The following is a 64493-nucleotide window of genomic DNA, read 5'->3' on the forward strand; positions in this document are numbered from 1 at the left end:
TTTTCTGTCATCTTTTATGAAATTTGCATCCTCCATCCTATATAACAATGTATTTTATTTGAGCGAGCTTTGTGTTAACACGGGATCAGAGGTATTCTACTGTTAAAATGGCTAGAAAAACACTAATAGTATGATTGTTGAACTGCCAGTAGATACTATGAACTTTGATAGCAAATATATTGGAACAAACACAAAGAGAACAACATTATATCATATAGTACAATAGTTTCAAGGATAAGAATGGTTGACCAAGATTGTATACATGCATTATTGAAACTTCCTAAGGGTAATTTTATTGTCCTTTAAACCACTCCTCCCACCCCCACACTAGAAACATTGATAAAAAGAAAAAAGAAAAATCAAACATACTAGTCATTGATAACTTGGCAACTGTGATTGCTCATCTTCTTGAATCCTTAAACTCCCAAGCATTGCCTTTTTTCTCCTTCTGGTTGCGGTTGAGTCTGCAGATAAGAGCAACCGGTTCTGCATCAAATCTAGTAAACGTGATTGCAAGTGTTTGTTCATCTCCATGACGTGCTTTGTCATTCTTGTAGCCCATATCCGGTTCTCTATACTTGTCTCTAGTTTCATTTGTATTGCTCATGGTGTACATTCTTGCTGCCAAATTCATCAGGATTGCTAAATTCATACCAATATATGACTTTCCAATATGATTATATTTCCTTCTTATTCGCTTAGTATATATTATGGGCCATATCCTAATAGTTTTAGCTTAATATGGTATCAGAGCTATGATTGATATAGATATCAAGTTTAAAGAAAGACCTCCAGATCGAGAATCTACTGGTTTAGTGAAACTATGCTTTGGAACCCAATAGTAGGGAGGTGAACTCTATGGGAACAACATGAAGGTAGGAGAGTGATCATTCCCATGGATGAGTTGCTTGGCTGAGGATACTTGTCAAGCAAAGAAACACGAAATTGATTAGATAATCGCTAATGGTTTGTCACAGAAAGCAGTGACAACTTTGGGATCACTACCATATTAGTAATAGCCCCTGATTAGAGATGAAAATGACATTCTTAATTAATTACAATTATAAAATATGAAATACTTATAGATGGAAAACTAAATTGTAAAAGATAAAGAACTCCATTTGGTTGCTGAGAAAAACAGAGGAAATGAAGAAATATACATTAGTTTTTAGTTTTTCTTTTTATATCCACTAACTTCTTAGCATCCAAACAGAATATTAGAAAATGGAGTCGTGAATCCTTCTAAGAAATAGAAATATAGAACCTACAAACCAGAAATGAAGATTATGGTCACCTTTTGGATGATTGAATCTTCTGATGATAACCCTATTGGCAACATCCCAAATATGGGCAGTGCAGTCCCTAGACGTTGACACCAGACCCAATCTACTAAAGGCCAATGCATTTATGGACCTGCTGCATTGCCAAGTGAAAAAATTGTCAATTGAAAATTTGTGTATGCTTGTTAATACTATTAACATTCTACCTGTGACAATCAACCATTCTCTAAAAAATATCGATAAACTTAAACCACCATGCAATACTTGTGTCCATTTAGCCCAATCGGCCGATCCTCTGGAACATCAAATGGATTACCCACCAACCGAGTGTCAAGCATGCTAACGAAAATTCTCTCATCTACGCTTCCAGAAAACAAGAGCTGCTCCCCTAGATCAAGCACAATAGCAATGATTTAAATAAAAAATTTATTATTATGAAGTGATTTATATTTTTCCCCCTAATGTGTAAGAAGGTGTTTTATTATATAATTGTGTATTCACATATTAAAAGATTATATGCAATTTCTCTTGAACATTCTTGTATGTGTGTTTTTGTAAGTATTTTAATAAACAAGTATGTTAAGTTCAAAACAGAAAGACTTGCTATTATTTTCATTGATTATTAAATCATTTGATATTGTATTTTTTTGTAAGTAAATCATGTCTGAATCTATTGTTCATTTGATTTGCTTTTGTGAAGGAAACATGTTGAGGATAGAAACATATGTAAAATATATTGGGGATCAAGCTGTAATTGTGTCTTTGGATGTGCCTGTTAGTTCAACCTATGAACACTTGTTATCTATGATATACTTGAGAATTGACATTGACAAAAAACAATTTCAATTAGTCCTCAATTGTAGGTATCCTTTAAAAAGAGAAAATAGGTTCCAATATTGTCTAATATGAGATGATAATAGTTTATCTCAAATGTTGAAATTGGTTAACACATTTGGAATAGACGAAATTGAATTGTATATTAAACAAGTGCCAATACAACCACGGGTGAGGGGACAATTATTGGGTAACTTCACACAATTATTACTCGGAGAAAATGATAACGTTAAGGAATTTGAGTATGGTTGTGGACCTAGTAGTGCCCTAATCGCAATGACTTATGAATGTAGAGCAGATGAAGATGAAGAAGAATGTGATTCCCAAGAAGGTGATGATCAAAGTGAGAGAGCGAAAGATGTTCAACATGATGACGATGAGGTGTTCGAATTTATTGATGAGGAAAAAAATAATGTTGATGTTGTTTCATCTTTCTTAGCTCTTCACGAAGCAATGAAAAGTGAACAAGGGAGATATGTCTCCGTGAATGGGGAAGGTTGTGATATGTCAAATGACCTAGATCATGAGGACCCAATAGAGTTTTCCCATCTTCAGTATCACTCAACACCATCACTGTAGTTTGAAAATGTTGAAAACATTGGTAATGTCATTTCAAGTGACTAGACCCCATGGGGGAACACTAATATTGGAAACTCAAGTAGAGAGTTCATGGTTGGCCAAGTTTTTAATTCAAAAGCAAACTTACAACATGCTACGAAGTTGTACTCTATTAGTGCATACCAAGAGTACATTGTTGTTTCGTCAACTACAAAGTTGTTAGTCTTAAGATGTAAGAAAGCTAAACAATCTCAATGTCCATGGAAACTTCGTGCTATGGTTGTAAAAAGTACAACTTCATTTGCAATCAATAAATATAATGGTTCGCACAAATGTGTAAATCCTTGTTTGAATCAGGACCATCAACAATTAGATTCCACTTACTGCTCATATCCAAAGAATGATTAAGGTACAATTCACATTGTCCGTGGCTGCTATTCAAGTAAGTATTGTGGAGAAATTCGGATACCAAATATCATACAAGAAGACATCTAAAGCAAAACTTAAAACTTTTGCAATCTTATTTGGTGATTTTTATAAGTCATATGCTGAGCTGCTATATTTTTTCATTGCCTTAGAGCAGACAAATCCAGGATGTGTTGTAATTTTAAAAACATTTCCTGGTATTATGGAGAATACAAAGATATTTCAGTGAGTTTTTGGGACATTTCATCCATCTATTGAAGAATTCAAGCATTGTCGGCCTGTACTCAGTATTGATGGTACACATTTGTATGATAAGTATAAAGGCACTTTAATGATTGATATGAGTTGTGATAGAAATAATCAGTTATTCCCATTGGCTTTTACCCTAACAGAGGGTGAGAATATTGATAGTTGGGGATGGTTTTTGGCATGTATTAGAACTAGAGTAACTCATAGGAAGGGACTTTGTGTTATATCAGATCGACATTCAGGCATTATGGCTGCAATGAGCGATGTTCATCTTGGTTGGTATGAGCCATACGCATATCATAAGGTTTGTATGTGTCATTTTGCTAGCAATTTTATGACTCAATTCAAGGATAAAATATTGAAAAATCTGATGTGCAAAGCAGCCTTAGCAACCAAGATTGAAAATTTCAATAAACATATGAACACAATTGGGAGGATTAATGCAGTCGCACAACAATGGTTGGAAGCAATTCCTTTTGAGAAATGAGTGTTCTCTCATGACGGAGGTCGAATGTATGACATCATGACTACAAACATGTTGGAGGTGTTCAATAGTGTGCTTAAAAGAGCTCATAGCTTACCCATAGTTGCTTTGGTTCAATTGACATTTTTTCGGCTAAATAGTTACTTTGTTGTGAGAAGGGAACAAAGTGCTAATCGACTTGCTTCAAATGAGGAATACACTCCATATGTCGATGCTAAGATAAAGGCAAATGTGGTTAAGGCGGGATCTCATGAGATTGTTTTATATGATCACATCCAAGGACAATTCCATGTGAAAACTAATAGGGGTACTAAGAGTAGCTCAACTAGTGGTCGAACATATCACATCAACTTACAGGAGTATGCATGCACGTGTGGTAAAACACTCATATATGCATTCCCATGTAACCATACTCTAGCAGCATATCATTTTCGTTCAGTTGATTTTAGACCACTTGTTCAATGCTACTATAGTACACAATTGTACTATAATACTTAGGTACCCTTGTTCCATCCCATTTTCAATTTATATGAGTGGTCTCCTTATGATGGTCCGATTATCATGCCTTTTGAATCGATGAAACGTGCATCAAGTGGACAACCTAAATCAAGTCGTTTGCATAATGAAGTGGATGTTAGAGAGGGCAAGACTTCTATTACATGTGGGTTATGCAAACAAAGTGGCCACAATCGCCATTCTTGTCAAAATAGTAATGGAGTTGATTAAACCATGTGATGTATGCATGTAATTTTCTTGGATATTGTGATGTAAGCTACTATGTGTAGACCCTCAATTTTGTCCCTTTAGCACATGTCTTTAAAATTCATTTTCAATGCTCCACAATAGTTCCTTGGTGGCCCATGGCTACTCATACCACTTACCTTTTTCTAAGTCACCTCGGAGATTTTGGTTGAGGGATTATTTGATCCCTTATTGTGACCCTTGGTAGCCCTAACTTAGACTTAGGCTTTTCTTGTTTTTTTAGGATAGCTTTTAGATACACTTGGCCCATTAGGCACTACCCTAGGCCCACTTAGTCTCACCTTAGGCCCGTTTAGGCACACTAGGCCTACGAAGACTTTTATTTTATTTTATTTTATTTTATTTATTTATTTATTTATTTTGTTTTTAATTTTAATTTTATGATTATCATTCACTTTTTATTGGTTATCTTCCTCTTTATATTATTTTCCTTAACTTATTTATTTATTTATTATTTTTACCATTTTTTAATTTATTTACTTATTTATCTATACATGCAATTATTTAACTTCAAAAATTTCATGTTTTTGCAAGGAAACTTACCATTGGAGTTTAAGGAAGATGGGACTCTCCTTGGAAGGTTTTGGAGGGGAATTTGAAATTGGGAAGATTGCTTTTGATTGGAGGATTTAAAAAAAGAAGAGAAGAAGAAAGGAAGGAGGAGAATTTTCCTTTTTGGAAACAAATTTAGGTCTTGAGGGGTGATATATATAGGTGAGAAAAGGAAAAGAATAGAGGGATTTTTCTTGGGGGGGGGGGGGGGGGGGGGGGGTAGAGCACACGGAATTTTGGAAAAAAGCAAGGGACTTCGAACGGAGATCGGGCTTTCATTTAATCATCAAGAGAGGATTTTCTCTTTCACTTCAAAGGTTAGTTTTCTATATAGTACTTTTATTTAGCCTAGATTTTTTTTTTTTTTGGAAATTTTAGTTTTTGATTAATTCTTTGTGTTAAAGTTTATATTTTTTTCTTTTTAAATCCCCAATTAGTATAATTCTAATCTATCTTTTAGTTTAAGTTTGTTAATGATTTTAATTCTTAAGTTTAAATAATCATATTGAATAAAGTTTGTATTTTTAATCCCAATTAGTTTGATTTCAATTCGTTTTTAATTTAAATGCATTAGTTGATCTTAATTCTTTGTTTTAAATAATCACGTTAAATAAAGTTTGTATTTTTAATCCCAATTAATTCGATTTCAATTCGTTTTTTAGTTTAAATGTATTTTATTGATCTTAATTCTTAAGTTTAAATAATCATATCGAATAAAGTTTGTATTTTTAATCCCAATTAGTTTGATTTTAATTTGTTTTTTAGTTTAAATGTATTTTGTTGATCTTAATTCTTGACTTTAAATAATCACGTTAAATAAAGTTTATGTTTTTAATCTCAATTAGTTTGATTCCAATTCGTTTTTAGTTTAAATACATTTTATTGATCTTAATTCTTAAGTTTAAATAATCATATCGAATAAAGTTTGTATTTTTAATCCCAATTAGTTTGATTTTAACTTGTTTTTTAGTTTAAATGTATTTTGTTGATTTTAATTCTTAAGTTTAAATAATTGTATTGAATAAAGTTTGTATTTTTAATCCCAATTAGTTTGATTTCAATTCATTTTTAATTTAAATGCATTAGTTGATCTTAATTCTTTGTTTTAAATAATCACGTTAAATAAAGTTTGTATTTTTAATCCCAATTAGTTTGATTTCAATTCGTTTTTTAGTTTAAATATATTTTGTTGATCTTAATTCTTGACTTTTAATAATCACGTTAAATAAAGTTTGTGTTTTTAATCTCAATTAGTTTGATTTCAATTCGTTTTTAGTTTAAATACATTTTGTTGATCTTAATTCTTAAGTTTAAATAATCATATCGAATAAATTTTGTATTTTTAATCCCAATTAATTTGATTTTAATTTGTTTTTAGTTTAAATGTATTTTGTTGATTTTAATTCTTTACTTTAAATAATCACGTTAAATAAAGTTTGTGTTTTTAATCTCAATTAGTTTGATTTCAATTCGTTTTTAGTTTAAATGCATTAGTTGATCTTAATTCTTAAGTTTAAATAATTATGTTAGATAAAGTTCATGTTTTTAATCCCAAAATAGTTTATTTTTAATTTATTTGTTAGTTTAAATATGTATGTGATTTTAATTTATTAGTTTAAATAATCATGTTAGATAAAGTTTATATTTTTTTTAATTCTAAATTAGTTCAGTTTTAACCTATCTTTTAGTTTAAGTATATTTGTGATTTTAATTCATTAGTTTAAATAATCTTGTTAGATAAAGTTCATATTTGAAATTCCGATTTAGTTTAGCTTTTATTTATTTTTAATTTGGATGTATTTGTAATTGTAATTTAGTAGTTTAATTAATCTTATTAAATAAAGTTCATGTTTTTAATTACAATTTAATTTAGTTTTAATTTGTTCTTCACTTGTATGTGTTTGTGATTTGAATACATTAGTTTAATTAATCCCGTTAGATAAAGTTTAACCTTGATTTAATTTATTTTTTTAGTCTAGAGGCATTTATGTGTTTAGTTAATCTTATGTTAATTATGGATTGTTATTCTCAATTTATGCGCTTCTTGAATCCTTGTTGCTAATTCTTGATGGATATTTCATTAGCTTATTTGATCTAAATATTAATAATTTATTGCCTTGATAGTTTCCTTTTCGTTCAAAGGCCATTGGAAAATCATGAAGATTGGCCTCTACCATCACCATTATCATTTTTGTTAATTACTAAAAAAATTTTACTTTGAGGTTTCATTTTTGTTTTGTTGGGTATTTTATTTCTTATATTTTATTTTTTCCAAATTAATTCCTTTTATTTTAAAATAAAATACTTTTCTCAAAAAAATCATTTTAAAAATCTATTTCAAAAACTCATTTAGAGTCCTCAGGATCAAAATCTCTTTTTTTTTTATTATTTAAAAATAATATGCAACCATATCTTGTTCGGTTTGCATCCTTCTCGGTTTTCAACAAAAATTTTGGTTTTGAACAAAAACACGAATCAAAGCTTGTGGTCCCAAATAATGGGATGATTCTGGGCTAAATTCGTGTATATCAATTGGGGAATTGGTGAAACCCCTACATAAGAAAATCTTTTCAAAAATTATTTTTGTTGCCATTTTTGTCACTTGTTGAAATTATGTCTATCTTTTTTAGGAATTGTATATAAGATGTGTGTGATAATTAATGTTTTCATATACTTTGATAATTTTTGTTATGCTAATTAGATAACAAGCATGCTAGGGTTTCTTTATTTTATTATTATCTAATCCCTCATGTCTTATGGGAGCGCATTGTAAGTTATTTATGCTATCCAGGTACGCCCCCCCTATCGCCTACTTTCTAAATTTTGTAAACAATCGTGTCACTATGAAGTATGCATATGTTTGATAATCCTTAGGTGTTTAGATGTATGTTTGATTCACTATGATTAAATACATGTTGTGTGTTATACTTCTATACTAACTCTGATGTTTTATGATAGCGCTTGAGAAGCGGTCCGGGTACGCATCCTAACCTTTCTTTTATGGCAATTTGATCTTGTTTAGCATGCAAATTTTTTGAAATCACCTAGCCTACTTAGGTATCCATAATTAACCGATTAATTGCCATATTCCCCTTAACTTAATTAGTAGAGACCTCTTTAGGGCTTAGAGGGGTGCTACCTCCTAGAGGTACCTTCCCAATAAGTAACCTGATCCCCGGACCAAGACTTGGGTTTTCAAATACACGCTTTTCCAAAAATTATGGAGTCATTTTTTTTAGGGTTTTATTTCTTGTTTTATTTTCCCTTCAAAAATAAAAATAAAAAAGTGGCGACTCCAACTTTTTTAAAAAAAATCAAATTTTCACAAATAAATAAAAAGCGAGTCTCGCCGATCGAGTGGGGGCGCACGTGAAAAATGCCGATCGAGTTAGTATAGAAGTATAACACACAACATGTATTTAATCATAGTGAATCAAACATACATCTAAACACCTAAGGATTATCAAACATATGCATACTTCATAGTGACACGATTGTTTACAAAATTTAGAAAGTAGGCGATAGGGGGGGCGTACCTGGATAGCATAAATAACTTACAATGCGCTCCCATAAGACATGAGGGATTAGATAATAATAAAATAAAGAAACCCTAGCATGCTTGTTATCTAATTAGCATAACAAAAATTATCAAAGTATATGAAAACATTAATTATCACACACATCTTATATACAATTCCTAAAAAAGATAGACATAATTTCAACAAGTGACAAAAATGGCAACAAAAATAATTTTTGAAAAGATTTTCTTATGTAGGGGTTTCACCAATTCCCCAATTGATATACACGAATTTAGCCCAGAATCATCCCATTATTTGGGACCACAAGCTTTGATTCATGTTTTTGTTCAAAACCAAAATTTTTGTTGAAAACCGAGAAGGATGCAAACCGAACAAGATATGGTTGCATATTATTTTTAAATAATAAAAAAAAAAAGAGATTTTGATCCTGAGGACTCTAAATGAGTTTTTGAAATAGATTTTTAAAATGATTTTTTTGAGAAAAGTATTTTATTTTAAAATAAAAGGAATTAATTTGGAAAAAATAAAATATAAGAAATAAAATACCCAACAAAACAAAAATGAAACCTCAAAGTAAAATTTTTTTAGTAATTAACAAAAATGATAATGGTGATGGTAGAGGCCAATCTTCATGATTTTCCAATGGCCTTTGAACGAAAAGGAAACTATCAAGGCAATAAATTATTAATATTTAGATCAAATAAGCTAATGAAATATCCATCAAGAATTAGCAACAAGGATTCAAGAAGCGCATAAATTGAGAATAACAATCCATAATTAACATAAGATTAACTAAACACATAAATGCCTCTAGACTAAAAAAATAAATTAAATCAAGGTTAAACTTTATCTAACGGGATTAATTAAACTAATGTATTCAAATCACAAACACATACAAGTGAAGAACAAATTAAAACTAAATTAAATTGTAATTAAAAACATGAACTTTATTTAATAAGATTAATTAAACTACTAAATTACAATTACAAATACATCCAAATTAAAAATAAATAAAAGCTAAACTAAATCGGAATTTCAAATATGAACTTTATCTAACAAGATTATTTAAACTAATGAATTAAAATCACAAATATACTTAAACTAAAAGATAGGTTAAAACTGAACTAATTTAGAATTAAAAAAAATATAAACTTTATCTAACATGATTATTTAAACTAATAAATTAAAATCACATACATATTTAAACTAACAAATAAATTAAAAATAAACTATTTTGGGATTAAAAACATGAACTTTATCTAACATAATTATTTAAACTTAAGAATTAAGATCAACTAATGCATTTAAACTAAAATATAATCTCAATTAGTTTGATTCCAATTCGTTTTTAGTTTAAATACATTTTATTGATCTTAATTCTTAAGTTAAATAATCATATCGAATAAAGTTTGTATTTTTAATCCCAATTAGTTTGATTTTAACTTGTTTTTTAGTTTAAATGTATTTTGTTGATTTTAATTCTTAAGTTTAAATAATTGTATTGAATAAAGTTTGTATTTTTAATCCAATTAGTTGATTTCATTTTTAATTTAAATGCATTAGTTGATCTTAATTCTTTGTTTTAAATAATCACGTTAAATAAAGTTTGTATTTTTAATCCCAATTAGTTTGATTTCAATTCGTTTTTTAGTTTAAATATATTTTGTTGATCTTAATTCTTGACTTTTAATAATCACGTTAAATAAAGTTTGTGTTTTTAATCTCAATTAGTTTGATTTCAATTCGTTTTTTAGTTTAAATACATTTTGTTGATCTTAATTCTTAAGTTTAAATAATCATATCGAATAAATTTTGTATTTTTAATCCCAATTAATTTGATTTTAATTTGTTTTTAGTTTAAATGTATTTTGTTGATTTTAATTCTTTACTTTAAATAATCACGTTAAATAAAGTTTGTGTTTTTAATCTCAATTAGTTTGATTTCAATTCGTTTTTAGTTTAAATGCATTAGTTGATCTTAATTCTTAAGTTTAAATAATTATGTTAGATAAAGTTCATGTTTTTAATCCCAAAATAGTTTATTTTTAATTTATTTGTTAGTTTAAATATGTATGTGATTTTAATTTATTAGTTTAAATAATCATGTTAGATAAAGTTTATATTTTTTTTAATTCTAAATTAGTTCAGTTTTAACCTATCTTTTAGTTTAAGTATATTTGTGATTTTAATTCATTAGTTTAAATAATCTTGTTAGATAAAGTTCATATTTGAAATTCCGATTTAGTTTAGCTTTTATTTATTTTTAATTTGGATGTATTTGTAATTGTAATTTAGTAGTTTAATTAATCTTATTAAATAAAGTTCATGTTTTTAATTACAATTTAATTTAGTTTTAATTTGTTCTTCACTTGTATGTGTTTGTGATTTGAATACATTAGTTTAATTAATCCCGTTAGATAAAGTTTAACCTTGATTTAATTTATTTTTTTAGTCTAGAGGCATTTATGTGTTTAGTTAATCTTATGTTAATTATGGATTGTTATTCTCAATTTATGCGCTTCTTGAATCCTTGTTGCTAATTCTTGATGGATATTTCATTAGCTTATTTGATCTAAATATTAATAATTTATTGCCTTGATAGTTTCCTTTTCGTTCAAAGGCCATTGGAAAATCATGAAGATTGGCCTCTACCATCACCATTATCATTTTTGTTAATTACTAAAAAAATTTTACTTTGAGGTTTCATTTTTGTTTTGTTGGGTATTTTATTTCTTATATTTTATTTTTTCCAAATTAATTCCTTTTATTTTAAAATAAAATACTTTTCTCAAAAAAATCATTTTAAAAATCTATTTCAAAAACTCATTTAGAGTCCTCAGGATCAAAATCTCTTTTTTTTTTATTATTTAAAAATAATATGCAACCATATCTTGTTCGGTTTGCATCCTTCTCGGTTTTCAACAAAAATTTTGGTTTTGAACAAAAACACGAATCAAAGCTTGTGGTCCCAAATAATGGGATGATTCTGGGCTAAATTCGTGTATATCAATTGGGGAATTGGTGAAACCCCTACATAAGAAAATCTTTTCAAAAATTATTTTTGTTGCCATTTTTGTCACTTGTTGAAATTATGTCTATCTTTTTTAGGAATTGTATATAAGATGTGTGTGATAATTAATGTTTTCATATACTTTGATAATTTTTGTTATGCTAATTAGATAACAAGCATGCTAGGGTTTCTTTATTTTATTATTATCTAATCCCTCATGTCTTATGGGAGCGCATTGTAAGTTATTTATGCTATCCAGGTACGCCCCCCCTATCGCCTACTTTCTAAATTTTGTAAACAATCGTGTCACTATGAAGTATGCATATGTTTGATAATCCTTAGGTGTTTAGATGTATGTTTGATTCACTATGATTAAATACATGTTGTGTGTTATACTTCTATACTAACTCTGATGTTTTATGATAGCGCTTGAGAAGCGGTCCGGGTACGCATCCTAACCTTTCTTTTATGGCAATTTGATCTTGTTTAGCATGCAAATTTTTTGAAATCACCTAGCCTACTTAGGTATCCATAATTAACCGATTAATTGCCATATTCCCCTTAACTTAATTAGTAGAGACCTCTTTAGGGCTTAGAGGGGTGCTACCTCCTAGAGGTACCTTCCCAATAAGTAACCTGATCCCCGGACCAAGACTTGGGTTTTCAAATACACGCTTTTCCAAAAATTATGGAGTCATTTTTTTTAGGGTTTTATTTCTTGTTTTATTTTCCCTTCAAAAATAAAAATAAAAAAGTGGCGACTCCAACTTTTTTAAAAAAAATCAAATTTTCACAAATAAATAAAAAGCGAGTCTCGCCGATCGAGTGGGGGCGCACGTGAAAAATGCCGATCGAGTTAGTATAGAAGTATAACACACAACATGTATTTAATCATAGTGAATCAAACATACATCTAAACACCTAAGGATTATCAAACATATGCATACTTCATAGTGACACGATTGTTTACAAAATTTAGAAAGTAGGCGATAGGGGGGGCGTACCTGGATAGCATAAATAACTTACAATGCGCTCCCATAAGACATGAGGGATTAGATAATAATAAAATAAAGAAACCCTAGCATGCTTGTTATCTAATTAGCATAACAAAAATTATCAAAGTATATGAAAACATTAATTATCACACACATCTTATATACAATTCCTAAAAAAGATAGACATAATTTCAACAAGTGACAAAAATGGCAACAAAAATAATTTTTGAAAAGATTTTCTTATGTAGGGGTTTCACCAATTCCCCAATTGATATACACGAATTTAGCCCAGAATCATCCCATTATTTGGGACCACAAGCTTTGATTCATGTTTTTGTTCAAAACCAAAATTTTTGTTGAAAACCGAGAAGGATGCAAACCGAACAAGATATGGTTGCATATTATTTTTAAATAATAAAAAAAAAAAGAGATTTTGATCCTGAGGACTCTAAATGAGTTTTTGAAATAGATTTTTAAAATGATTTTTTTGAGAAAAGTATTTTATTTTAAAATAAAAGGAATTAATTTGGAAAAAATAAAATATAAGAAATAAAATACCCAACAAAACAAAAATGAAACCTCAAAGTAAAATTTTTTTAGTAATTAACAAAAATGATAATGGTGATGGTAGAGGCCAATCTTCATGATTTTCCAATGGCCTTTGAACGAAAAGGAAACTATCAAGGCAATAAATTATTAATATTTAGATCAAATAAGCTAATGAAATATCCATCAAGAATTAGCAACAAGGATTCAAGAAGCGCATAAATTGAGAATAACAATCCATAATTAACATAAGATTAACTAAACACATAAATGCCTCTAGACTAAAAAAATAAATTAAATCAAGGTTAAACTTTATCTAACGGGATTAATTAAACTAATGTATTCAAATCACAAACACATACAAGTGAAGAACAAATTAAAACTAAATTAAATTGTAATTAAAAACATGAACTTTATTTAATAAGATTAATTAAACTACTAAATTACAATTACAAATACATCCAAATTAAAAATAAATAAAAGCTAAACTAAATCGGAATTTCAAATATGAACTTTATCTAACAAGATTATTTAAACTAATGAATTAAAATCACAAATATACTTAAACTAAAAGATAGGTTAAAACTGAACTAATTTAGAATTAAAAAAAATATAAACTTTATCTAACATGATTATTTAAACTAATAAATTAAAATCACATACATATTTAAACTAACAAATAAATTAAAAATAAACTATTTTGGGATTAAAAACATGAACTTTATCTAACATAATTATTTAAACTTAAGAATTAAGATCAACTAATGCATTTAAACTAAAAACGAATTGAAATCAAACTAATTGAGATTAAAAACACAAACTTTATTTAACGTGATTATTTAAAGTAAAGAATTAAAATCAACAAAATACATTTAAACTAAAAACAAATTAAAATCAAATTAATTGGGATTAAAAATACAAAATTTATTCGATATGATTATTTAAACTTAAGAATTAAGATCAACAAAATGTATTTAAACTAAAAACGAATTGAAATCAAACTAATTGAGATTAAAAACACAAACTTTATTTAACGTGATTATTAAAAGTCAAGAATTAAGATCAACAAAATATATTTAAACTAAAAAACGAATTGAAATCAAACTAATTGGGATTAAAAATACAAACTTTATTTAACGTGATTATTTAAAACAAAGAATTAAGATCAACTAATGCATTTAAATTAAAAATGAATTGAAATCAAACTAATTGGGATTAAAAATACAAACTTTATTCAATACAATTATTTAAACTTAAGAATTAAAATCAACAAAATACATTTAAACTAAAAAACAAGTTAAAATCAAACTAATTGGGATTAAAAATACAAACTTTATTCGATATGATTATTTAAACTTAAGAATTAAGATCAATAAAATGTATTTAAACTAAAAACGAATTGGAATCAAACTAATTGAGATTAAAAACATAAACTTTATTTAACGTGATTATTTAAAGTCAAGAATTAAGATCAACAAAATACATTTAAACTAAAAAACAAATTAAAATCAAACTAATTGGGATTAAAAATACAAACTTTATTCGATATGATTATTTAAACTTAAGAATTAAGATCAATAAAATACATTTAAACTAAAAAACGAATTGAAATCGAATTAATTGGGATTAAAAATACAAACTTTATTTAACGTGATTATTTAAAACAAAGAATTAAGATCAACTAATGCATTTAAATTAAAAACGAATTGAAATCAAACTAATTGGGATTAAAAATACAAACTTTATTCAATATGATTATTTAAACTTAAGAATTAAAATCATTAACAAACTTAAACTAAAAGATAGATTAGAATTATACTAATTGGGGATTTAAAAAGAAAAAAATATAAACTTTAACACAAAGAATTAATCAAAAACTAAAATTTCCAAAAAAAAAAAAATCTAGGCTAAATAAAAGTACTATATAGAAAACTAACCTTTGAAGTGAAAGAGAAAATCCTCTCTTGATGATTAAATGAAAGCCCGATCTCCGTTCGAAGTCCCTTGCTTTTTTCCAAAATTCCGTGTGCTCTGCCCCCCCCCCCCCCCCCCCCCCCCCCCCCCCCCCCCCCCCCCCAAGAAAAATCCCTCTATTCTTTTCCTTTTCTCACCTATATATATCACCCCTCAAGACCTAAATTTGTTTCCAAAAAGGAAAATTCTCCTCCTTCCTTTCTTCTTCTCTTCTTTTTTTAAATCCTCCAATCAAAAGCAATCTTCCCAATTTCAAATTCCCCTCCAAAACCTTCCAAGGAGAGTCCCATCTTCCTTAAACTCCAATGGTAAGTTTCCTTGCAAAAACATGAAATTTTTGAAGTTAAATAATTGCATGTATAGATAAATAAGTAAATAAATTAAAAAATGGTAAAAATAATAAATAAATAAATAAGTTAAGGAAAATAATATAAAGAGGAAGATAACCAATAAAAAGTGAATGATAATCATAAAATTAAAATTAAAAACAAAATAAATAAATAAATAAATAAATAAAATAAAATAAAATAAAATAAAAGTCTTCGTAGGCCTAGTGTGCCTAAACGGGCCTAAGGTGAGACTAAGTGGGCCTAGGGTAGTGCCTAATGGGCCAAGTGTATCTAAAAGCTATCCTAAAAAAACAAGAAAAGCCTAAGTCTAAGTTAGGGCTGCCAAGGGTCACAATAAGGGATCAAATAATTCCTCAACCAAAATCTCCGAGGTGACTCAGAAAAAGGTAAGTGGTATGAGTAGCCATGGGCCACCAAGGAACTATTGTGGAGCATTGAAAATGAATTTTAAAGACATGTGCTAAAGGGACAAAATTGAGGGTCTACACTATGATACTACCTTTATGCAATTATTGGCTTTGGTTTGATTATAAATATTGATGTTATTTTCATAATTAGGTTATTTTTATTTGGAATAATGTCCATACTATAGGGGAAACTCTATCAAAATTTTGAAATTTCTATTAAAAATGTTAACAAAATGCTCCATTGTATTTGTATCTCTAATATTAATTTAGACTAGTATGACTTATTTATTGGTCATAAATGACTTGATCTACTTAAATTTATCAAATTGATATATACTTAATATAGGGAAAACTCCATAAATTTTTAAAACTTTTCCATTAGAAATATTTCTTATGTAAAAACAATAAGTATTGTTTATTTATCTTCACAATTTTGTTACGGATATGGAGTATAGAGGACATAGTTCTAATCCAAATCCATTAAATACGTCTGTTTTGGTTCTACAGGATAGATACAAGTCTCATTTAGTTGACTCTGATTAGGTATGTATATGAAAGCATATAATATCTCTTTAAAGAATGAAAAAATTTGTAGTTTATTATATAAATGATTTATTTGAATTTTTACAACTTGCTTTAGTCTTGACTTGTCGACAACATATATCTAGGTTTATGCGGGAGTGGGAGATGGATCCTCGTCTTCGACCTTATATTATTCGATCTGGATTTTATGGTGTATACTGTATTGGACACATTACACTAGATTGGGGATTGATCACTAGTCTAGTTGAGAGATGGCGTCCTGAGACACACATATTTCACTTACCTATTGGGGAGATGACCATTACTTTACAGGATATTGCTGTCATATTAGGACTTCGTATTCATGGGCTTCCCATCACTGGCACATGTGACATAGATTGGTCACTGCTATATTATGAACTTTTAGGGGTGATTCCCCCTACATCTAAGATTAAAGGATCAATGATATCGACACGATGCCTATGTCACCAATTCTCTCATCCACCAGTTGATTCAGATGACACCACATTAGAGCGGTATGCACGAGCTTTCATATTAGGACTCATAGGTTCAACGCTATTTACAAACAAGAAGGGTACCCACATCCATATGTGTTATCTCCCACTACTTAAAGACTTGACTCAAACATCTATGTATAGTTGGGATAGTGCAGTATTAGCACACCTATATAGGGAGTTGTGTCGAGCAAGTTTGGATGGTGCCACCGATATTATTAGATGTGTCACACTATTACAAGTATAATTAATTATTCACATTAGATTAAAATTTCTAGTTGCTTCAAGTTTATAATTTAAGTAAAATTTTAATGTTACATTTTTTCTAGTTGTGGTCTTGGAAGAGACTCCACCTGGGTCGACCCTATTTTGGTCAACCACCAGTCCCTCCAACAACCCAACATTTAGAGCATGATGCAGTCGATGATTTACCAGTTGAGCATTTAGACCAGAGATTACATGATGAGGCATTGTTAGATGAGGGTTTACTAGCTGATCCGTTAGAATACAGGTGGAGAGTACCTTTATCATGGGATCAAAACCCATCACATGTGTTGACATTTTATCGAGACCAATTAGATACACAGACCCATGACTAGGTACATATAAGATGTAATGTGTTATTGTTAACCATATAAACGTTAACATTATTAATTTCAAATGTTGATTTTAATAGGTTTTATGGGAGCCTAATTACATGGGAGACTTAGTTGTCCATCTTCCGGCGATATCTCTAGCAGACCAGGAGATTTGGCAGACGTCATCACCTCTTATCTGCTTTGACATTGTCAAGTGGCATCGACTGGAGTGAGTGCTGCGACAATTTGGCCTCCAACAAGGGATACCTTCATCTTGTTCCATAGAGCAAGACCTTTATTCCGTGGATAGGCGAGGACGACACAAGTATGATTGGGGGGCATTCTATGCACATTATATTACCTTATGGGCTAGTCGTGTGGAGCGTATTGCGACGGCACCACCTATGGTGGGTGCTATGCAGTTTCATGATCCCTATATGGAGTGGTACCGATGTATTACAAGATGTTTGATCACACCTCCTCTCCATATAGATTAGATGAGGTATCATAGTACAACAACGGCTACTCAGTTGTTCGTAAGATTTTTTAATTTATAAATAGTTTATTAAATTATAATTAATTAAAAATCATTTTTGTCTGTTTAACTTATTTATTTATTTATTTTCTATAGATCACTAGCATGGTTGAGATTGCTAGTCGATCTGCTAGGCCAACTTCAGGTGCACTAGGCGACATTCATTGGATCACTATTGATATTTTGCATGTTATTGGAGAGGACCATCATATACATTATGCTCATTAGTCACCTACATATCATACCCATCCATGAGACCACTTGTGTCAGCCACTACAGTTAGGATGCATCTTATTCGAGGCCGAATGAGAGATAGTAGGAGAGATGGTGGGCGAGCTGGTCGATAGCCTCAACGATCTATGCATCCACCCGAGACCATGTTAGCATCATCTACATCATCTACCCAATTTGCACTTGAGGCTTCCACACTTCCCCCTTCACCCCTACCATCACCTTCACCTAGCCCTTTTCTCTTAGAGAATGTCGTATCAGATACAACTCTACCATCACCTGTATTTCTTCCCACAAAGGCCACTATACCTGATGTCATTACATCAGAGACTACCCCACTATCTACTAATCTACCATTACCTCTACCTTGTCTCGAGGAGACCACTACACCACATGTCACCTCACCATCATCACTTATATCTCCTCTCCTCGAGCCCACTATATCAGATGTTATTGCACTAGCTACCACTATTGTAGATGTCATTATTTCATCTCCTATATCACCTCTCCTAGATGCTACCATATCAGATATCACTGTACCTAAGATCACCATACCATCTACCACCTTACCATCACCTACACCTCTTCCCATAGAGACTACCATGCATTATACCTTTACACATGTTACACAATTAGATGTATGTCCACCTAGGAGACGTCGTGGTCCACGTAGACGTCGAGTCTTGCCTCCATCAGCTCCATCTCAACCTATACATACTGAGACATGGCAGATTGCACAGATAGATTCCACAAAGATGTCTTTGTATCATAGACGTCCGCAGAGAAAGATGAAGACCCCATCATGTGGCACTCATTGAGGACTGTTTTTTAGTTTTTGTGTTTATTTTCATTTGCATTATATTGTTAACTTTTTTTATTATGAACAAATTATTATATATTTAAATGAAAATATGATAAATTTTAAACTTAAATTGAACTTATATATATATACCACTTACATATAGAAATCCGACAATCTAAACATTTGGTTTTAGGTTTAAATTTAAACTAATTATATTTATAACTAATTAGTTACAACAACACTATATTAATATAGAAAAAATAATGCATTAAAAAAAAATTTACTATCTTAACCTCCAATCAAAATAATTCTTAAAAAATTGAACATTCACATGATTAAAAAATTGAACTTAAAAAATTGGTTTTAGGTTTAAATTTAAAGTTATGATAACCAACTACTATTTTGACTATTTTTAAAAAAAATTTAAAAATCGTGATTACCAATTACATTTTTGAGATGTGAATACCCTCATGAATAAGATACACATCACATTGAAAATTATTTTGAAAATAAAATTAAGTTACGAATTTTTTGTTTCAAAGAAATCATTTTTGCCCAAAACTCCCGTTAGTACCCAATAAGGAACATTTTTGCTATTCTCAATGAATTTACAAAAATATTTTAAAAGCATTTTAATCTATTTATCAAAATTAAACTAAATAGTGAATTGATTGGAAAAACATAAGTATTTTCTTTCTACAATTCGATATTTTAAGAATTCTATTAGGTTGGCATTTTAAGTTTAAAATTTTTAGCCTTTCCATTCCATTTTGATCCCATTTTGAAAGGAAAAAATGGAGAAAAAAAATTATTTTTGTTGTATTTAAGTAATTTTCCAATTATTTACCCACTTGAAGTCATATTATATTTTGTACAAATGCTTTAATTTTTGCACAAAGTTACAAAATAATATAATATTCTTTATTATGAGGGCATAAAATAATATATTTATAACTAATCATATTTATATTGAGTATAATGTCAAATATTTTAATAAAATTAAATAAAAATATTTTTATATCAAATTAAAGACATCAATGATTTAATTTCACATATTACTATTCTGTAAATAATGAGATCAATTAAAGTTAAATATTTTTATTAAACCACTCATATATTTTAATCAATATAAAATCAAAATAATATAATATTTTTATTTAAATAAATTAAAATTAAATATTTTAAATCAAACAATATAATTATATATATATATATATATAATTAAAGTTAAAGTTGTAGCCACCAACTACGGTTTTAGAATTAAAGTTAAAACCGTGGTTGGTGATTACGACTTTGACTATTTTTTTAAACAGTTAAAGTCGTAGTCACCAACTATAGTTTTAAACTTAAAATTAAAATCGTGGTTGGTGACTACGGTTTTGACTATTTTTTAAAAATAAAATCGTAGTTACCAACTATGGTTTTATGATATGATAATCTATGTGACATATACGCATTAGATTAGACATTATTTTCAAATTCGGTTTACTTGATGGAATTTTTTTTAAAATGTGGCATATTGGGTCAAAGCTCGGTTTTTGGGGTAGGTCCAGCCTTAGGAGGGGTCTCTCTAGGTTTAAGAGAGATTTTGGTGGCTTGGCTTAGGGTAAGGACATGTGTCCTCATCTCAGCTGGTCTTTTCCATTTCGAAAGGCCATCGTGGCCTCAATTATGGTACTTTTTGCCACCTTTGGGAGACCCTTTTCAAAGAGAGTGGGAGGGCAGGAAGAATATCAGTTCTATTGGTGTTTGTTATAGAGAGAGGGAGATCGAGAAGGCTGGAAGAGAAGAAAGAAACCAGAGAGAAGAGGATTAGAGGAGCAAAGGAGAAGGGGAGCTCGTTGGGGCCTTGTTAGCCTTTGGGGAAAGGAAGTAATAGCTTGAAGCCAAACAGAAATGCTTGAGAGAAGGACTGTAAGGTACAGATCAATATGGATTTCATGCCTTTCATTTTCTCACTGGTTTACTCACTTTTCTACTGATTTCTGGGCATTACTTGTTAATTTGAGCGTGGATGTTAGAAGCCAAACGATTTTTTTTTGTTGATTCCTGGTTTGCTTATGGGCTTGTTATTGCTGATTCATTTGTCATTTCATGGGGTTGGTTTGAGAACAACATGACTTTGTTTTAAGCTTTGTTGTGTAGCATTTAGAGGTCTTATTACTGTTGTCATTTCTATGAGATTTATTCCGGTTGTTTCACATGGCTTTCAAGCCTATTGACAAAGTAATGAAATGTCGCTTTGTTAGGTTGTCTGCTCCTTATCTGTCTCTTCTCTGTTTCTCTTAGCTTTTATCTCTTTGCTTCTGCATCTGTATCTCTTTCCTTTTCTTTCTTTGGTGCCCTGGGCCATGGAGATCAGAGTAGCATGAGTATTTCAAGAGGAGTAGAAACTTTATGAGACTGTACGATGAGGATTGCTTGTGGTGTTTAGCACACTGCTGCAATTGTTGAATTAGTGATTGCATCCTTTAGTTCTAAGTCTTCTGGTAGCTATTTATCTGGAAACTTGTTCACCTGGGGTGAATGGAGCCATGATGTGAGATAGTGGAGTTGTATTGGGAAAGTTCCTCGAACATGCTGTGGACAAGGATACTTCTTCTTCAAGGTAAGAAGGTTGTTGAACTGGGCTCCGGCTGTAGTTTAGTCAGCTGCATAGCTGCTCTTTTGGGTGCTCAAGTTTTTCTTACTAATCTTCTTAATAGATTGAGGCTTCTGAAAAAGAATGTTGAAGCCAATCTGAAACAAGGAGACTTACGGGGTTCTGTAACAATACACGAGCTTACATGGGGTGATGATCCTGAACCAGAATTGATTAAATCTCTGCCTGCTTATGCCATGTGGGGCACAAACACAATTGCTTTGGCAGGAGAACTTTGAAATTATTCTATCCTTGAATACTTTTCAAAAGCTACAATGAAGGATTTCATGGTTGGGCACGTGGCGTTATGGATATGATAGTTCTACTGCTCTCATTCGTTCGACTACTTTATTTGAAGAGTTGATTCATCTCAAATGTGAAATTTGCCACCAATTTATCCCAACAAATGGTGCTGGTTTAATTGAGCATAGGTGCCACCCACTTTGGTCCCACAAATATTGCCTATGACACGAACTCGACACTGTAGCTAAGTGTTGTAGCTGCGAACGCTTGGAGTCTTGGAATGCGAGATACATATCCTTGGAAGTTGGGCGAAGTTTATGTAGTTTAATTATCGCTATGAGATTATCACAAACACGCATGACTTGTAAAATTTAAAATAATAATAATAAAAAGAAATTTGATAATAAGAAATATAAATTATAGATTATATAAAAAATGAAGAAAAATAAAATATCATTTTTTAATCATAAAAAATAACAAAAGTACTTGTTTTTCAATTAAAAAATTATTATTATCTTTTTACTCTAAAGTATTTATACACTTTTTTATTTTTAATATTTATATAGTATTCAATGTATTCAATAAAATGATTGAAACCAATAAATATGAAAAGATAAAACATTAAAAAATTGAAATTTAAAGAAGTTTTAGAAGAAAATCTATGATGATTTTGATATGTTTTAAAAAATATATTAAAATGAATATGGAGGAAAAGTTTTAGAAACTAAATGTTATTCTTTAAAAAATAATATATATATATATATATATAATATAATTATAAGGGTGTTAATCGATGAAATTTAAAACCTGTAGTGGCTTAATATATTTATACAGAACCTTAGGGGGTCACAACAAAATTAACCCGAAAATAAAATGATGAATTATAGTTTGTGTGCTTGCTTATGATTGATCCAAAGGGAAATTGAGTATATGCAACTAAAAGCTACATTAGCAACAGTTGGATATATGTTATGTGCTTGCTATTGCTTGCTTAGGTTCTGTGTGCCAAGAGAAAACACACAGCAAAATTCATTATTAAGTTTCATTTATTTATCTCGAGATATCAATTCAAAAATATTTTCTTTTCTTCAGACCCCATTTTGTAGCAAACAGACCCTAACCTGTTATACACAATAAATTAGAAACTTCAGCCTTTGATGAAATTGGGTGCGGTTGGGAAGCATCTGGCAAAATTAGGCCTTTGGCTCCAATCTCAACCCAACTCACCCATTTTGTAGCATTAGAAAATAGACGTTAGGAGTAAACTGGCTGAAACTCATCTTGAATCAATATCAGTATTTGAAACTTCAAAAATTTGAAAACATAACATCTTAAGTTCAACTCGTAACCTTCTCTTATTGGTTGGCTCTATATACGTTTTAATTTATTACCGTATACCAGATGCATACATAGCTGCTTTCCATGCATTGACATGCCAAGCCAACTTGCTTCTACCCTTAATGACATCTGGATGTAAACGACCTCACCATGACATTGAAAATCTATTGATACCAATATTATATATATTTAAAAAAATTTTATATATGCATATTTGCATATTTGCAGAACTGGATTACCCAGTATTGTCAATTTAAAATTTCAGTTTCCTAATTAATTGAAATACAATATAAATTTAGGATATGTGTAAGACCCACATGGAGGGTCAGAACGCCATATCCGGCAATTTCCCATCATCTTCAAAGCATTTTGAACAAGTAAAGATAGTGTTGCAGTGCATTTTTCTCATGGCCCTGCGGTCAGCCTCTTCAATCTTTCATGCACCCTTGAAGAGTCTATGCCGATTCTAGAACAAACAGCCTGCAAAAATCAATCAAATGACATTAATACTAAACAAAGTCTGGAAATGGAATCATTCTGTTCTATTGCATCTGAAGATATTTCTACCTGTGAATTAATTATATAGTGGATCTTATCGCCAACACGGGAGTAGCTAACAGCTACAACAGGAGCTGCTTCCTCCTCAAGAACATCTAGAACCCGGGTCAGGATGAACTTGTCATTTGACCTGCTAATCAAACATACCTCTATCGCAGAATCCAATTCTGTCACTGTGAAAACAGTTGACATCGAGCCCCTCATGCCTGCAGTCTCATCAGTGCTGCCTTCAAGTTGTTGCTTCCTTTTCTTCAGCATCTCTACCCTTTGTTCCAATTGCTTCACATGAGCGGTGGCTTGATCCAGCACATCAAGTGACTTCCACTATATATGTATGCATGCATGCATGTATGCAGTAACTTCATTAGTTCACAATAAAGAGAAAAGCGACCGACGACGGTGTTAGTACTTACCTTGGGTGCCCGTGGGGTAGGATTAATTAGAGAAGCAAGCTTGGAAAGGAGATCTTTCGCGAACATTCTTCGGTTTCTTTCTAAAACATTTCGAGTAAGTGTAGGTACTTTACTCCCCCGGCGGGGCATCTTTTCTTTGCCGAAAAGCAGATGGAAACCCTAAACCAAGATAAAGAATGACACGAATTATATTTGGCTCAAATCGGCTATATACAGTGGTGAGTATCTCCCGTGAGAGGGACAAAACTAGCTCAGAAATGTGAACCGGCTGGTTTGCTTCCACACGAAATGCTAATTGATTCTACGGATGAGGGCTAGAAAGGCCATCCCAGTGACTGCGATGGACGAATGCGACCACTCTTGTTAAGACTCCTATGCCTATAAAACAAAATTTTGAGTCCGATTGCAGACGTACTGTTATTAAAAACAAAAAAAACAGCTCACAACTTCAAAGCTACTGTAGACCCCCATTTGGGTGTCATTTTCTACAGCCATTTTTGCCAAGTTTCGCAGTCCCATAGGGCCACATGTCGCCTTGTGGTTGGTGGTCATAGAAACAGATGGTGGAATTGAGGAGCGAGTGAGAGTTTGACACGTGGCATGGAGATATTCTGGCCGTTAGGAGGAGCGTATATTTTCTGTTAGAGGGGATTTTTGCAGGGGGGTCGGCTGGCCAGAGGTAGGGTGCTTTTCAGAAGCTGCTGCAGGGTAGTGAGGGAGGGGGGCTTACTTTTGGAGAGGCGGTTAGAGATCTTTTGGGAGGAGGAGCTTTGGTTTTGTGAGAGGAGCTTCAGCGGAGGAGGGAAGAAGGGAGATTCTGGGGGGAGACGACTACAGACAGAGTGAGGCAGAGATCTAAAAAAAAAAGAAGAAGAGGATGGTTTATTGAGTTCCTGTCGATCTTGTTGGAGGGGATCGTTCTGAGGTATGCTTTTCTTCTCTTTTTCTACTCATTCTTGGGAGATTTTTGGGGATTGCTAGTAAGTATGTTCATATATATGTTTTTTTTTTTTTTTTTTTTTTTTTTTTTGTGGTTCTTGCTGAAGATCAGTTTGTTCTTGTTTCATTTTCCCCATGATATATCAGTAATCATGCTTTGTTTCTTGTTGGATACTCATTTGATTTCACTCACCTTCACCTGAGTCCATTGATTGATTCATAATTGAGGCTTGCATGGATTCACTCTGCTCCTATTATTTGTACTCTGTTTTTCCATTTTCCCCTGTTCCTGGTACCCGCCCATGGTGCATACCTGTTCTTTCACCCCTGCCTGAGGGAACAAAGAACTACTAAGGTCCGAATGTAAGGAGACTAAAGCCAGGATACTAGTGGGAGTGTGATTATGTATGCTCTGTTTTTGGGACCTCTTGTCTCTCTACCCGATTCTCAAATCATTTCTTAGTTTCATTATTTCTTGGGGATACTGTTTGTTTGCTCCTGCTGTTGACTTCGTGGTTATGGTGGCTCGCGTGTTGGTCATTGGCTGTCAAAGATGCTAGTTGGAATTGCACAGTTTAGGCTCTACTTTATAAGGTTGGGAGTATGAATTTGGTTCTATCCTCTGAAAATCATCTGAGCCAGAGCAATATATGCCCAGCTGAAAAAGGTATCTAATGGATGCTACCACGAGGGCAAACATTGTGGGGAATTGATTTAATAAGAATATGAGCGAGCTTTCATGTCAGTATTAGCTTGAAGTCGGATCAAAAGCTAAGTATCATGCGGCCGCCATGGATCATCTGAACCCCGAAGCTTTCTGCCAGTCCGTGTGTCTCCTTCACACGCCCACGACATCACCTGCGGTTGTAACTGCGCAAGGCATAGCCAGGATGGAGAAGCCATATTTGATGTTCTGTTTACGGATAAGGTCACCATGGAGGCTTGAACTGCTATGGCTACAAAGTGAGCAATAAGTTACTGAGTCCTAGGCAGAGGAGTAATTGAATTTGCTCTCGGGAAAAGACGTATAGAATAAGACCCAGTTCTTGATTGTTGTAGCAGCTGTCATGGCAAGCTCCAGTTATATTTCAGAATAATTTCATGGCTCCCGAGAGACTCCTCTTCAAGGTGAAGAATACCGTCATCCTGTTATGAGACCCTTACTGCACAACAAGAAGGTGTAGTGCTGCCATGCAAGTTCCTTGGGTTTGAGCTCCTCATTTTCTGGAAGGTGTGATGTTTGTCGATGTGGATGGCCTAACTGTTCACATTACATGGTATTTTGGATCTGGGCTCTGGGCCCAACTCAACTCGGTGAAGAAACTGAAGCTTTTCTTGGTAACGGGCCTCATAGCACTTCTAAGCTAGCTGACCTTCGTGAGGATTTCATTAATAAACATGACCGACGTAGTGGCTGTAGACAACCCAGCTCTGACCCACTTCCAGTACCCACTAAGCCACCTTTTTCACACCCATCCCCATACCCGTTTTTTTCTTACTCATGCATATACCCCTAATCCCATGCAAGACTGTACCTATTCATACCCACACTTCCATACCATCTTTCATCTTTATGCCCCATGCCTGCACTCATCAAACCCATTCCACATTATCACCTTTTCTCCCTCTTCAGACTCTTTCATACCCATTTCACCACTCCTTATTCATCATCCATCATCCAGCCCTGTTCATTCATTCCATCCTTCAACTTGCCACTAAGCTATCCACATTTCAGTCGCCTTTCATTCCCTGTATACTCGCCGCCCTTCAATTATTCCTCTCATATACTCGGCCAACCTCATCCCCATATTTTAGCATGCCCACATTGTACCCCTCACCCCATATAGCTCATCTTCGGTTCATTTCATCCTTTTCCTAAGTATAAGGGACCCCACATATAGCTGCCGTCACCTCATTATCCTTCATCACCACCTTCACATATCCATTCTCTCTCATCAACCTTTATACCCATTTTCTTTTCTCCCAATACCCCACTATATTCCTGTCCTCCACCTCTCATGAACCTGGACGTGTTTAGCTCATTCATTCAGTCACTAAGTCCCACGTCCAAAGCTTTGCTAGATAAGTTCTCTAAAATTGATCGTGATGCTGGAATTGGAATGATGAACTATAGGTCAGAACTGGACTTCAGTGGGAACGTTAGAGAAACAATTTCATTGTCCAAAAATGCGCCTCCTGGTCCACCTCCATTGCGTTCAATATGTCAACACAAGGCTCCTGTATTTGGAAAGCCCCCCAAGGTGGTTCAGCTATGTTGAGCTGGAGCTTGCTACTGGTGGATTTTTACAAGCTAATTTCTTGGCAGAAGGCGGGTTTGGATCTGTCCACAGAGGGGTCCTACCTGATGGCCAAGCAGTTGCTGTGAAGCAATACAAATTGGGTAGTTCTCCGGGTGATGTTGAATTTTGCTCAGAAGTGGAAGTCCTGAGCTGTGCTCAGCACCGAAAAGTTGTTATGCTGATTGGGTACTGTATAGAAGACAGAAGAAGGTTGCTAGTTTATGAATATAGATGCAATAGCTCACTGGATTCTCATCTATATGGACGCCATCGAGATCCACTAGAATGGTCTACTGGAGAAAAAGTTGCTGTTGGAGCTGCTCGAGGTCTGCGTTACCTTCATGAAGAATGCAGAGTGGGTTGCATTGTCCACCGTGACATGCGACCCAACAACATCCTCATCACCCATGATTTTGAGCAACTGGTTGGGGATTTTGGCTTAGCTAGGTGGCAGCCTGATGGAGACACGGGTGTGGAAACAAGAGTAATTGGAACATTTGGGTATTTGGCTCCAGAATATGCTCAAAGTGGCCAAATCACAGAAAACGCTGATGTATATTCTTTTGGGGTTGTCTTGGTGGAGCTTGTCATAGCATGGTTCAAAGTCGCGGTATCGGTCATTGACTCGGAGGGTCACGAGGCATATCGGTATCGGTGTCTCGGTTCGGTATCGGGCGATACGTAAAATAAGATAATTAAAATTTTCAAAAAATTATAAAAATATTATATAAATTAAAAAACAAAATAGATATAATTAAATAAATTGAAAATTTTAATAAAACAATTTTTTTTTTTACATTTAACTCAAAGTTATTTATGATAATATTAAAAATTGAGGATTTAATTATCACTTTACCATATAAATATTTTAATTTATCATTAAACCTCATATATATACCTTTCATATCATTTTAACAAATGGGTACTCAATTTTCCTAATTAGTTATTATTAAATCAGATTAATATAAAAGGTATTTTTCAGGTAAATTGGCCTTAATTCTCCGTGTAAATCCGTATAAAAGGTAGCTTTTTTACTTTACTAATTTGAGCCCCAATCTCCCGTCCTCGCCACCATTGCTGTCAAGACCCACAACAGAGCTCTCAATCTCCCACCCTCGCACACCACCATGCTGTCAAGACCCACAACAGACGACACCACTTGCAATCGCAAATTTATAACCGTTCCTAACATGGGAGGGGGAGCAATCTGATTGCGAGGGGTTGTCTTGTCGACGCCGCCGATGAAATATTCAGTCCACTTGACGAGTCACCACCGCCGACACCAAAGCTCCACCCTCTGGTAATGCTCGATTTTGAGGAAAATCAGGTAAGTAAATCATAAATCATGCCCTCATCCTTCGGTGGTTTCTCCGCTTATTTCCGAATGGGTTACGGTTAGGGTTTTTTCTTCTTCATCTTCTTTGATCTTCTTATTGATGGTTTAAAATTTCAGAATAGGTGTTTGCTTTTGGAAGGGCAATCTCTGGTTAATTTTTTTTTTTTTATTTTATGAAAAATTTGAAAATTCTCTGTAACCTAACCGAGTCAACCGAGTTAACTCGGAAACTCAGACAAGTCAGTCGAGTCTAACCGATTCCCAGTCGAGTTCATGCATTATACCGTATCTGGTATCGGTCTCGTCGCGGCAGGTGTCGAGGCGGATACGACTCGGCCGAGTCGTACCGGACTCGGCCGATACTTTGAACCTTGTGTCATAGGACGAAAAGCTGTGGACCTTAACCGGCCCAAAGGGTCGGCAATGCCTCACTGAATGGGCACGTCTTTTATTGGAAGAGTATGCCATTGATGAACTAGTAGACCCGCGGCTGGGAAACTGTTATTCGGAGCAGGAGGTATATTGCATGTTGCATGCAGCATCCTTGTGCATACAGAGGGATCCTCATGCAAGGCCTCGGATGTCACAGGTGTTACGCATTCTGGAGGGAGACATGGTTATAGACTCAAATTACATGGCCACCTTTCAAGCCGCATGTCTTTTTGCCTTTGTTTCACCTTTGTTTTTTTTTAAAATAATCCTTCAAATCCCAATTTTCAAATAGTTTTCCAATTTTTTTCAAATTCTTCAAATAATCTCAATTTTCTCATCTTTCATCCTTAGAATTTTTAGGATCACCCAAGAGTCTCATTTTCAATAAAATTTGGCTGCCATTTTCCTCCCGACAAGCCACTTTTGAATTTTCTTTGTTTTCTAAAAATGTTTTAAAATAAGTAGGGATTAAATTCCGTAATTCCAGGTGATGGAATTTATGGAATTGATTCATGCAAAATGAACGGGCTTTGGTGGGGGCCCTACATCAAATAAATTTGCTTTAAAATAAAAATGAATTTTGAGTGAAGTGTCATGCGTGCCTTTGATGATTCTGTACTCGTTTTTGTGACATGTGAGTTATGTTTGTGCACTTTATTTTGCACTAACCCTCTCTCTTGATAGCGCATAGTGGCTCGCTGCACAGGTACACACTCATTCTCACTCTGATTAGTCTATATGCATTTTCTGACTCTCGTATGTACATGTTTTGCTTTGAGTATTCATTGGTTTATTCATCCATTGCCATGTCAGCTTCATCTCATTAGTAGAGACCCGACTTTAGGGACTTAGAGGGGTGCTACGGTCTTTACCGTACCTTCCCGATAAGTAACCTGACCCCCGAACCCGATCCGGTTTTTCACAGACCGCCTTTTCCAAAATAAGGAGTCACACTTAGGGTTTTTCTTTCTTATTTTGTTTACCTTTTAAAAATAAAACAAAAATAAGTGGCGACTCCAAGTCATTTTCAAATAATCAATAAAAATCAATTTTTCAAAATAAAAATTGAGCTCACCATCGAGTGGGAAACGCATTAAGCGAGGCGAAATGCGGGGTCCACAGCTACATTCCATAAATTTCATTTAAAAAAATTGTTTTCAAAATATAGGTTGATTTTAAAAAAAATTTAAGGTTTTTTATCCTAGTATTCTTTTAAAGAAAAAAAAAGCATAAAATAAATCTATGCTTTTTCCACAAGATGCTCTACTTTTTACATAAATTTTATTTCTAATTTTTGTTTTTAAAAACAAAAAAATACATCCAAAAAGGATATTGAATTGTTGTGAATATACTGATGACAAAATAAAGATGCTAAAATTTAAATCAATTTCTCCTAGTTCAATATTAAAATCAGCTTAAATAAAATGTAATTTTTGTTGCACTTTTGTTTTTAAAATTTTAAAATTAATATTTTAAAACCAATTTTGAAAATATGTGAGTTTGATTTATAAATTTTGATAGAAGAAATTAAAAAATAAGTGTATCCAAAAACTTTTTACTTTCTAAATTTTTTAAAAATAAATATTAAAATAAGAAATCCTTAGTACTCATGACTTGCTTCCATTTTTTCCAATATCAAATCAACGGCAGTGACATATTGTAGATATATATATATATATAGAACATTAGAATATATAAAATTGGCCCAAATTATTAAAAATCATTTTTGTTCAAAACTTTTTTCTTTTGCATGTATAAAACAAAAACAAACAAACTGCATTGATTCAATAAAAACCTTGTCCTCAATAGCGTTTAACATCAAAAACAGTTCATCGGGACACATGTAGCACAAAAAGGACCCACAGTTTACTAAAGACTTTCCATGCTGCGTGATTTGCGTGTGCCATGGCATTGACACTAGATAGGCTGCGTGGCGCCTATTGGCGGAGCCACATAGTATCCACTGCCCACGGAGTGCTGAGATGCCCCCTGCCATGTAGATCAAAATATTGGAAAATAAATGGGATTTAGTACTAGACATGAAATTTTAAGAAAACAAGGGTCGGTTTCCTGTGTTTTCTGTTTTTAATATTTTATAAAAAAAAGAATGTTTAACAAGTAGTTTTAATAAAAAAAAATAAAAATTTATTTAAATAAATTATTTTTAAAAATAATTTATTATTTTAGTTTTATAGATTCAATTTATATAATACAAATTTAGTTTAATTTATGTCTTATTAAATAATTTTTGAGTTTTAATTTATTTTTTAAAATTAATAAATTTTATATATGTTTGATTTGATTAATTTACTTAATAAAAAATTTTAAAAAAAGTAAAAGAAAAAGAAAAATATGTATAATTTAAAGAAAAATCATATTTAAAGATTTTCACTATTAGTATTAAATCACCTAGAGATAAAAAAAAAAGATATTAAATTCAATTATATATATTTTTTAATTTTCAAAATTTTCTATATATATTTTTTTCTTCTTTTAATCTTTCCTTGATGCTTTCGGGAATCTTAGCATTAATTATTTCCAAGAGTGTCAACATTATTTTCTCAACTTTCTGCTTTAGAGGAATAATTTCTTATGATCTTTCACGCGTGCATATGGGAGAAGCAGAGGATGGTCGATGTCATTCAAATTAATGCTTTAGAAAGATACACGAAACTAGAGAACTAGTTCCCTTAAATTACATTCAAATGGAGTGGTCTAGGTATTAAGAAAAAAACAGAACAATTTTGCTGCGTCCATCACCATGTCTTTGGAAGAGGATGGTCCCAATACTTCAATCACTTCCGCGTTTTCCATACATTATACAGGCACTTGACTTGGTCTTTAGTTTCTTACATTGATATCCGGGTCAACACGTGGGCTATCATTGTCACTTTCCCTGCCTCATCCTCACCTCACCTAAATCATGCCCTGCATATATGCTAGAGACAAAAGCGAAATCCTCATCGAACTTGTTGATTTTGGGTAAAATACTGATCAAGTTAGATATAAGTTTCTCAAATGAAGCAGCAACGTTGTGATCTTCTCGTACATTTTCTAAATCCTGGTGTTTTCCAGGAAAAAAAAAAGTCACGTGCGAAAGCATTGGACGCAGGGGACCAGGTCTGGTAATGTAAGGGGAGAGTTACCAATTCAAGAAGAAACAAAAAGATGATTGATCTTTTTTTGTTGTCTACGAATGCCACATTTGGATGCCGGTCGATAACCGTTCAAAAATGCCGGAGATTAATTCTGAACCCTGCAATTCTCTAAGTGTCGGATGGTTTTGTCATAATCTGGGTCCTTTTCATAGTGTGAATCATTTGATTTTAATTGCAACTACGTCTAGCGTGTCATCTTCTCTGTTTGAAAGTTGCGGACTTGGGGGCTGGAGACTTGGAGTCAAAATAAGAGAGGGTGAAGGTTCTGTCCACAATTCATTTTTGGCAGGTTTACTTTGGAGGAAGGCCACACAAACTCATTAACATGGTTCAAAGTCGTGGTATCGGTCATTGACTCAGAGGGTCACGAGGCATATCGGTATCGGTGTCTCGGTTCGGTATCGGGCGATACGTAAAATAAGATAATTAAAATTTTCAAAAAATTATAAAAATATTATATAAATTAAAAAACAAAATAGATATAATTAAATAAATTGAAAATTTTAATAAAACAATTTTTTTTTTTACATTTAACTCAAAGTTATTTATGATAATATTAAAAATTGAGGATTTAATTATCACTTTACCATATAAATATTTTAATTTATCATTAAACCTCATATATATACCTTTCATATCATTTTAACAAATGGGTACTCAATTTTCCTAATTAGTTATTATTAAATCAGATTAATATAAAAGGTATTTTTCAGGTAAATTGGCCTTAATTCTCCGTGTAAATCCGTATAAAAGGTAGCTTTTTTACTTTACTAATTTGAGCCCCAATCTCCCGTCCTCGCCACCATTGCTGTCAAGACCCACAACAGAGCTCTCAATCTCCCACCCTCGCACACCACCATGCTGTCAAGACCCACAACAGACGACACCACTTGCAATCGCAAATTTATAACCGTTCCTAACATGGGAGGGGGAGCAATCTGATTGCGAGGGGTTGTCTTGTCGACGCCGCCGATGAAATATTCAGTCCACTTGACGAGTCACCACCGCCGACACCAAAGCTCCACCCTCTGGTAATGCTCGATTTTGAGGAAAATCAGGTAAGTAAATCATAAATCATGCCCTCATCCTTCGGTGGTTTCTCCGCTTATTTCCGAATGGGTTACGGTTAGGGTTTTTTCTTCTTCATCTTCTTTGATCTTCTTATTGATGGTTTAAAATTTCAGAATAGGTGTTTGCTTTTGGAAGGGCAATCTCTGGTTAATTTTTTTTTTTTATTTTATGAAAAATTTGAAAATTCTCTGTAACCTAACCGAGTCAACCGAGTTAACTCGGAAACTCAGACAAGTCAGTCGAGTCTAACCGATTCCCAGTCGAGTTCATGCATTATACCGTATCTGGTATCGGTCTCGTCGCGGCAGGTGTCGAGGCGGATACGACTCGGCCGAGTCGTACCGGACTCGGCCGATACTTTGAACCTTGCTCATTAACGAGGAATGTATTTCCTCTCGTATAGGCGAGGAACATGATACTTGGAAAGGAAATGGACTATTTTAACCCTATACTAAACAATTGTTAAATATTTGAATATTTAAAGATAAATAATTATAAATATAATTAAATAATTGTATATTTGAATATGTAAAATTACTTAAATGTTTTTAAATTATTAAAAATACTATATATTTGCTAAACATACAAATCATGTATTTTTCTAATCTATAGTTATAATATCTCAAATTTAATCATATAAAACCCTATTGATTCAAATTTTTGCTCGAAAATAATAACTTTAACATGCTAAAAATACTGTTGTATCCAATTGATCCCCACATAATTATTTTCAATTTTTAAAAATCAATTTCATAATTTAAACTAATGATTTTTTTAAAAATAAAAATAAATGCAAATGATAAAAATAAATTTTATTCATTTAAATGAGATCTTTTTTTAATATTTAATAATAATGGTGAAAATTATGAGCATAAAGAAAAAGTGATAAGTTATACACTTCAAAAACTGTCATATTCATTAGATTCTTTTTCCTAGACTACATGTGAAAACTTCAATAAAATTCTTGATTTGGGATTCATTACCTTGCATTCTTTTTCTTATATTGAACTGGTGCCGTGTATGTCTTGGGTGCTTCCTTTAATATTTCTTTTCCTGTACGTTTCTACCAAGACAATTCATGCACTTGAAGTTCTCTATCACTTCCATTTATGTACTTGGAAATAAAAGTTCAAGCTTTTCTTTTTTCTACTACTCATTCTTCTAGCAACTAAGAGCTAAGATGTGAATTAAAACTTTCAGCTTGGGTTGAGATTGCTTGAAATTCAAAGATCGACTCAAACAGCTATCAGATTTCAAAGAAAATATTTCAATTTAATTGATAACCATTTCTTATGTTAAGCAGCTAGCAGATATTTATGTACCCAACCAGAGCTTCATGTAGGCTAGCTCCATATGTTCCTTTGGCAAAAGAGTTCATACGTGCATATGGGAGGAGAAGTAGAGGATGCTCCATGTTATTCAAATTAATGCTTTAGAAAGACAGGCGATATTTGAGAAGTAGTTCCCTTACATTACATTCAAATGGAGTGGAAATAAAGTTATGCAAGCCATTTCATCTAATAGGCAGTGAAAAAAAAACAAAGAACAATTTGCTGCGATGAATCCAATGATCTCGCTCTTCGGTCGCAGCAACAATTGAACCTTGCCATTGTGAGAGGGTATTTTCTTTTACCGTCTGTTTGGTTTCTGAGACAATTGAGCAAAAGAAAAGAAAAGTGAAAGCGAGGTGGTTAGTATTGGATGAGTGGAGGGAGGGTTCCTTTTTCATTTCCTACATTTTCTCAGTAACCAATTATATGATTAATTTGATTTGAAATTTTATGCATTTTGGTATCTGAGTTTTAGATTTTTCTCAATCTAAGAGCTAGTTTCGTTTTATTAGATTTTCTCGAAAAGATTAAATCCAACTTGAGAGCTGAACCTAATATCAGAATCACTTTTTTAATTGTTGAAAGGATTGAAATTTTGTGCGATGAATTAATAGCCGGTTCTTGCTCTTCCATGTATTCAATTCTGTTTTGAAGATGAGTTACTGCGTGTGTGTTTGTGGACAATATTTCTGGTTTGAGGTAAATTATTACATGTCAAAACTAATCTAGATGTTCAATATTTCTATGTTTATGATAGTTATTTTGTTCTACTTCAATTGATCTTGTGTTTTCACTTATAATTGACTGACTTATATCCCATTTAATTTTCTGAAGCCTGGTTGATCCATTTCTATGGTAGGCTAAGTTGTGGTGTGACTGCCCTTTCTGGCTAGATGACTTGCGAGATTCCTGTGTTTGTGAATGCCTTGAAAGTGAGTTCCCTGAATCATTTAAGAAGCTCTTTAATCATGACTTTTCATCAAAAGATCTCATTTATCAAGAGGGAAAGCCGCAGGCTGTTGTCAACTGTACACTAGATGCCAAAGCTTTCAAAGGCTGGGTAGAAGTAAACAATATGATGAGACTGACAACGGTGGATTCTTTTTAGTCAATAACACTGTATCTTTTTTGCTTTTAAGTTACTCTTATGGTTTTGATGGTTCATTTTCATTTGCAGCAGAGATGACATCTGAATTAGTGTTGGGGTTCCTAATCAGGGTTTAGGGCTGGCTAGGTTCTGACATTTTTCTTGCTTCTGCTATTTTTTTCCTTTAAATCTATCTCAGTTGAAGTTATTTCCTTCTCTATTTTTTACCACTGTTATTTCTTTCTTTGCTATGTCACCTGCTTATAAAAGTTAGATCTTCACACTTTTAAAACCTTAGTTTTGTTAAGCTATATTAGCCATCTTCCTTATAGTTTGACATGCATGGAGAATGTGATTAAATGTAGTAGTAGTAAACTAGTATATGGTAATATTGTTTTCCTCGTCAAAGTAAGCATTGTATAGTTGTTGTTTGGTTCCTTTAGCTTATTTAGCTTATTATAATTTTAACTTTAAATGCTTATTATATTTAACATGGTCACTTTGTATCTTGTTTTAGTTTATTGTATGGGCTCCAACAAGGGAGAGCACATTGTATGAAAAGGGCTCTTGATGACACTATTACATTAAAGGAAAAATAGTTACCTGGTTAGTCAGGAGAAAAAATGCTGGCATTTCCCTTTTGGACTTTCTCTGTTTGTTTCTTGGAAATAACAGGGGAAAAAATATAAAGAATATCCAATAATTTTCCTTCTAATTCTTACCCTAAATGATTGGTGGCAAGGCTTATTTTTGTGCCCTTGGGTAAAAAAAGGGTACAGATACACATTTTAGAGGAGTATTCTGAATAATAGAGTTGTAAAAAGCAGGGCGGAAATTATGCTCTGTTTGGTTTTACATGGCAACAAATACTGGAAACAATTTTCCGTTGCTCCATGTGTTTGCGTAAGAAAATTGCTCTCGTTCATCCCATTCATATTGTTCATTCACTGATATGAAGACCTTCAAGATGATGGATCTTCATAAGCCAGTATTAGATTTTGCTTATTTTGCATTTTTTTTCCCACTAAATGCAGTTTTATATCTAAAAATCCAGCCTATAGATAAAAAATTATAAGAATTTTTGCTCAATTGGGTTCCTTGTGGGTTTCTTTTTTTAACTAATATAAATAATAAATATAACTTTTAACATTATAAAATATACATCCTCATGGCACATAATTGGTTGGTTCGATGAAATTGGTGTTTAATTACCTATGTGAGGATCAGCACCTTGATTCTTGAGTTCTTTGTACTTTTGACAAAGAGCACATACACAGTAGCATCAATGAACCAACAAATCCCTACTTGGAGCCTTTGACAGTTAAAATAGTGCCTGGAATTTGGACTTGAGCAAAAAGAGTTTACTCCTTTTGTTTGAGGCTGATGACAGTTGACACCATCCCTTATTCTTTAAAAGTTCCTAATATTTGTAGAACATCAGCTTCACTTTGTAGGATGTTGGTGGTCAGGATAATGTATTAACATTTGTTTACGAACCATATTATGCTATTCTTTGCATATTTCAAAATATATACTCATATATAGCCATTATTTCTGTATAAGATTTTTAACTCTCTCTTTCTCTCTGTCATGCCATATCTTATTGACAAAGTTATTACTAAAATTTTAATTCATATAATGGCTTAAAAAATAATTTGATTCTTACATAGATTCCTCCATTGTGGAGGCAATATTTCCAAAACACACAAGGTCTTATATTTGTGGTGGATAACAATGATAGAGATCAAGTTGTTGAGGTCAGGAATGAGTTGCATAGGATATTGTTGAATGAGGTATCTTACTATTTAGTAAAATCCATCTTTGTGGTGGATAACAATGATAGAGATCAAGTTGTTGAGGTCAGGAATGAGTTGCATAGGATGTTGAATGAGGTATCTTACTATTTAGTAAAATCCATCTCTATTTAAATTTATATATATATATATATATATATATATATATATGCATATTCGCAGAACTGGACTACCCAGTTTCGTCAATTTAAAATTTCAGTTTCCTAATTAATTGAAATACAATATAAATTTAGGATATGTGTGAGACCCACATAGAGGGTCAGAACGCCATATCCGGCAATTTCCGATCATCTTCAAAGCATTTGGAACAAGTAAAGATAGTGTTGCAGTGCATTTTTCTCATGGCCCTGCAGTCAGCCTCTTCAATCTTTCATGCACCCTTGAAGAGTCTATGCCGATTCTAGAACAAACAGCCTGCAAAAATCAATCAAATGACATTAATACTAAACAAAGACTGGCAATGGAATCAATCTGTTCTATTGCATCTGAAGATATTTCTACCTGTGAATAAACAATATAGTTGATCCTATCGCCAGCACGGGAGTAGCTAACAAATACAACTGGAGCTGCTTCCTCCTCAAGAACATCTAGGGCCCGGGTCAGGATGAACTTGTCATTTGACCTGCTAATCAAACATACCTCTACCGCAGAATCCAATTCTGTCACTGTGAAAACAGTTGACATCGAGCCCCTCATGTTAGTATTCAACCAAGATGAATACCCTAATTTCATATATACTGGAATAGTCTTGTTAAAATCAACCAAGATGAATACCCTAATTTCATATATACTGGAATAGTTAACAAGGTAAATACCCTAATTTCATATATATTGGAATATTTAACAAGGTGAATACCCTAATTTCATATATACTGGAATCTCCTGATTAAAAACAATGAGTAGAAAAATAATAGCGGAAGTATACCTGAATCCATTGAAGAAGAAACCTTATAGGAAGAAAACCCTTTGAGATGGTCTTCCAATTTTAGCCACTAGATTCTGTGTCAATTTCTCTCTGAGAGGATTTTCAGAAATTGGAATGCGTAGTCGTAGAATGGGGACCATAACCCTATTTATAAACCGCTAGGGCAGTTTTAATTTTATCACAATTATATTTCTGCCCCTCATAGAAATAATAATTGTCTAATGGTATCTACACAATAATCTCATGACAATTATACCCTTAAGCCAATTAATCAATTATTAATTAGATCACTATATTTAGACTTAATTAAATGATAGCACACACATTTTAATTATTTACACGTGTGACCCAAATTATAGATTAATTACAAAAATTAATCTAACAATCTCCCACTGGGCCACATGCATATGTAATCAAATAAATGTGTTAAACCTTATGAGCTCAAAATTTGCTATCATGTCCTTAGGGTATATCCGAACAATCTCGTCCATTAACTATACTGACATAGGATCAAGGTGGCCTTTGTTACATCAATCGTTACTAGACCAATCAATGGTCACGTATATCTGCACAGCTAAATGACATAGATCAATCATGAGTGCATAGCATGGAAATTACATGCAATGTGATCTATTCATGCCTATTTCCAACTGGTCCAACTTAACTTTATTGAGATCAAATCTTTAGCATAATTTAACAGAGTGCAATAAAATGAATACTTTATTTCTGCAGAACACAATCCAAATGTATAGATAAAGTCTAAACATAACATAGAGCAATATACAATGAATAATATAAACTCCCACTAAATTTGGATATCCTCAAATGAGACAACACCCATATGAGCAGTGTGCTCATGAAAGACCTTGGGTGGTAATCCCTTTGTAAGCGGATCCGCTATCATGGAGTTTGTTCCAATATGCTCTATGGATATCTGTCCACTCTGTACTTTTTCTTTTACAACTAGGAACTTGATATCAATGTATTTTGATTTTGTAGAACTCCTGTTGTTATTGGAATATAAAACTGTTGATTTATTGTCACAAAATATCTTCAGTGGTCTTTCAATACCATCCAGAACACGCACCCCAGTGACAAAATTTCGTAGCCATATTCCTTGATTGGATGCCTCATAACATGCTACAAACTCTGCTTCCATGGTGGATGAAGTTACGAGTGTCTGTTTGGCAGACCTCCATGAAATTGCTCCACCAACCAACAGATAAATATAGCCTGATGTGGATCTTCTGCTGTCTTGGCATCCAGCAAAGTCGGAGTCAACCAATAGGTTTCGTACCAACTGGTAATGGGACAAGTTCCCAAACTTTATTGTCTTGCATAGATTTGTACTCTTCATTCATGGCTTCAATCCATTTCTGAGAGTTGGAACTTTTCATGGCTTGCTGGAAGTTGATTGGATCATCTTCCATCATTCCACTTTCTACCTCACGTTCCTGGAGATATACGATATAATCGTCCGAAATTGCATTTCTCCTCTCTCTAGTGGATCTCCTTAATGACATATTTTCTTGAGGTTGTTGAGTTTGTTCTTCAGGAGCAATGTCCTCATTTGCAATTAAGGGTTGAACAATATTGTCTGTTGGTTGAGGATCCAAATTTACTTCTTGATCAATGATAGGTAGTGAAACCTGTACATTATCAAAAGCAATAGTAGATCCCTCTTCCTCCTCAAAGACAATATTCCTAGCCTGATTTCTCCCCCCAAACTCAACATCCTCAAAAAATGTTGCAGTTCCCGTCTCAAAAATTGACCTAATAGCAGGATCATAAAATTTAAAACCCCTTGATCGCTCTGCATAGCCAATAAAGTAACTGCTAACTGTTTTAGAGTCCAATTTCTTTTCATGAGGCTTATAAGGTCTCGCTTCAGCTGGACATCCCCAAATATGAAAATGCTTTAAATTGGGCTTTCGACCCGTCCAAAGCTCATAAGGAGTTTTAGCAGCCGCTTTAGTTGGCACCCGATTTAGGATATAAGCTGCCGTTTTGAGTGCTTCACCCCAGAGTTTTTCGGGTAAAGTAGAATGACTAATCATACTCCTTACCATGTCCTTAAGGGTTCGGTTTCGTCTTTTTGCTACACCATTCATGCTAGGTGATCCTGGCATGGTGTATTGAGGGACGATCCCACATTCCTCTAGGTATTTAGCAAATGGTCCTGGATGTTGTTCACCTGATCCGTCATATCTACCGTAGTATTCACCACCATGGTCAGATCTGACGCTCTTTATTCTTTTGTTGAGTTGTAACTCAACTTCTGCTTTAAATGTTTTGAACACATCCAATGATTGTGATTTCTCATGTATAAGAAATAGGTAGCCATATCTTGAGTAGTCGTCTATGAATGTTATAAAGTACTGTTGACCATTCCAAGATGCCGTAGGGTATGGTCCACAGATATCTGTATGAATTAATTCTAAGACGTCTGTAGCTCTATTGGCACCTAATTTCTTTGTTTTGGTCTGTTTTCCTTTAATACACTCAACACAAATATCAAAATCTGAAAAGTCAAGTGAATCCAAAATCCCATCGGACACAAGTCGCTCAACTCTAGATTTAGAGATATGACCTAGGCGTTTGTGCCACAATGAGACCGAATTATCTTTATTCAATTTACGTTTTGTACCTCGTGATTCCACATGCAAGGTTTCATTATAGGACGGAACAGTTTCCAACAAATATAGATTATCATAAACATTAAGTAAACCGGTTCCTACAACATTTGAATTAATAGATAATGTAAATTTATTGTTTCCAAATGAACAACAATAACCTGATTTGTCCAAAACAGAAACTGAAATTAAATTCCGTCTGAAAGACGGTACAATAAAAGTATCTATTAAATCAAAAAAATAACCAGATTTCAATAATAATCTAAAGTGCCCTATTGCCTCTACTTCTACCGACTGACCGTCTCCGACATAGATGCATCTTTCAGCATCACTTGGTTTTCGGTAACTCAGGCAACCCTGCATAGAAACACAAATGTGAGTAGTAGCACCAGAATCTAACCACCATGTGTTTCTAGATACTGAAGCTAAATTAACTTCAGAACAGACCAAAGTAAGAAACATACCTTTCTTAACACGCCAAGCAGCATACTTGGTACATTCCTTCCTAGTATGTCCAGGCTTATTACAGAAGAAACATGTTACCTCAACTTTCTGTTTCTTTTGTTCTGGACCATTAGAAGCAGCAACCTTATTATCCTTATTCTTTCGTTTGCCCTTATCCTTCGAAGTGCTAGCCAGATGAGCACTTTCGGTCTTGTCTTGCTTCAATCTCTCTTCTTCTTGCACACAGAATGAAATGAGCTCATTAAGAGTCCATTTATCCTTTTGACAGTTATAACTGACCTTGAATTGATTAAATTGTGCAGGAAGAGAGATGAGAACCAAATGCACGAGTAAATCATCAGATAACTCGAGTTTCAAAGCCTTAAGTTTTGAAGCAAGATGAGACATCTCCATGATGTACTCCCGAACATTACCCTTGCCTTTATACTTCATTGAAATCAAGCTTGCTAAAAGCGTACTCGTTTCAGCCTTATCGTTTTTGGCAAAACGTTTCTGAATTTCCGCAAGGAAGTCACTGGCATTAGTAACCTCATCGGTTACCGCACCCCTGAAAGCTTCTGGAATGCCGCGCTTCATGATCATAAGACTTAGCCTATTTGAACGTTCCCACTTACCCCAATAAACCTCATCCTCTTGAGTACTTTGCTCATTGAGTTCATCGGGTTTGGGCATTCTCAAGGCCAAGTCTATATCCATGCAGCCTAAGAGAATCATCATATTCTCTTTCCAGTCCTTAAAATTAGTCCCATTTAACATAGGGACATTATTGATGTTGGCAGATATAGAAGTAGTTGATATAAAAGCTGAATCCAGAACAAAATAAAATGAATCAAATAAACCATCATGCTCACATAAAATAAGCAATTAAACACATAATCTTTAAATTTAAAAGCAAATTATGACATTTCAAGATACCTAGCACAACATTAATATCAAGTCTTTGGACAGTAATATTAACTGTAAGTGGTACTCTTGTTGTAGTGATCAAACATTGATGATAAGTTATGTCAAATAATAAATCTATCTTTGGATTGATTTATTATTCACATTAAGTTACCTTTATAATCATCACATATTTATCACCACAAGTATGTATGCAATTTGACCAAATATTAACTTTCCTTTGGGCCAGTCAATACCTGCATGAATCACATACACACAAATATCTAACACCTCGAACAGACTAATCTACACGGAAGATGTCACTTTGGTGATTTTCCGCTTTAATTAGCCTATTTAAAATGCTAGATTAATAACTTAAATATTAATATCATAAAATGCTATTAAATAATAATAATAATAATAATAATAATAAAAATTTATCAACTCAATATTTCATAAATCTTAATCCATTGACATATATATATATATTAAAATAATAACTCAAAGAATTAATCAAGGAGTAGGCTCTGATACCACTTGTTAGTATTCAACCAAGAAGAATACCCTGATTTCATATATACTGGAATAGTCTTGTTAAAATCAACCAAGATGAATACCCTAATTTCATATATACTGGAATAGTTAATAAGGTAAATACCCTAATTTCATATATATTGGAATATTTAACAAGGTGAATACCCTAATTTCATATATACTGGAATCTCCTGATTAAAAACAATGAGTAGAAAAATAATAGCGGAAGCATACCTGAATCCATTGAAGAAGAAACCTTATAGGAAGAAAACCCTTTGAGATGGTCTTCCAATTTTAGCCACTAGATTCTGTGTCAATTTCTCTCTGAGAGGATTTTCAGAAATTGGAATGCGTAGTCGTAGAATGGGGACCATAACCCTATTTATAAACCGCTAGGGCAGTTTTAATTTTATCACAATTATATTTCTGTCCCTCATAGAAATAATAATTGTCTAATGGTATCTACACAATAATCTCATGACAATTATACCCTTAAGCCAATTAATCAATTATTAATTAGATTACTATATTTAGGCTTAATTAAATGATAGCACACACATTTTAATTATTTACACGTGTGACCCAAATTATAGATTAATTACAAAAATTAATCTAACACCTCATGCCCGCAGTCTCATCAGTACTGCTTTCAAGTAGTTGCTTCCTTTGCTTCAGCATCTCTACCCTTTGTTCCAATTGCTTCACATGAGCGGTGGCTTGATCCAGCAAATCAAGTGACTTCCACTATATATGTATGCATGCAATAACTTCATTAGTTCACAATAAAGAGAAAATCGACCGACGACGGTGTTAGTACTTACCTTGGGTGCCCGTGGAGTAGGATTAATTAGAGAAGCAAGCTTGGAAAGGAGATCTTTCGTGAACATTCTTCGGTTTCTTTCTAACATATTTCGAGTAAGTGTAGGTACTTTACTCCCCCGGCGGGGCATCTTTTCTTTGCCGAAAAGCAGATGGAAACCCTAAACCAAGATAAAGAATGACACGAATTATATTTGGCTCAAATCGGCTATATACAGTGGTGAATATCTCCCGTGAGAGGGACAGAATTAGCTCAGAAATGTGAACTGGCTGGTTTGCTTCCACACGACATGCTAATTGATTCTACGGATGAGGGCTAGAAAATGAATAGTTATACCCCACTTCATCCATCTCCAGGCCATCCCGGGTAGTGACTGAGATGGACGAATGCGAAGACTCTTGTTAAGACTCCTATGCCTGATAAAACAAAATTTTGAGGACGGTCGCAGACGTACTGTTATTAAAAACAAAAAACAGCTGTTATTAAAAACAAAAAAACAGCTCATAGCTTCAAAGCTACGTTTCATAAATTTTCATTTAAAAAATTTGTTTTTAAAATATAGGTTGATTTTCAAATAAGTTTAAGGTTTTTTTATTTTTCCTAGTGATCTTTAAATATAAAAAAAAATATAAAATAAATCCATACTTTTTCCATAAGATAATCTACTTTTTTACATAAATTTTATTTCTAATTTTTTATTTTAAAAACAAAAAACAAAAAATATATCCAAAAAGGATATTGAATTGTTGTGAATAAACTGATGACAAATAAAGATCCTAAAATTTAAATCAATTTCTCCTAGTTCAATATTAAAATCAGCTTAAATAAAATGTAATTTTTGTTGCACTTTTGTTTTTAAAATTTTAAAATTAATATTTTAAAACCAAATTTGAAAATATGTGAGTTTGATTTATAAATTTTGATAGAAGAAATTAAAAAATAAGTGTATCCAAAAACTTTTTGCTTTCTAAATTTTTTAAAAATAAATATTAAAAATAAGAAATCGTTAGTACTCATGACTCACTTCCATGTTTTTGAATATCAAATCAACGGCATTGACATATGGTGTATATATGTAGAAGTATAGAACATATAAAATTGGCCCAAATTATTAAAAATAATTTTTGTTCAAAACTTTTTACTTTTGTGTGTAAGAAATGGAAACAAACAAACTGCATTGATTCAATAAAACCTTATCCTCAGTGGCGTTTAACATCAAAGTTTAGTATAAAAGGTAGAAGGGAATTACTATTAGGGTCTCATTGACATTGACATTATGCTTGGGAATTATATTTTTAAAATAGTTTAATTAAATATAAATATAATTATAATTAAATATAAATATGTAAAGAATTCATAAAATAAATGAAGATATCATAAATGAAAACAAAAAAAAGTATTTTTGAAGCTATACCTTATTATTATGAAAAAGAAAAGTGCACATACGTTCATCATCCGACATTGTCCTTCGTGTTCGTTTGCCAAGTTGTTGGAAAGCACCCACTTCCGATTCCAAAAACGGGTCGGTCCGGTCGGTCTGACTGCTAGTCGGTCACCGTTTCGGTTCGGTCCAGTCAATTAGACCAGATTGGGATTGAATTGGGGTTGGAGTGCTTGAATTGACGGTCCAATCGGTGAACTGAACGAACCGGTCAGTTCCCTACGAACTGGTCAGTTCAATTGATTTTAATTTTTTTTTAAACAACATTAAAACAACACCATTTTGGAGTCTTAAATAAGAAAATGAAAATTTGAAAATCCTAAGCCTACAACCTCCAAAGTCCAAACCCTCCCTCCTCCCCTCGTAGTAGTGGTCGGCTTGTCGCTCCGCCCGTTGTCGACACGTCGTAGCCCGCAACACCCAAATAGCTTCCGCCGATGGCCCGTGACACCCACACAACTCCCGTCGACGTTGGAAACCTCTCTCTCTCTCTCTCTCTCTCCCCCTCCCCTCTCCCGGTTGGTACCCCGCCCTTGGCGTTGGAGTATATTTTTTTCTGATTTTCTATGCTAGTGTGAGCTTTTGACATCCTGTTCCCCCTCCCCTCCCGATTGGTACCTCGCCCTTGACATTGGAATATTTTTTTTTTCTGATTTTTTGTGCTAGTGTGAGCTTCTAACATCATGGTTCTAATTCATACTTGGGTCCCAACAAATCCTCAAGGTGCTGAAAGACTACCCCCGGGTATCATTGTATCTAAGTCAAATTTCTATCTCCGTAGATTATGGGGTTTGCCTAGTATGGGGAAACCTCTCTCTCTCTCTCTCTCTCTCTCTCCCTCTCCCCTCTCCCAGTTGGTACCCCACCCTTGGCGTTGGAGTATATTTTTTCTGATTTTCTGTGCTAGTGTGAGCTTTTGACATCATGTTCCCCCTCCCCTCCCGATTGGTACCTCGCCCTCGACATTGGAATATATTTTTTTCTTATTTTTTGTGCTAGTGTGAGCTCCTGACATCATGGTTCTAATTCATATTTGGGTCCCAACAAATCCTCAAGGTGCTGAAAGACTACCCCCGGGTATCACTGTATCTGAGTCAAATTTCTATCTCCGTAGATTATGGGGTTTGCCTAGTATGGGGAAACCTCTCTCTCTCTCTCTCTCTCTCTCCCTCCCCTCTCCCGGTTGGTACCCCACCCTTGGGTTGGAGTATATTTTTTCTGATTTTTTGTGCTAGTGTGAGCTTTTGACATCCTGTTCCCCCTCCCCTCTCGATTGGTACCTCGCCCTCGACATTGGAATATATTTTTTCTGATTTTTTGTGCTAGTGTGAGCTCCTGACATCATGCTTCTAATTCATATTTGGGTCCCAACAAATCCTCAAGGTGCTGAAAGACTACCCCCGGGTATCATTGTATCTGAGTCAAATTTCTATCTCCGTAGATTATGGGGTTTGCCTAGTGAGGTGTGTCTTTTACCATAACCTTGATGCGATTTGTAGTTGAGTTGTTAATTAATCCATTATAAAATGAATCTGGGGAGGAATCTGGTGTTGTTTCCCCTTGGGCTAATTGCACATTGATTACAGGACCAACCACTGATCATTAAGTTTTGGGCATGGTTTGAGATTTTAGCTTGGTCACTAAATTTGGTGTTCTTGCTGAGAAATGCACCAGTGCACATGTTTGCTGGATGTCAAGCTTGCTTCGGTCCAATTGAGACAAAAAGGGCACCAATTGTCATGTATAGATGTCAAATCCAATCTGATAAAAGCTCTCTATGGATGCTTCTTCAATATAACTGTCAACAACACTTGCTGTCCTAGGCTTACTATATATACTAATTTTTTTAATTTTTTATAATATATAAAATAATAAAATATATATTTCTGATGTCACCGATTCGACCGCAGTTCGACCGTCGATTTGACCAATGAACCGTGAACCGATAACTTTTCTGATTCAATGATTGACCCGATTTTGAAAACATTGGTTTTCACTAAAAATAACTTATTTCTTTTTTTAAAAAATCCACATACAAAATTTGATTCCAAAATAATATCCAATATAATGCGTCTTTACTACATAAGCATTTATATTATAAAACCGTTGTTGGTAAGTACGGTTTTGACAATTTTTTTTAATGTTTATTTATATAATTTTATTTACTTTTATATATATATATATATATTATGAACAAATTATTATGTATTAAAATAAAAATATAATAAATTTAAAATTTAAATTGAACTCATATACATGTGAAATCATATATCAATACATTATAGTATATAAAAATAATAATTAATTAATATAATAATTTAGATATATATACATATATATTTTGCAAATATGATTTCATATTTTATTTGTTTTAAATAAATATAATTTATTATATTTAATTTATATTTAAAAATAATTAATTAATTATAATTTATATTAAATATAACTCTAATTTTTGAATAAAATTAAACAAAAATATTTTTATATCAAATTAAAAATACCAATTATTTATTTCATATATTATTATTTTTAAATAATCATATAAGTTTATTAACTACTTACATATTTTTAATAAATAAAAATAAAAATAATATAATAAATTTATTTTTAAAAATAAAGTTATAATGTATATAGTAAATCTAAATGGTAATTGGTGACTATAACTTCAAAATCAAGTTTATTAAAGCTTAAAACGGTAGTTGATGATTACAATTTTAATTTTTTTTAAACTGTCACAGCCATAACTATTAATTATGGAGCCACATAGAGTGCTGAGATGCCCCCTGCCATGTAGATCAAATTATTGGAAAATAGATGGGATTTAGTCCTGGACCTGAAATTTTTATCCATAAATTTTTACTATCAAAATAAGTTTATTATTTGAGTTTTAAATTATTATTTTTAAATTATTAAACTTGTTAATGAATATAACACATTAAGTATTATTTATTTGCCTATAATTGTTTTTATATTGATTGAATCATTATTTAAGTTTAACTTATTTTTAAAAATTACTAGACTTATTAAATAATCAAATGCATTAAGTCTTTTTTAATTTAGAGTTTATTTATCTAGTGAAAAAAAAATGGAAAAAAATGATTCTATATATAAAAAGGAAATAATAAAGTTGTTGTAAATCAATTTTTATTCATAAATTTATGATATTAATTAATTTACTATTTGAGTTTCAAATTATTTTTAAATATATATATATATATATATATAAAGAAACTAATTTAGGTATTTAAAATAAATTTTGATTTATGATTTTTTAATGTTATTGAGTTTAATGATTTTTTAAATATTATTTAAATTAATTTTTGAGTTTCAATTTATTTTTTAAAATTAATAAAATTTTATACATCAAGTATAGTTTGATTTGATTAATTTACTTAATGATTTTTTAAAAAAAATTAAAGGAAAAATAAAAATACTAGATCATGGAAAGAGAAAGGAAATGATATTAAATTCACTTTTATATACTTTTTTTTTTTTTTTTTCAAAATTTTCTATATATTTTTTTTTTTAGTTTTTTTTTTCTTTGAATCTTTCCTTGATACTTTTGGGAATCTTAGCATTAAGTCTTTCCAAGAGTGTCAATAGCATTTACTCAACTTTCTGCTTTAGAGGAATAATTTCTTATGATCTTTCAAGCGTGCATATGGGAGAAGCAGAGGATGGTCGATGTTATTCAAATTAATGCTTTAGAAATGGAGTGGAAATAAAGCTATACAAGCCATTTTACCCTTTCTAATCATCCAATAGGCATTAAGAAAAAAAAGAACAATTTGCTGCGTCCATCACCATGTGTTTGGAAAAGGATGGTCAATACTTCAATTAGTTTCTTACATTCATATCCGGGTCACTTTCCCTGCCTCATCCTCACCTCACCTAAATCATGCTGTGCATATATGCTAGAGACAAAGGCGAAATCCTCATCGAAACTGTTGATTTTGGGTAAAATACTGATCAAGTTAGATATAAGTTTCTCAAATGAAGCATCAACGTTGTGATCTTCTCGTACATTTTCAAAATCCTGGTGTTTTCCAGGAAAAAAAAAAGTCACGTGCGAAAGCATTGGACGCAGGGGACCAGGTCTGGTAATGTAAGGGGAGAGTTACCAATTCAAGAAGAAACAAAAGATGATTGATCTTTTTTTGTTGTCTACGAATGCCACATTTGGATGCCGGAGATTAATTCTGAACCCTGCAATTCTCTAAGTGTCGGATGGTGCTTTAATAGGTTTTGTCATAATCTGGGTCCTTTTCTTAGTGTGAATCATTTTATTTTAATTGCAACTACGTCTAGCGTGTCATCTTCTCTGTTTGAAAGTCGCGGACTTGGAGTCAAAATAAGAGAGGGTGAACAATTCATTTTTGGCAGGTTTACTTTGGAGGAAGGCGACACAAACTCATTAACGAGGAATGTATTTCCTCTCGTATAGGCGAGGAACATGATATTTGGAAAGGAAATGGACTATTTTAACCCTATACTAAACAATTGTTAAATATTTGAATATTTAAAAATAAATAATTATAAATATAATTAAATAATTGTATATTTGAATATGTAAAATTACTTAAATGTTTTTAAATTATTAAAAATACTATATATTTGCTAAACATACAAATCATATATTTTTCTAATCTATAGTTATAATATCTCAAATTTAGTCATAGAAAACCCGGAATAATAACTTTAAAATCCTAAAAATACTGTTCTGTCCAATTGATCCCCACATAATTATTTTCAATTTTTAAAAATCAATTTCATAATTTAAACTAATGATTTGTTTAAAAATAAAAATAAATGCAAATGATAAAAATAAATTTTATTCATTTAAATGAGATATTTTTTTAATATTTAATAATAATGGTGAAAATTATGAGCATAAAGAAAAAGTGATAAGTTATACACTTCAAAAACTGTCATATTCATTAGATTCTTTTTCCTAGACTACATGTGAAAACTTCAATAAAATTCTTGATTTGGGATTCATTACCTTACATTCTTTTTCTTATATTGAACCGGTGCCGTGTATGACCTATGCCCTGTCTTGGTTGCTTCCTTGCATATGCCAACCACTTTACCTTTAAAAATCTTACATTCATTACCTTACAATAAAGTGATAAGTTATGTTCAACCGAATTCTTCAAAAATTCAGTTCCTTCAATCTTTCATGCACCCTTGAAGCGTCTACGCCAATTCTAGAGATAACAGCCTGCAAAAATGAATTAATCAGGTACAATTATGTATATATAAAAGAAAGACTCGGACGATGGAATGAAATAATGTATTATATCTATAGCAGATCTTATATCTATTTTGCATCTGCATGTCTTATAATATATTATCTATTATGAAATATTCAGATACAATTATGTATGTATTATAGATATAAGACATTAGTCCGACGATGCAGATGGTTTTTTATTAATTTCGATATACCTTGGAATATATACTATAGCAGATCCTATCCCCCACTATGCATTGGTTAACAGTCACAACTTGAACTATTTCTTCTCCAAAAACCGATAACTTCATGCAACCTGAACTTCTTATTTCACCCGCTAATCAGACCTAGCTCTAAACTACAACCCATATCTCTTACAGTGATCACTGGTACCATCTGTGCGTCTTATATCTATTTTTTTCTTTCAAACTTTTTCCCTTACAAAATAAAGATCCAATTCTATATGCTTTGTTCGAGCATGAAGAATGGGATTGGCAGATAACAACACTATACTGAGATTATCACACCACAAACCTGGTATTCTAGGTATCTTGCATTGCAATTCAGATAGTAAGGATTGAATCTAGGTTACTTTAGCAACCAGTCCAACTAAACTTCTATATTCTGCCTCTGTGCTGGAACGAAAAACTGCTTGTTATTTTTTGGAATGCCAAGACATAATATTATTGTTAAAGAAGACACAATGACCTAAAAATTGATCGTCTATCATTAGGGTCTGAACCCCAATCAACATCAGAAAATCCAACTAAACTCAACTCAATAACTTTCTTTAGATGAATGCTATAGTCCTTGGTTACTCTTAAGTACCTCAGAATACGTTTTACAATCTTCCAATGTTCATCTATAGGCCTTTGCATAGACTGACAAACTTTATTGACATTGTAAGCCAATTCAGGTCTAGTTACAGTAACATATTGTAAAGCTCCTACTGTACTTTTGTATAGTTGGGCATCTTCAACAAGAACTCCATTTTGGGAACTAATCTTTAAGCCATTGGTCATGGGAGTGAGAAGACCCTTGGCTTACAACATTTTAGTTTTCACCAAAAGATCCCTTATATACTTCTGTTGAGACATATGAAATCCATTCACTGTATGATGAGTAACCTGAATGCCTAGAAAATAGGCTATTTCTCCTAGATTTTTCAAAAAGAACATGACATCCAATTGTTTGATAAGAGTAGTGACTACCTCTGCATTGCTTCAAGTTGTCAAAATATCATCTACATAAACAAGAATGTAAGCGGTATGGGTTGTTGTAATCATGAAAAAGAAAGATTGATCTACCTTGGAAGAGACAAATCCAAACTGCAAAAGAGCTTTGTGAAGCCTCTCAAACTAGGCTTGCAATGCCTGTTTGAGTTTATAGAGAGCTTTATGCAGTCTACAAACATATTCAGGGTGTTTTTTCATCAACAAAGCCTTGAGGTTGTGACATAAACACTTCTTCTTGTAAAATACCATTCAAAAAGGCATCATTTATATCCAATTGCCTAACACTCTAACCTCTAGATAAGACAATGATGAGTACAATCCAGATAGTTGTTGGTTCCACAATTGGGTTAAAAGTCTCATTAAAATCAAATCCAGCTTGTTGATGGAAACCCTTGGCTACCAACATAGCTTTGTATTTTTCCACACTACCATTAAGATTTTCTTTGACCCTATAGACCCATTTATAGACAATAGGTATTCTTCCTTCAAGTAAAGGTACTAAAGACCAAGTTTTGTTTCTTTGCAAAGCTTCAAACTCAAATATCATGGTTTGTTTCCACTCATCTTTTTATAAAGCCAACTCAATTGTCTCTGGCTTTTTTATTGCTGCAATATACACTTTAGGTTTGGTAATGCCATTTTTGCTTCTTGTTGTCATGACATAGGTATTCCCTTGACCTCTTGGTTGACCTACCCTCCTATTCAAATCAATATTACTAAAAGAAACAAAATCTTGCACAACAACATCAATTACTAGAGAAACATAATGTACATTAGGAACAAAAGGTAAATCAACCTCATTGATTGGCCTATCAATGGAAGTAACAACATGACATGAGTATGAAATAGGATGAGAATGAGTTTGAGAGGAGACCTTTAGAATAGGTAGACTAGAAAATGAGGCAGAATTAGATAGTGAAGAGGAATTATGAATAGAGTAAGAAGATTGACCAGTTTAAGCAAATGGAAATGTTGTTTCATCAAATATAACATCTCTAGAAATATACAACTTGCCATTTGAATCCAAACACTTATATCTATTGTGGTTTAAGTTGTATCCCATAAAAGTGCAAATAATGCTCCTAAATTTAATTTATGTTTGTTAAAGGGACAAGTATTAAGATAACATGCACAACCAAACACTTTTAGAAAAGAATAGTTGGGTTTGGTTTTGAAGAGAAGTTATAAAGGACATTTTTGTCTTAGGATAGGAGTTGAAAGTCTATTATGAAGAAACACATCAACTTTGAAAGCTTCGTCCTAATATTTGAGAGGGATTGAAGATTTGGCTAACAAGGCTAAACCATTTTCAATAATGTGGCGATGTTTCTTTCGGCCACTCCATTTTTTTCTTGAGTATGAGGGCAAGACACTATATGAATGATACCATGTTGAGTAAGGAATGATTGAAAAGACTTGAACTCACCACCCTAATAAGATTGAAAGGCTTTTATTTTGGAATCAAGCTAAAGTTCAACTTGAGGTTTGAAATTGATAAAGGTTTGGATAACATTAGATTTATTTCTAAGAGGATACAACCAAGTGATTTAGAATAGGCACCGAAAAATGAACATAGTATCTATAACCATTACTTGAAGAGACAAGTGGGGGCCCATATATCAGAATGAATCAATTGTAGAGGAACAATGTAAACTATTTTAGACCTAGAAAATGGAAATTTATGAATTTTGTTTAAACAACATGATGAACAAAATGAAAGAGTCATTTTATTGATATTAAGGACATTACATTATGAAAGAATTGTTTTTATAACTTGAATAGAAGGATGACCTAATCTGGCATGCGAGAGATAAAAAACATTTGGCTTTATTGAATCATAAGAATTTGAAACAATACAAGTTTGAACATTGCGACTTTTTATAGTAGAGGACGATTGACAAATATTAAAGGTAATATTTGATAAATCAAACGAGTATAGACCACCTTTAACGATCCCTGCAAAAAAACAACCTCAGAATCCTAATCTTTACCAAAACAAGCATCAGAATGGAATTCAAAGAAGACATTATTGTCTTTTGCAAATCTGGAAACATTGAGCAGATTCTTTGTAATAAAAGGAGCCAAAAGCATATGATTTAAGAAAAACACTTTAGGAGTACAAGAGGTAATTAAAGAAGAATGACCAATTTGTGAAATTGACAAACCTGAACCATCACCAATCTGCACTTTGTCTTGACTAGTAAATTCATTGTTATGGTGAAGATTATTGGCATTTGGAGTCACATGATTCGAAGCACCAAAATTAGGGTACCAAGAGTTATCATTGAACACCTTAAGTGTTGTAAACAAAGCTGAGGAAGATGAGAGACTTGGCTAAAATAAGCATGAGGAGCACCATCATTCTGAGAAGATGAGGTTGGACTAACAAAACTTGGATCAAACCTGTAGTAACACCTCTCAACTTCATGTCCAAACCTTCTATAAAGTTGGCATTGAGGTTTGCCATTATTATTCTATTTGTTATTCCAGCTAGATCTCCCACCATTTCCTTTGCCTACATTAAAATTTCTACCTTTATAGGAGTTTCCTCTACCAAAGTTTCTAGCATTGTAATTTCCATTGAAACAACCTCCATTACCTTGACTAGCACCTCAATCTCTTTCTTATCCAAAGTTGGTAGAAAAATTGCCTCTGCCACAACTTCCATAACCATTATTAGTAGGAGACGAGGCAAAATTGGCACTTGGTGCAGAGTCAAGAGATTTAACATTCTTTTCAATTCTAGCTTCTTATGCCATAATCAAATATTGAACTTCTTCCACTGTGTAAGACTCAGATCTAGTAAGAATGGAGGTGATGAAAGCATCATACTCATTAGTGAGGTCATTTAGAATAGCATCAATATGGACCTTATCTGTGAGAATGTGACCAACCGAGGTTAAAGAATCAACACAACTCTTGATTTTGGATTAGATATTCAACAACATTCAAAGATCCTTTTTTCGTAGCCTTAAGCCAATCCTTAAACTGTCCAATTTTAATCCTGATTTGAGATGCAAAATATTACTCTAATTTCACCCAAACTTGAAAAGAGGTTTCATATCCAACTAACTTCAGAAGAACTTTCTCAGAGATTGACGGGAACAACCATGAGAGAAGCAATTGGTCCTGTTGTTCCCACTCAACAAAGACTCTATTCACATTTCCAACTTGTGCAATTTCTTTTAACATAAACTGTAGAGGAATTGTAGACTCAAAGAAGGCAAATCTTTGTAATCCATAACGTTTGATCACATAAACCATTTGTTGTTTCCAGATGAGAAAATTGTTGTAATCAAGTTTCACAAAAAAGGAATGTGTGAAACTTACAAGTAAAAAATTGTGATTGTTCTTGAGTTGCCATTGATGAATCTTGAGCAATGGTTTGAATCAGAGTCTCCATCAAAGGCATTTATGGATCAAGACTCCAAATTCCAGAGTAAATAATGCCTTTTCAGTCTGAAATTTTCAACAAACTACAAAAAAAACCCTAAGAAAGAAAACCTTAACTTTCTATTCCACCATTTTTTGACTTTCCAAACCCTAGAAATTTGTAGCCTTAGAAAGCTTTGATACCATATGAGATAACTTAACGGAGAAAAGAATTTCTCATTTTGCTAAAATTAATGATTACAACAAAGTATTAAAATACCATTTTCAACAACTAACTAATTATGTTTTATTCTAACAAATCAACTAACTAATTCTATTTTATCTTAACAAATCTATATATGTGGACAACTTTCATTAACCACTATTCCTAACAACCAATAGTGATATAGGTGGGAGTGCATACCATGGACGGTTGAGTAGGAGTAAGAAAAGTAAGCCTAGAAATAAGATCTTTCACATGCGTTCTTTTGTTTCATTCTAACGCACTTCGATCAAATTTAGATAAGTTATAGCCCTGGCAGGGCATACTTTCTTCCTTGACTAGTTTTAGCCTTCCTTTTTTTCTCCTTATGCTTCCAACAGTACTTGATAGGCGCAAAAACCAAAAACTCAGATGGGAAAACCCAAAAGGAACTTGGGGAACATTATTTTTTTTATGTACGAGTCCACTCTTGTGGAAGAGACAGGTGGAGTGCAACAATGGGAAGATTTTTTGGGTTTGAGTGCTCCTTATTGACCCTACACATGAGACAACTAGTATACATACACCATGACATCATGAAATTAGCTAATGAAAGCCACACGCCATTGACATCATGAAATTACCTGTCATTTGGGCCAAAATGGCCCACTTTTTAAACTTAAAGCTGACAACGGGCTGATTTTGAAACTATTGTTCAAAATAGCCCTTTGAAGCCACATCAACTCATAAAATCAATATTTTATACCCTTTTTACTTTACCTTTTCTCCAGCCATCCCCAAGCTCTATTCTCTCCCATTCTACTATCTCTCTGTGCAATTTTTTTTTTGTAAACCCTAGCCCCACCAGTGTGCCACTAAAAAAGACGGTGGAACTACAAAAAAGTTTAAGGTGAGTCATAATCTTCTTTTTGGCTTATATAAAGTTTTTGACACTTTCCAATTTTTTTTCCATCTTAAAATCTCGGTTTTTAGAATTTTTTTTGTTGGGCTGTGTTGATTGTGGCTGTGTTGATTGTGTTTTGTTGCTATGTTTGGTTGGTGAGAATTGGCTACAAGGAGAGTAAATTATTGTTACAAAAAACCGAGGCCCTCCCATTGCAACTGTTGGGCTTAATTAAAATGAGTTTTTAACAAAACAAGAATAGGAAATGAGATGGTTGTTGTTTAAAAAAAATGGAGGTTTTGGGTTTGTTTTTTTTTTGTATTTAAGTCCATGTATACACAAACACATGTACATTAAAATCTGTCATTATTTTTTACTTAAATAAATATAATTTTTTTTTATGTAATAACCTTTTGTTATTATTTATGTGAAGGCAATTATGACTGATTCCACAGTAGAAGTGCTATGTTATTGGAATGGAATAATTTTGAACAGAAACGGATTTGAGATATATTGGAAATAATGTAGAGACTGAGCCTATAGATGTGCCTAGCTAATACTTACACAAAAGAGGGTTAGCTCAATTGGTAGCTAGCTCCCTTATGGATCCATAAGGGAAGGGATTCGAATCCCCTTCCCTTCAAAATTGCGCAAGCCCCATTCGGACAGCCCGTCCGGACAGTCGGCCAGGCCCGTTGATTGGTCAACGGGCTCAATGGCCCGCCCCGGGCTGGGCCATGGGCCTTACTCCTCCGGGCAAAACTCTCTGTTCGGTTATTGTTTGAGTTTTGGGTCAAAATGGCCCATTTTTTAAACTTAACGTTGAAAACGGGCTCATTTTCAAACTATTGTTCAAAATGGCCTCTTTGATGCCATGTAGGCGCCACGTAAGGGTCTGCAACGGGCCGGGCCGGGCCATTGAGCCCGTTGATTGGTCAATGGGCCGGGCCGGGCTAGGCCCTTAGTATATCTAAGGCCCATGGCCCAGCCTGTGGGCCCTCAAGCTGGGTGGGCTGTCCAGACAGGCTTACGCGAGCCGGCTAGGTGGGCTGCCCGGGTGAGTTTGGGTAAAAATTAAAATAGTTTTCAGTTTTGAAGGGAAAGGGATTCGAACCCCTTCCCTTATAGGAGCTAGCCACCAATTGAGCTAACCCTCTTTTGTGTAAGTATTTTGCATTAGTTATATATATATTAGAAATGTTGTATGATTTTTGAAAAAAAAATAAAAGTGAGCTGGTTGTTCAACGGTCACATGACCGTTGAACATGCCTACCACTCATAATTCAATATTATGACTGTTGAACGGTCTTGAAATTTAAAAAAAATAAAAAATTAAATCCTAATATTTAAATCCCTATAAATATTAAATACCCTCAATTTTTTTTCTATTCTCTCAACTCTTAAGCTCTCTCCCATTCCACAATCTCTACATTATTTCCAATATATCTCAAATCCATTTCTCTTCTCAAAATTGTTCCATTCCAATAACATAGCACTTCTACTGTGGAATCAGTCATAATTGCCTTCACATAAATAATAGCAAAAGGTTATTACATAAAAAAAATTATATTTATTTAAGTAAAAAATAATGACAGATTTTAATATACATATGTTTGTGTATACATGGACTTAAATACAAAAAAAAAAAAAAAAAACCCAAAACCTCCATTTTTTTAAACAACAACCATCTCATTTCCTATTCTTGTTTTGTTAAAAACTCATTTTAATTAAGCCCAACAACTGCAATGGGAGGGCCTCAGTTTTTTGTAACAATAATTTACTCTCCTTGTAGCCAATTCTCACCAACCAAACATAGTAACAAAACACAATCAACACAGCCACAATCAACACAGCCCAACAAAAAAAATTCTAAAAACCGAGATTTTGAGATGGGAAAAAAAATTGGAAAGTGCCAAAAACTTTATATAAGCCAAAAAGAATATTAGGACTCACCTTAAACTTTTTTGTAGCTCCACCGTCTTTTTTAGTAGCCCACTGGTGGGGCTAGGGTTTACAAAAAAAAATTGCACAGAGAGATAGCAGAATGGGAGAGAACAGAGCTCGGGGATGGCTGGAGAAAAGGTAAAGTAAAAAGGGTATAAAATATTGATTTTATGGGTTGATATTGCTTCAAAGGGCTATTTTGAACAATAGTTTCAAAATCAGTCCGTTGTCAACTTTAAGTTTAAAAAGTGGGTCATTTTGGCCCAAAAGTCAAATTACCTAATGAAGGCCTTAATCACTATAACAAATTTCACGTTTTGCTATCATAATTTTAGGCACAAATAAATTTTCATGGAAAAAAGAAGATTTTTGCAATAAATTTTATTTTTATGACAAATATGAATTTTTTAGCGATGAAGTTTGTATAAATGAGAAAATATTATATTTAACCATATCATATTTCATGACAAATAATTTTTCAGAAGATTTTGACATATTGAATTACACCATATTACAAGTTAAGTTTAATTTAAGTTAATTCAATATTAATTTCACACAAAATAATTAAAGAAAAGGGCTCAATCACGTCAGGTGGTAAATAGTTTTTTATGTGCCATAACATTTTAGAAAAATCAATAATTATTTTTAGGATTCAATCCAGCATTAAATCCTAAATCCATGGTTTTCAATTAAATCATTTGTACTTCTTTTTTTTTTCCCAATCAATAATTTTCTAACGGTTATTTGTCTTTCGTTTGGAAGGTTTAGATCCATGGTTTCTCTCCAACGAAACGTAGGTGTTTTCCTGAGAACCTAGGGCTTTTACACACATGGCGGTGGTGAAATTAGAGATTGTCGAGAGAAGTCATAGACGCCGATAGGGTTAGGTCGTCGGTGCTTTCCTCGTTATCCTGCTTGTTATGGCGATGAATCCAGTGATCTCGCTCTTCGGTCGCAGCAACAATTGTAACTTGCCATTGTGCGAGGGTATTTTCTTTAATCGTCTGTTTGGTTTCTGAGAGAATTGAGCAAAAGAAAAGAAAAGAAAAGTGAGAGCGAGGTGGTTAGTCTTGGATGAGTGGAGGGCTCCTATTTCATTTCCTACATTTTCTCAGTAGTGACCAATTATATGACTAATTTGATTTGAAATTTTATGCATTTTGTTATTTGAGTTTTAGATTTTTCTCAATCTAAGAGCTAGTTTTGTTTTATTAAATTTTCTCGAAAAGATTAAATCCAACTTGAGAGTTGAACCTAATATCAGAATCATTTTTTTAATTGTTGAAAGGATTGAAATTTTGTGTGATGAATTAATAACCGGTTCTTGCTCTTCCATGTATTCAATTCTATTTTGAAGATGAGTTATTGCGTGTGTGTTTGTGGACAATATTTCTGGTTTGAGGTAAATTATTACATGTCAAAACTAATCTAGATGTACAATATTTCTATTTTTATGATAGTTATTTTGTTCTACTTCAATTGATCTTGTGTTTTCACTTATAATTGACTGACTTATATCCCATTTTCTGAAGCCTGGTTGATCCATTTCTATGGTAGGCTAAGTTGTGGTGTGACTGCCCTTTCTGGCTAGATGACTTGCGAGATTCCTGTGTTTGTGAATGCCTTGAAAGTGAGTTCCCTGAATCATTTCAGAAGCCCTTTAATCATGACTTTTCATCAAAAGATCTCATTAATCAAGAGGGAAAGCCGCAGGCTGTTGTCAACCATACACTAGATGCCAAAGCTTTCAAAGGCTGGGTAGAAGTAAACAATCCATGGACAAATGATGACGAGACTGACAATGGTGGATTCTTTTTAGTCAATAACACTGTATCTTTTTTGCCTTTAAGTTACTCTTATGGTTTTGATGGTTCATTTTCATTTGCAGCAGAGATGACATCTGAATTAGTGTTGGGGTTCCTAATCAGGGTTTAGGGCTGGCTAAGTTCTGACATTTTTCTTGCTTTTGCTATTTTTTCCTTTAAATCTATCTCAGTTGAAGCTATTTCCTTCTCTATTTTTTACCACTGTTATTTCTTTCTTTGCTATGTCACCTGCTTATAAAACTTAGATCTTCACACTTTTAAAACCTTAGTTTTGTTAAGCTATATTACCCATCTTCCTTATAGTTTGACATGCATGGAGAATGTGATTAAATGTAGTAGTAGTAAACTAGTATATGGTAATATTGTTTTCCTCGTCAAAGTGAGCATTGTATAGTTGTTGTTTGGTTCCTTTAGCTTATTTAGCTTATCATAATTTTAACTTTAAATGATTATTATATTTAACATGGTCACTTTGTATCTTGTTTTAGTTTATTGTATGGGCTCCAACAAGGGAGAGAGCAATTGAGCTTATGAAAAGGGCTCTTGATGACACTATTACATTAAAGAAAAAATAGTTACCTGGTTAGTCAGGAGAAAAAATGCTGGCATTTCCCTTTTGGACTTTCTCTGTTTGTTTCTTGGAAATAACAGGGGAAAAAATATAAAGAATATCCAATAATTTTCCTTCTAATTCTTACCCTAAATGATTGGTGGCAAGGCTTATTTTTGTGCCCTTGGGTAAACATAGGGTACAGATACACATTTTAGAGGAGTATTCTGAATAATAGAGTTATAAAAAGCAGGGCGGAAATTATGCACTGTTTGGTTTTACATGGCAACAAATACTGGAAACAATTTTTCGTTGCTCCATGTGTTTGCGTAAGAAAATTGCTCTCATTCATCCCATTCATATTGTTCATTCACTGATATGAAGACCTTCAAGATGATGGATCTTCATAAGCCCCCCCGTATTAGATTTTGCTTATTTTGCATTTTTTCCCACTAAATGCAGTTTTATATCTAAAAATCCAGCCTATAGATAAAAAAATTATAAGAATTTTGATGTCAACTTTCTTCTTCGAAAACCACTTTGGACAGTCATAGAAATAGACCATGAAAACCACAGCATACTCCCAAAAGGAACTAAGCTAGCACGAATGGTTGTTACCCCAACGCCACTTCCTCCCTTAGGCCATCCCATACAGAAGTATGATTAGGATACACTATGATCAGGATAGCTCTTGATGTCAAGTAAGACAACATAAGTGCATAAATGGGGATTGGGGGGGGGGGGGGGGGTGTGATCAAAGGGATTGGGGGGGGTGTGATCAAAGGCCCTTTCCGGCTTACTCCTTTGATGGATTTGTGCAGTGTCTCCTTAAGACTCATGATTGAAAAGTGAAGGATCCACATCTTTAATAATGGGTGGCAGTTCACCATTGTCACAACCTATCTTCCAAGTCTTGTGCTCTTGTTGTGTGAAATTATTAATAAGTAGCATCAATGAACCAACAAATCCCTACATGGAACCTTTGACAGTTCAAATAGTGCCTGGAATTTGGACTTGAGCAAAAAGAGTTTACTCCTTTTTGTTTGAGGCTGATGACAGTTGACACTATCCCTTATTCTTTAAAAGTTCCTAATGTTTATAGAACATCAGCTTCACTTTGTAGGATTTTGGTGGTCAGGATAATGTATTAACATTTGTTTATGAACCATATTCTGCTATTCTTTTCATATTTCAAAATATATACTCATATATAGCCATTATTTCTGTATAAGATTTTAACTCTCTCTTTCTCTCTGTCATGCCATATCTTATTGACAAAGTTATTACTAAAATTTTAATTCATCTAATGCCTTAAAAAACAATTTGATTCTTATATAGATTCCTCCATTGTGGAGGCAATATTTCCAAAACACTCAAGGTCTTATGTTTGTGGTGGATAACAATGATAGAGATCAAGTTGTTGAGGTCAGGAATGAGTTGCATAGGATGTTGAATGAAGTATCTTACTATTTAGTAAAACCCATCTCTATGTATAACATTCACAGTCATCAGACAAGAACTGATGTTCAGGCCAGTCAAGAGGCTAGGAGCATTGGTTAATCTGTCAGTCACTCCAATTAAGAATTAAATATTGTTGTCATTTTGGAAGGAAATATAACTGGTTGGAAAGGCTTGTCCGGGAGAGGTTTGCTATAACTTCCTGGTCTCTCAAAATAGGTTATGGTACCAATTTTATGGCTGGGGTCCATCTTAATTTTCTTTTTAGCATGGTAGCACCCTATGAAACATGTTATGTTGCATGGTATGCTATTGATGAATATTAATATTGGATGAAGGAACTAAATTGAAGCAAAAGTAAATGTCATTTTTGCAGCATCACTTAAGCATGTTATTGGATAGTATTCTGTTGAGTCATATTGAATTTTTTTTACCACAAAGTAATTAAAGGGATACGAATTCCACTCGTCAATAATAATAATAATGCTGGTTATTTTAATCTGGCCGAAAACAAGTGGCAGATTCCATATGACGTGGATTCTAGTTATGCATATTGGGGTTTGTGTAGAGATTGTTGTTAGCTAAAAGGTGGCCGAGAGGATTTGGCCCCTGAATTCTTTGACTAGTCCATGATGTTGTGTTGGCTGCATAAGTGGGTACTAGATGGCAATTTGTTTGTGTTATTACTTGTTAACAAGAGCATGTAACTAGAGAAGGCTTTTTATCACATTATTTACTTGCAGTCCATTATTTCTAAAGCTATTTTTTTTGGCATCGCTGCCATTTTTTTTCATGTCTTCTTAGTGGGAGAGACAACAAAAACATTTATTAATAGTTCCATTTTTCAGTTACAAATTGAAAATTTAAAATAAAATGGGGGCAAGAAGACTAATGTTAAGGATTTTTTATTTTAGGATGAGCTCCATGATGCTGTGCTACTTGTATTTGGTAAGAAACAAGATCTCCCTAATGCAATGAATACTGCAAAGATAATTGATAAGCTTGGCCTCCACTCTCTCCTGTAGCATCACTAGTAAATTTTCTGGCTATATTGCCATCTAATAGTTTATTTTATAGTCTCAATCTTGTCTTGAAAGTCCTGCTGGTAGATGGTTTTTAATTTTGCTTATATGGTATTTCCAGGTACATCCAGATTCCAGAGCACCTGTGCAACCTCTAGTGAAGGGCTTTACGGGGGGATTGGATTGGCTCTTCAACAATAATGCTAACAAGGTATGAATTAAAAAATTCTTTCCCTTCTATAAAGAAAGTTTTAGGTCTAGAATACAAGACTTCAATTTGACCATCTAATTATTGAAGTTTTCCATCATTAACTATTATTCTGTCTGCTACTTTTTGATGCTCAAGTTCACTTCGATTGAACCGACTACCAGGGCCATTTCCAAGATAGAGATTTATAATGAACTTTTAAGTGATATATGTTTCCATTATTTTCTTCCCCCATTTTTTTCATGATATTTCCCCTATGATTGTAGGCTTGAGGCAATTGAGGAGTCTATTCCTGTGGATGGGTGGTCTTGGATGTAGGGGTGAATATTATCTAGTTATCTTCATTTTTCTTCGATTTTTTCTTCCCCTTTTCTTTTTATATTTTTCCTTGAGACAGTTGGCTTGTAGTAATGCCTTTTTCTTGAGGAAGCTTTTATTTAGGACAACAAATTTGTACTAGAAGAATGGTCGGTTGGATATAAATATACTCGACAAGTTTTTATGGGGGTTGTAGATGTTACACTTGTAGCTGGTGTTGAAACTAATTTGATGTACATCCCACTTTGAAATGGAATTTTATAATATTATAGGAGTTCTTTCTTTTAATTCTATAATTTTCAATGGGTGGCATGATAGATGAGATAATCCACAGATGTTCACTGCATGCAGTTGGAAATGCCCTTATTAGTCACTTCAATGATCTCTTAAATGCATGAGATGGTTCTTTATTTTATTTTGAGACTCCTTCAATCTATACCCCTACCATGATTATTTCACTAGAAATAATATGCCAACGGTAGGCTTTTCTGTCTTGACAACTTGCTAAAATATATTTTACTATAAATTATATTTTTTCATGCTAAAAAGGTTGATCTTTTGCCATGAATTTTTTTATGGCAAAAAAAGTTACCTTTTACCATGGTTATTTTTATGAGAAATGATATGTTCCCACAGATTTTATTTTATGAAAAAAAAGTAACATATTACCATAAATTTTATTTTGTGGTGAAAAATGACATGTTACCACAA

General features: G+C 32.9%; 4 protein-coding genes and 1 long non-coding RNA gene across 29 annotated transcripts; 3 read left to right on the plus strand and 2 right to left on the minus strand.

Moving 5' to 3' along the window:
* Positions 1 to 23551: 23551 nt before the first annotated feature.
* Positions 23552 to 24583, minus strand: LOC104879567 (transcription factor bHLH168). Its single transcript, XM_010652847.3, has 3 exons — positions 24343 to 24583; positions 23939 to 24253; positions 23552 to 23851 (listed from the first exon to the last, which is right to left on the minus strand). The coding sequence occupies exons 1-3, from the start codon at positions 24469 to 24471 to the stop codon at positions 23777 to 23779; spliced, it is 519 nt and encodes a 172-aa protein (XP_010651149.1). The 5' UTR covers positions 24472 to 24583; the 3' UTR covers positions 23552 to 23776.
* A 692-nt stretch (positions 24584 to 25275) lies between these two features.
* Positions 25276 to 28266, plus strand: LOC100243170 (inactive protein kinase SELMODRAFT_444075-like). Its single transcript, XM_019220282.2, is given in 2 exon segments — positions 25276 to 27533; positions 27535 to 28266. Coding segments are annotated over 2 exon segments (966 nt in total). The 5' UTR covers positions 25276 to 27299.
* Positions 28267 to 32994: 4728 nt separating this feature from the next.
* On the plus strand, positions 32995 to 36216 carry LOC132254438 (uncharacterized). The gene is made up of 2 exons (XR_009466705.1): positions 32995 to 33565; positions 34882 to 36216. It is a non-coding gene; the product is annotated as an uncharacterized LOC132254438 (long non-coding RNA).
* A 1749-nt stretch (positions 36217 to 37965) lies between these two features.
* Positions 37966 to 44446, minus strand: LOC100853634 (transcription factor bHLH167). Its single transcript, XM_003631217.4, has 4 exons — positions 44071 to 44446; positions 43869 to 43993; positions 38312 to 38501; positions 37966 to 38224 (listed from the first exon to the last, which is right to left on the minus strand). The coding sequence occupies exons 1-4, from the start codon at positions 44197 to 44199 to the stop codon at positions 38150 to 38152; spliced, it is 519 nt and encodes a 172-aa protein (XP_003631265.2). The 5' UTR covers positions 44200 to 44446; the 3' UTR covers positions 37966 to 38149.
* Positions 44447 to 59030: 14584 nt separating this feature from the next.
* LOC100855323 (endoplasmic reticulum oxidoreductin-1) lies at positions 59031 to 63966 on the plus strand. Of its 25 annotated transcripts, none has more exons than XR_002030191.2 (6): positions 59032 to 59387; positions 59958 to 60030; positions 60114 to 60204; positions 63149 to 63267; positions 63378 to 63467; positions 63731 to 63966. XR_002030191.2 is itself a non-coding variant. In XM_059740046.1 (5 exons), exons 1-4 carry the CDS (start codon positions 59992 to 59994, stop codon positions 63455 to 63457), a joined length of 270 nt encoding a protein of 89 aa, XP_059596029.1. In that variant the 5' UTR covers positions 59039 to 59991; the 3' UTR covers positions 63458 to 63467; positions 63731 to 63966. The 25 variants fall into 25 exon arrangements, 2 of the variants coding, with proteins under 2 accessions (XP_059596029.1, XP_059596031.1); XR_009466723.1 differs by having other exon boundaries at positions 59040 to 59387; positions 59933 to 60030; positions 63149 to 63182; XR_009466713.1 differs by having other exon boundaries at positions 59041 to 59387; positions 59933 to 60030.
* The last annotated feature ends 527 nt before the right edge of the window (positions 63967 to 64493 follow it).

Source organism: Vitis vinifera, chromosome 1 (assembly GCF_030704535.1).
Source record: "Vitis vinifera cultivar Pinot Noir 40024 chromosome 1, ASM3070453v1".
In the NCBI taxonomy this organism is placed as follows: domain Eukaryota; kingdom Viridiplantae; phylum Streptophyta; class Magnoliopsida; order Vitales; family Vitaceae; genus Vitis; species Vitis vinifera.

What these genes read in the sequence shown, in the direction of transcription:
- LOC104879567 (XM_010652847.3), bottom strand. Translation starts at nt 24,471, where the DNA reads ATGCCCCGCCGGGGGAGTAAAGTACCTACACTTACTCGAAATGTTTTA. An exon ending in CTACCCCACGGGCACCCAAG is followed by an intron (nt 24,254 to 24,342) that starts GTAAGTACTAAC and finishes ATACATATATAG; the next exon opens with TGGAAGTCACTTGATGTGCT. An exon ending in ACTATATAATTAATTCACAG is followed by an intron (nt 23,852 to 23,938) that starts GTAGAAATATCT and finishes TGATTTTTGCAG; the next exon opens with GCTGTTTGTTCTAGAATCGG.
- LOC100853634 (XM_003631217.4), bottom strand. Translation starts at nt 44,199, where the DNA reads ATGCCCCGCCGGGGGAGTAAAGTACCTACACTTACTCGAAATATGTTA. An exon ending in CTACTCCACGGGCACCCAAG is followed by an intron (nt 43,994 to 44,070) that starts GTAAGTACTAAC and finishes ATACATATATAG; the next exon opens with TGGAAGTCACTTGATTTGCT. An exon ending in GATGAGACTGCGGGCATGAG is followed by an intron (nt 38,502 to 43,868) that starts GTGTTAGATTAA and finishes TACTAACATGAG; the next exon opens with GGGCTCGATGTCAACTGTTT.
- LOC100855323 (XM_059740046.1), top strand. Translation starts at nt 59,992, where the DNA reads ATGACTTGCGAGATTCCTGTGTTTGTGAATGCCTTGAAA. An exon ending in TGTTTGTGAATGCCTTGAAA is followed by an intron (nt 60,031 to 60,113) that starts GTGAGTTCCCTG and finishes GGAAAGCCGCAG; the next exon opens with GCTGTTGTCAACCATACACT. An exon ending in TCTTTTTAGTCAATAACACT is followed by an intron (nt 60,231 to 63,148) that starts GTATCTTTTTTG and finishes TTTTTATTTTAG; the next exon opens with GATGAGCTCCATGATGCTGT.